This window comes from Hordeum vulgare, chromosome 4H (genome assembly GCF_904849725.1).
Source record: "Hordeum vulgare subsp. vulgare chromosome 4H, MorexV3_pseudomolecules_assembly, whole genome shotgun sequence".
Lineage (NCBI taxonomy): Eukaryota > Viridiplantae > Streptophyta > Magnoliopsida > Poales > Poaceae > Hordeum > Hordeum vulgare.
The window spans coordinates 16,619,732-16,690,479 of NC_058521.1; the positions used below are offsets into that span (position 1 = coordinate 16,619,732).

Sequence of the window (70,748 nt, forward strand, 5' to 3'; positions counted from 1 at the left end):
AGGTATTGTATTTTGGGAAATACGTGTGTTTTTCAAAAATCAAAAAATAGTTGAGAACTCTAGCTACTAAATTGATCGCTAACCTCTGGAGGGGCTGGAATATATAGAGTACCCTCACATTATCATGAGTCGAGGATGCGCAAGGATAACTGATACGTCTCTGTTGTATCTACTTTTCCAAACTCTTTTGCCCTTGTTTTGGACTCTAATTTGCATGATTTGAATGGAACTAACCCGAACTAACGTTGTTTTCAGCACAATTGCCATGGTGTTGTTTTTGCGCAGAAATAAAAGTTCTCGGAATGACCTAGAAATTTACGAGGATTTTTTTGTGGAATATATAAAAAATACTGGCGCAAGAATCAACCGGAGGAGTGGAGCGAGGAGCCCACAAGCCCACCAGGCGCGGGCCCCCCTGTCCGCGCCTAGCAGGCTTGTGGGGCCCTCAGGGCTTCGCCGCCTCCAACTCCAGCTCTATTTAGTCCCTTTCGTCCAGAAAAAAAATCAAGGAGAATAGTTCATCGCGTTTTATGATACGGAGGCGCCGCCGCCACCTGTTCTTCCTCTGGAGGGCAGATCTGGAGTCCGTTCTGGGCTCCACAGAGGGGAGATCGTAGCCATCGTCATCACCAACCTTCCTTCATCGCCAATTCCATGACGCTCTTCAGCGTTCGTGAGTAATCTCATCATAGGCTTGCTGGACGGTGATGGGTTGGATGAGATCTATCATGTATTCGAGTTAGTTTTGATGGGGATTGATCCCTAGTATCCACTATGTTCTGAGATTGATGTTGCTACTACTTTTCCATGCTTAATGCTTGTCACTAGGGCCCGAGTGCCATGATTTCAGATCTGAACCTATTATGTTCTCGTCAATATATGTGTGTTCTTGATCCTATCTTGCAAGTTGTGGTCACCTACTATGTGTTATGACCCGGCAACCCCGGAGTGACAATAGCCGGAACCACTCCCGGAGATGACCATAGTATGAGGAGTTCATGTATTCACTAAGTGCTAATGCTTTGTTCCGGTTCTCTATTAAAAGGAGAACCTTAATATCCCGTAGTTTCCATTAGGACCCCGCTGCCATGGGAGGGATGGACAATATATGTCATGCAAGTTCTTTTCCCTAAGCACGTATGACTACATACGGAATACATGCCTACATTACATTGACGAACTGGAGCTAGTTACATATCTCCCCATGTTATAATTGTTGCATGATGAATGTCATCCGGCATAATTATCCATCACCTATCCAATGCCTACGAGTTTTTCCTACTGGTCCTTGCTACGTTACTTTGTCGCTACTGCTGTCACTGCAGCTACTGTTACTGCTACTGCTGTCACTAGTGCTACTGTTACTCTGTTGCTACTGTTGTCACTGCTGCTACTGTTACCATTGCTACTGTTGCTATCACACTACTTTGCTACTGATACTTTGCTGCAGATACTAAGTCTTTCAGGTGTGGTTGAATTGACAACTCAACTGCTAATACTCGAGAATATTATTTGTCTTCCCCTTGTGTCGAATTAACAAATTTGGGTTGAATACTCTACCCTCAAAAACTGTTGCGGTCCCCTATACTTGTGGGTTATCAAGACTATTTTCTGGCGCTGTTGCCGGGGAGGCATAGCTATATTCTCTGAGTCACTTGGGATTTACGTCTGCTGACCACTATGAGGAATCCGAGAGATCCAAAAACTAAAGTCTTGCCCTGAACTACGAGGACAGGTAAGGAACTGCCATCTAGCTGTGCACTTGATTCACCTTGAGTTATGAGTAAGTTTGCGACACCACCTCCTGCTAGAAATTTTGATATGTTGCCTGTGCTTGATGATGCTACTTCTGCTTACCATGATGCTTCTGATGATGCTTTGCTTGATACTGCTTTGCCACTAGGTGCATTCCTAGATGCACAAATTGCTAGAGTTGCTGCTAGATGTGATGATACTTCTGAAACTGCTGAGATTATTGAAGTAGAACCTGCTATTTCACGTGTTAGAACTAGCTCTCCTAGATATGAATTGCCTAATATGTCTGAGGGTTATGTTATGGAGGGATAGATAGCTGAGGACTTTCTTGCTGGAGCATCATTTGATTTAGTTTTCCTTTTGTTTTGGTTGCCCACAATCATTGTTCTGTGAATACACCTACTTGATAGAGACACACTATCACCATGATTTGTTAGAATACTCTTTGTGCTTCACTTATATCTTTTGAGCTTAGCAATTGCTCTAGTGCTTCCCCTATATCTTTTAGAGCACGGTGGCATATATATTTTACAAAAATAATTGCACTTTCATTCTTCACTTATATTTGTTTGAGAGTTAATAAATCGCAATCGTAATTTGCACGGGTTATAAGATTAGTTCAAAAATAATAAGTATTTGATTAGTGCATAATTAAAACCACATGTAGCACATAAAAGAGAAATCATGATTAATGATATTAATGTGGTAATGTGAAAGAGCATGAGTGCATGATCATTGGTTGATAAGAGTATCGTGAATTAGAGGTGTTAACTTGTTGTTCATCCAAATATTTCTATGGCATGGTGATGATGTGTGAGCATACTTATTCCTCGTTGAAATCCTAGTGTTGTTTTAGTCGGGGTGCGCGATGGTTAAATCCTACCAACCTCCTCCCTCCGGTCATGCAAGTAGTGCTTTGCTTCGAGAAAGCTAATAAAATATTGCAATAAGTATCTGAGTTCTTTATGACTATTGTGAATCCATCGATATATTTACTCTCACCTTCATATATTTTCTAGACTCTTCGGTACCGTGCATTGCCCATTCTCACCTCGAGGATTGGTGCAACTTTTTCCCGTGCATCCAAACCTCGTGACATGATACGCTCTGTTGCACATAAGCCACCTCATATCTTCCTCAAAACAGCCAGCATATCTACGTATCATGGCATTTCCATGCAACTTCCACCGTCAATTCATATGACTTATACTTCCATTGTCATATTGCTTTGGATGATCATAACATAGCTAACATGATATTTACATGGCTTCACCGTTTTTTATATCTTTTGCTACGCTGGATCATTGCACATCCTGGTACACTGGGAGAGACATTCATATATAGTCATATTATACCAGTTTTTCGTGTTGAGTTCTAAGTAAATAAAAGTGTCATGATCATCATTATTAGAGCACTGTCTCATTGAGGAAAGGATGATGGAGACAATGAATCCCCCACAAGTCGGGATGATACTCCGTACGAAAAATTAAGAAAAAGAAAAAATAGAGAAAAAAGGAAAAAAAACAAGAGAAAAAAAGGAAGAAATAAAAAGATTGTTTTTGAATAAATGAGAGAAAAGAGAGAAGGAACAGTGCTACTACCTCTTATTCCACACTTGTGCTGCAAACTGGCACCATGTTCTTCATATAGAGAGTCTCTTGATTTGTCACTTCCATATGCTAGTGGGATTTTTTCATTATAGAACCTGGCTTGTATATTCCGATGACGAGCTTCCTCAACTGCCTAATGTCTTCATGAGCAAGTAAGTTGGATGCACACCCACTTCGCTTTAGTTGAGCTTTCATACACTTCTAGCTTTAGTGCATGTGTTGCCTGACAATCCCTACTCCTCGCATTCACATCTATTGATGGGCATTTCCATAGCCCATTGATACGCCTAGTTGAAGCGAGATATTCTTCTCCACTTTCACCCCTTTGAAACCTACCATCATATTCTATTTCACATTTATGCTATATCCATGGTTCACGCTCATATATTGCGCAAGTAATAAAAAGTTGAAACACGTTAAAAAGTACGATCCAATTGTGTGACTTGACACCATGGTGCTTAATATTTGTATTGATGTGGTGAGGACGGAGCCATACTATATTTATATGATAAAATGAGTAGGGGGTGAACATTCTTTAAGGATCGTATACTTTGAATCTTGATGACTATGTTGCTTGTGTTTATCAGCATTGTTATGTTGATGTTTGTTAATTCATCGTTTCTCAATGATCAAACGTGCAATAGATTACTTGTTGGGTAGCATGTCACATCAAAAATTCTGTTTTTATCATTTACTTACTCGAGTACGAGCAGGAATTAAGCTTGGGGATGCTGACACGTCTCCAACGTATCTATAATTTTTTATCGTTCTATGCTATTATATTATCATTCTAGGATACTTTCTGGGTATTTATATACCAACTTATATTATTTTGTAGCACTAACCTATTGACACAATGTCCAGTGCGAGTTGCTCATTTCTACGTGTTTTTAGCTTTTCATGTTTACAATACCGAACGAAGTCCAATAGCCACGAAACTTTTTGGTGATTTTTTTGGACCAAAAGAAGACCTGGAAGCTCCGGGAGGAGGATTAAAGCCTCACGAGAGGAGCACCACACAATTGGGTGCGCCCAGGGGGTGGCTGCGCCCTGTTGCCTCGTGCTCCACTCGGTTGCCTCCTGTTAAAGTGCTCGCAACGAGCTTTGTACGTGCAATGAATCAAAATCAACCAAGAAGAAACAATCACATGTGGAAAAAATCAACCAGAGGAAGGGTTAACACCAATGTTGATGCAACATTTTGCTCTGAAAATATGAGAGGAGCCACGAGCGTAGTAGCCTGGGATGATTGTGGGAGTTTATTGCATCAACAAGATGGTTTATACCTCATGTTACTAGTGTTGATGCGATCGAAATGATAGCTATACGAGATGGTTTCATTCTGCAGCTAACATTGGATGCAACTCTTTAGTTGTTGAATCTGACATCTCTAATGCTGTTGATATGATCAACTAGATAGCTTGGACCCGGATGCGGCTATCTTTCGTAAATGCAAGCAACTAGGTCCAAACCTATAGAAAATGAATGTGACGAGTACTTCCATGAAGCAAACTCTCCCTTAGTAGTAGAGCTTAAGTTTTGGAAGAATATAACCCCGGACTTTATTTTTCATCACATTGTAAATGACCTTGCTATTATCTAGGAATAAAGTCATTTAACATGCATAGTGTACCAACTGTAAATTTATCATAATGCTAAACACAACCGATGTCTCACCGCCGATGCTGTACGAAAATGCTGGCTCTGTAGTGTTACAATTGTCAAAAGAGTAGTATATCTTCTTTAATGCCAGGATCTTTTTTGCAAAAAAGTACTATGTCATTATTAATATATTATATTAAGAAAAAAGAAGTACTACGTACTATTTCATAACCTAATACTCCCTCCGTTCCTAAATATAAGTCTTTTTAGAGATTCCACTAAGGAACTACGTACGAAGCAGAATGAATGAATTTACATTTTAAAGTACTAGCACAAGGACCCGTGCGTTGCAACGGGGAATACAAATTTTAGTTATTTTTACTTATTTTTTTGTATGAAATGCATGAACAATTTTTTACTTAGCAAACATGTTTTGAATCGATGAACTTTTTTGAAATTAGAGAATAAATCTTGAAATTAATGATTTTTTTAGTTTATGTGAACATTTTTTTTAAATTTCATAGACATTTTCTTCGAACTCATGAATATGTTTTTAATGCATGATCATTTTCCGAATTATCAATGTTTTATATTTGCTAAATATATTTTTGAAAATCATGAATAGATAATTCCTTATTATTTGTGATCTGATCTCAGGTATACCATGAGGCATGCCATTTTTGGTACAGAAGTACTGGTGCAATCAAATGCATGGTTTTTACTGAATGTGCAACAGATTCTAATGGCATTCGTACACTCAGTAACAGGTACTTTGTTGTCAAAGCTTTGTTACAACATGAGTCATGGCATTTGGCAAGATATAATCGATGACGACAGGAATACTGATGACTCGTCAAATAAACAATGAACTCTTCTATGAGTCAGATGTCATGCATCACATTTAAAAACAGATATACTGAAAAGGCTTAGAGAATTTGGATATTGTCCACAAGGCTGAAAATGCACAAGACACATGCATATGTGGATCAGCTGCATACTTATTTATGGTCGGATAGTTCAGAACAATATCGAAGAACTTCTCCAACGCAGATAGTAGAACAGCCTCAGTAGCTGCTGGTCTGATATCATTTTGAGACTCCACAACTATGACGTCAGACCTTGTATCATTTGATACAGCTCCTTTCGTTGCCACGCTGTTTTTCTTCATGATAGCAGCCGAGAAACCTAGTGCCCACACCTAAGATCAGAAAAAAAACCCAGTTAAAACTCTGTTTATGTTCCAACAAACCTTTGTTTTCTATGGGGTTAAAAATGATTGAGGATAAAACACAACTGACAACACATTTGTCAGATATGCAGAGTATGCGAAGAGGATCTTTCTGTCACATTTCAATAACCACCTAATTCTGTTCAAATAAGGTCAGTTCGAGTTTTTACCTGAGAGTCCGGGAGAGCAACATGCGCTCAATCGATTACGGAACCCTTGATTTTCTCCACCGCCGAAGGATCCTGCCGCTGCAAGTTCTCCGGTATCACACCATAGCTACAGTAGAAACAGAAAGTAAGCTTGAAAAATCCCAAAAGGGTTTCAGTTAACTCTTGAATGCGGAAAATCCAAAGAAACTGCACATACCAAAGCCAGCCGGTGTTACTGAAAGTATGGAAAACAATCTTCTTCCCATCCTCCTCCCTGACCCAATCCGCAAGGTGTTCCGAGAGCAACTCCACATTCTTCTCGGCCTTCCCTTTCACATTATAGCTGACGATGTCACACATGGGGAGGGTGAAGGTCACAACATGGAACCCCCTGGGGGTCGACGGGGACGAAGGCCCTGGGCTCGAGCTCCTCCTCCTCCGCGTCCGACACCGTCTGTGGGTACCGGTCCGCCAGCCACCTGTAGAACGCCGGGACACCCTAGGCAGGATGTAACCCCTAGGCAGCTTTCCCAATCATGAGCTGCGCAAGTTTCTCTATATCAGCAGTAAGTTCAGACCCCGTGCCTCCCCTAGTCTTCTCTCCTCCTTCCTCTGCAATCACCACCCACACAACAACAACCACATAACCACCAAATCACTCACTTCAGCTCAGCCAACAACAACCAGCACCAAGCACAGCCAGTAGTGCCAGTAGCACCAACCTCAATCTCTCCTCCTGACAGGCATGAATATTTATATTAAACTAAAGAACAATCAACACCAAGTACGTGCCCATCCTGATTTTTTTATAATCGATGCATGATCCTCCCCTCCCTTGTTGGTGATGAACTGAGAAGAACATAGATGGTGCCTTGGAGCTCCTCTGTCGTCCCACGATCTGGCCGCCCGCTCGTCGAGTGCTCTGGATCAGGCCAGCAGCTTCGCCTCCGACCGTCACCTGCCTCGCCTTCGACCCAATTTGGACACCCACATGACACAACCTCCACCACTTGCGCACCATGGTGCCCCCACCAGGTCTGACCGATCATGTGCCGCTCATCCTGACTGCTTCCCCGTCTCGTGGCTCACGTTGACCGCGAGGAGGCCAGCGACTCGTTCAGGCGCGACCAACTGCGCCATGCATGCCCCCTTCATCTACTCCTTGAATACCACCTGTTGATGTTGATGCCCCCTCCATTAGCACAATTGAGCATCAACACCTAACGGTGTCGTTTCTAGCTCCTTGTTCCCTCCTCCATTGGCACCAGAGAGCAGCTCCTACCTCTTCTCATCGAATGGGAGCCTCTGGATCCAGCGGCTCAAGACTTGACCTAGATCAGCTTCACGGGCACGTCGACAAAGAGGCAGAGGAGGTCCTGGGCGGGGGAGGTGCGGACAGCAGTGAAGAGGAGGGCCACCGGGAGTGGACCCGCGTCGACCACCTCGCAGTCACCGGGGATGTGGATGCCGGCCAGACTCGCGGTCGCCGGGGATCTGGATGCCGGCCACCGGAGATCACCACCTCTGTTTTCTATCAGGTGGCAGCCACGGTGCGTTGGGGGCGATGGGAGTGTTGCGGCCGGCTGGATCCTGTGAATGAGTGGGCGTACCACAGGCTGCAGTACTGGATCTCCGTGCGGTGCGTGGCCGGGGCGAAGACGTAGCCGCCGTTGAGGATGAGGCGGCTGTAGGCCAGCGAGGGCTTGGGGAGGCGGGCCTGCGTGCCGGAGAAGATGTCGTTGACGAGGATCTCGTCGGTGGCGCCGTTGATAGCGGCGACGCGGGCGCCGTCGGAGGTGAGGACGTCGACGGCCCTGGAGAAGGGGAGGCGGGCGCAGCGGGGGCTTGGGGAGGCGAGCGCAGCGGGGGCTTCGGTAGGCGGGCCTGCGCGCCAGAGAAGATGTCATTGACGAGGATCTCACCGGTGGTGCCGTCGGAGGTGAGGACGCCGACGACCCTGGAGAAAGGGAGGCGGGCGCGGATGCGGAGGAGGCGGCGGTCGGGGGTGTGGAAGAGGGCGAGCGAGAAGGCGGCGCGGCCAGGCTCGAGGAGCAGGGAGGGACTTCTGGAGTTCGGGTTGATTACACAAGACTGTAGGGGTTTTTTCGCAAAATTTCCACGACGGGCGACAGAAGCACTACGTGCTTTATTAGTAAAAAAAAGTAGTATAGTATAGTACTAGTAAAAATGCCCGTGCGTTGCACCGGGAGAAAAAAGAGTATCACATCTTGTAGCCTATAACACGAGTAATTGTTTGATTTATGACTCACATTAACAATTCTTAACATGAAGAACAAAATTGTCGCTACAACACGACGAGAATACAATTAGTGGATGTGAATCTTGGTTATCTCTGCTTGTTTTTGAGCTACTCCTACAATACTTCTACACTCTCACAAGTTCTTACAAAGTTTTTCGGGCAATGAGAATCCTTGAATCACTGCATTTCCTTATGATCCTTGCAGTTGCAAACAGGTCCGCTCTTCTTTGAGGATGCTGGTTGATGCCAATGTGCCTATGCTTGTCCCAGCTATGTACCCACCCGTCCATGCATTCTGTGGAAAGCAAACAACAAATGCTGAATTGAAGCCCTTTTTGTTCGCACCTCAAAAGCTTTCACTCATCAACTGTTCTCCTAGAAGTGATATAATCTGAAATTTATAATCATTACCTGAAAATTGAATCTGTCGGTGACCCGTCGACATTAAGAACCTACAGCAACATCACACACTCTGTAAGACACTAAGATGGCCAGAGTGTTGCAAGTTCAGGAACATATGTGCTATTACGGTATTACCTCTCCAGCAAAGAACAGATTGGGCTGCTTCTTGCTTTCCATAATGCTAAGCGATATCTTAACAACAGATGGACAAGTTAGATTTTCTTTGCGAGTCGGGTCATGTTTATGAAAACTGCAATTAAGTTTGTCGACTAATAAATACCTCTGAAAGTGGAACACCTCCAGCTGTCACAAATTCATCTTTGAAGTGACCCTACATATGATGAGGAACAACAACACAGTGAGTAAACACGTATTGCATCGCTCGTGAAATTTTCAAGTGATGCGCTGAGATACCATATACCTTCCCAACAACCTCAAACATCCATTGTTTTAACCGAAGGGCTGTTGCATTTAGATGATTTTTTGGTACGGTGGCCCAGTGCATATCACCATCTATACTCTGCAAGAGGAGACTTCAAATGAGCAAAGCTTTCTGATTAAAGGTATAAAGAGAGAATTCAGCAATATCAGAAACCTCCTGTTCTAGAAGGAATCCCCAAAACCTCTTCACCAGATCAAATTCCTTGGGAAAGGAGTTATTTACTTTGCTCTTTTGCAGAGATTACAAAAAAAACTTAGTTCAGCTTCACCATAAACATTTTACAAGGGAAATTTGGAATTTTCACAGGGAATACTTTTGTAAAAAATTACATATGCCATACAAAAAATTGGTTAGAGTACTGTAACATCATGGATAAAACAGAGTGATGTCAAGGTGGCTATAAGTAACTGTATCTGCAATCGAATCTCCATTAAAATTGAACTCGGAAAGCCTAATAAGGGTGGCATAAAGCAACAGGTAATCAAGAGCAGAGTTAACATTTAGAAACTAAGATTCTCAGAAGAAGACTCCAAAGTTACATTAAAAATGCACAGGGAAAGGTCAGAACTGCATTTTTGTCTTTGTGCTGGAAAAGGATGCGCTTCACGTCCTCAGTGTGAATGTCAGGTATGAAGTCAACCATAAGCTTTGTTGTGTCAAAAGAATGTACAGATCCCAAGAAAAAGCGGATGACTTTGGCAATTGGTTGCGTTGGATGACAATGTTAGAAATGTAGTGTCACTCTTGCACAATTTCTTCACATCTCACCTTGGTACTTGTCCTGATATAATTCGCGTGCTCCCCATGCAGACAATCGAAGAACAACAGGGGCACTAAGCCCCCAGTGTGTAACCAACATAGGTCCAGTCTGTAATGGCCAAACAATTAAATAAGCAAACATCTATGATGGAGCATGTTGCCGAAGGTGGGCCGCTCACCTAAGTTAATTCAGGAGCGCTTTTCTGAATGCCATCTAGCATCAATTTTGCTTTGACTCTTGTGAAAGTAACCTATATGGCAGAAGAAAAGGATGGGGATAATTTCTGTCTAGTCAGTCACTGGTGAGCATGAGATTTGTAATAGAGGTTATGGATGAATACCCCGGAGAGATCAGCCAGTCGCTTGTCTGCAATTTAAAACGTGAATAAGCTGGGCACCGCCGGAATAATCGAGTGACCGTGTTGGGCAGCAAATGAGTAACCCTGAAGTAAGAGAAAATGTAAGTGAGGAAACTTATGGTGCCTACTTTGATGACCACCGCAAGCATCTATTCACATACCTGCTGGCTGTTGCGTGTAGCAACCAAGACATAATTAACGCTGATGTAATCAACAAAATCAACAACACGCTTCTCAACTTTGATAACAAACTTCCCGTAGGCGTCGAGGATGCACCGGACACTGATTTACTAGCCTGCAGGGAAACTTCAAAAGGAACTCAATTCCAGAAAATTGTTTACTCACACTGAAGGGTGTGTGGATGATAACTGAATGGACAACAGAGAACTAAACAGCATTAGCTACCTCCCAGTCTTCTAGCCTCGTTCAGCAGGCAGTCTACTACCGACGCGGAGGAATATGTTGCCGCCGACGGGGGAGCCGACGGGGGAGGAGGAGGAGGAGGCCGCGGCGGAGGAGGCGAGGCGGTCGGGCGTGTCGGGCCCGAAGAGCGCGGCGCGGAGGAGCGCACAGTAGGGCGAGGGGGCGGCAGATCCGGTGGAGGAGGAGGCGGTGGCGGAGGGGGCGGGGCGGGGGCAAGGTTGGATCTGGTGCGGATGGGGATGAAGCGGTCGCTGTAGACGGTGCGGGAGGCCGGCGTGGCGGGGGCCGAGGAGGTCGCCGGCCCGCGGCGCTGCGCATCGGAGGAGGGCGGCCAGGGGGCGCCATCGCTCCCAGGGCGTGGAGGGGAGGACTACGGGTTCAATTACCAAAACAAACAGGCGCTTTTCTGTAAAAGATTTCTAACTGAACCGTTTTTATACTTAAAAAGGGAGTGCGGGTTGAATACTGAAAAACGCAGGGGCCTTTTTGCAAAAACATCAACGACGGACGACCAGAAACCCTATTTGCTTTATTAATATTAATAGGTAAAGATGTTTATATACATCCGTATGTAGTTTTTTAGTAAAAATTCTTAAAAGACTTATATTTAGAAATGGAAGGAGTAGTATTCATGATCAGTGAAACAAAGGAGCATGGTATTGGCATTTGTCAGTCCAGCCCAACAACGCTCCAAAACCCCTTAAACCCTAATCCTTCCTCTATCCATCCATTCCCCTCCCTCCCCGCTCTCGCCCAGCCCAGCCCCGCCCCGCCTCCATGCTCGCCTGAGCAATCCCGCACGCCCCCATCCGCCATGGCCTCCTCCAAGCTCCTGACCACCGCCGTGAGCACCTCCATCCGGCGCTTCTACCGCCTCGCCTCCTCGCCCCTCCTGCCGCCGCCCGCCCCCCGCCGCCTCCCGGGGCCACTCCTCTCCGCACGCTTCTGCTCCGCCGCCGCCGCCGCCACCGCCACGTCAGCCGCCCCCGCACCGGTGGACGCCTCGTTCTCTGCCGCCGCCGCCGCCGCCACCGCCACGTCAGCCGCCCCCGCACCGGTGGACGCCTCGTTCTCTGCCGCCGCCGCCGCGCCCGTGGATGCCGCCCGCTCCGCCGTCGCCGCCGTCTCCGCGGGCCACCCGTGGCCGGAGTGGGCCGACTTCCTCGAGAAGCTGCGGGCCAAGGGGTACTTCGTGCGGCCCCCTCTCGCCTCCGGCGCCCCCGTGGGCGAAGAGGTGGCGGCGGACGCCGTGGCAAAGGCAGACTACCCCTTCAGGGACCAGAACCGGGTGAAGAACGCGTGCCTCAAGTTCGCGCGCGAGCGCTTCGACCTTCTCAGGTTCGCAGCCGCTAGATGCACAGTCATCTTCTAGCTCGGTCGTGCTTTGCTTCTGTGCATGGATTGGACCTTAATTTGTTGCATACTCTGCATAGCTGGTGAGGCCTCGCTTTAATTGGAATACGCTGCTCTGCAAATGGCCGGAGACTACGAAAATGATCATGTGCATGTACATACATGACTGAGTTGAACATTGCTCTAGTTCTTCCTTTAGTGTTAACTTTTTTGTAGCTTGATGCATTTAAGTTAATTTTCTAATGAAGTTCTACTGCACTTCGGCTCTGGAGCAGAAAATAAATAAATTCAATTGATGGCAGCCTTGGAGCATCAGCGAATTCCTTGCTGCTATTTGATAAACAAAGTCTGTGATCCTAGTTGTAGGATTCTACGATTCTGCAATCCCACTAGCACCACACAAACATGACTTAAAATGTGCCCTGAGTTGTACCTGGTACCTGGTGGGATTGTAGTGTAGTCACACTCCTAGTCGTGGTCTCGTCGAAGCCTGTAGTATAGTCATCCATGCTCTCAAAGCTAGCGTGTTTCGTTGTGTTCCATCCCTCAGTTCAAATTGGTAAGTACTAGCTAGAAAACATTCCGATTTGGAGGTCTGGAATAAGAAATGTTAATTGGATTATTTATTTCTTTACTTGATCTGTCTTTTTTATGCATTATATGATCAGGTAATCACAAGATTAGCAGAATTGGCGTTCCTATCTTAGCTTAAAAAACTACTCACAGAATGAAAAATAAACTATTGGAGAGTAGGCAGTAAACTGGTCCGAAGATGTGCTCTACCATACTTTCCTTGGTCTGTAATGATTAAATGATATCCAGAGAAGTCATGTTCTAAGTAATGTTAGGGTCATGGTTGTCAGCAATTCAGCAGTGATTCTGTGACCAGTAATTGAATCTTTTTTCTAAACCTGAGTAATTGAATCTTTGAACTGATTGTGTGCCTACTAACTTTGTAACTTTTCTGGTTATTGCTTCACTGGAATTTAATTTGACTGCATTATTATCGCAGTTCTCTTGCCAAGAAAGATATTCAAGCTATTGTCGAATGTGGTTGTCCTGATATCTTCCGAAAGGCTGTCAGTTCTGCAAAAAGGCTGAGAGAATTTGTGCAGGTTGATGAAGGAGATGTAAGTTGGTGTGTTCTTTCTTCAGTATGTCTTTCCTATTATAATGAACTGTTGATTTTCTTTACATATAGCAGTTTCCTTTCCTTACTCACAATTTACTTTGATATCAGAAAAAGGGTCTTAAGACTTTGATCTTTGATACAGGCATGCAGTGTTTGCAAATTACGTGGATCTTGTGACAAGGCTTATGTCATTCCAAAGGCTGAGGAAGCAGCTCGTACTGTTGATGTTGTGCGCATATTGCTAACTTATGCAATAGATCCAGCCAACCTATCTGGAGAAAATTCTGTTGGTGGGGGTGTGCAAGAATCTGCAAGGAAACTTCTCTCAGATCTGACTATGCTTTGCGACACAACAATTGATCCATCTCTTCCCAAACCTGAAGTTCATACTTATAGCAAACAGGATTCATCAACCAAACCTGACAAGGGCAAACAATCGTCTAGGGTATCAACTGGAAAGGGTAGAGACACAGCTGTGACTGAAATGAAGAAGGGTGACTGGCTTTGCCCGAAGTAAGTCCGTTAATCTCTAAATTAATCGACTTTTATGCAGCTTATGCTGCTCTACCTTCTTTTTTATGAACCTTGAATTTGATTTTCTTTATGTTGCCCTGTGAGATTGCTAAGTCGGATGTATGATAATCAGTGATTTTCTCAACTCATGCAACCTAGGGTCCAGTACCATCACTAGCACCAGTTTTTCTTTGCACAGATGCTAGTACTCCCTCCTATCCATATTACCTGTTGCTCAAATGGATGTATCTAGCACTGAAATACGTCTAAATACATCCATTTGAGCGACAAGTAATATGATTTGGAGGGAGTACTTCTGAAAAAATATGTTACTACTTCATTCATATTACGCAAGGCCATCTCTAGGGCTGTAATCAGGCAGGGTACTTTCTTCATTCCAATTGAATGATGTTAAAGTAATTTATCAGAAAATTCCATTTCATGGTAGTTGTTTATATCCCCATTTACCACTAAACACAAGACAATTTGTGCTTTTCTTATGACTGCTTCTCCATCTGATCCAGTATTTGTACTTTCAGCGTTTAACTTTGCCCAATTACAATGCATTCTTATGTACTTAATCCAATGGCTTACAATGTCATTGTAACCTTTTCTATGTGAGGAAAACTTGAATACTAGATTTTGGATTGATTGTGTGTAGCACGATATAATTTGCTGTACAACCAAGTCTACTTTGCATCCCCAGTAGTAGTCTTCGTATGGATATTTGAACCAAATCGAGATGTATCTACTATTGCTTAAGAGCTTGAAATACCTGTTCGCAAAGAGATATGTTATGTTGTAATAGGATTTCCGACTTCCTAGAAATCAACATACTATTTGATAAAAGTTTGGGAGGGATCCCAGAAGCAGTCGGTTTTAGTTAAAGTTAGTTATACCTAATAGGCCGGCTCATACATTTTCTTGATGCGTGCATCCAAACAGGCTGGTCTGCCAGGTTTGTTACGCTTTCCTGGATATGTTATGTAGTGTAAAATGCTTCTATGTTCAATAAAAAATATTAGGTTTTGAAGTGAACGTTGAGTTAAATTGTTGAGCTGCACCAGCCAGGACTAGCCCTTGGTTGCATTGTTCAGAAAGGTGCCTGTTAGGCGCTAGGCGACAACCAAACATGTAACCTAGGGCAAGCGCAGGGATCTAGGCAGCTAGTGAGGTTTTCTGGCAAGGAATCGACCTCACCGGCAAGGAATTATGGGGAGGGAGGAGGCAGTGTGTGGAGAGAGAACACCCAGAGGCTGTGGTGAGACGAGAAAGTGTGGCGGTTTGTCGCTGGTGGCTCATTGTTGCCGCTATTGCTCATGCTCTCATGGTGGCTGCATATAGTGGCGGCCCTTCTTTTCTTTCTTTTTTCCTTTTTTACTTGGCCTTCCACACCGTCAGATTTATCCCCTATGAGCTCTTCAGAAAGACGCTGCTGGTTGTGCTGACGGCCGCCTAGGCATAGCCTAAGCGGGCTAGACGCTAGGCGACGGCAAGCCTGGCACTTTTTTGAACCTTGCTCGGTGGTCTTTTTAATAGAAGGAAACGACCTTAGTGTTCACGCAGGTAGCCAACTAACCAGTGCTCAGCTAGGTTCAGAATCTGTGCAGGTTTTGTTTTAGTGGATCGTAGAAGCACCTCTTATATGGGGTGTGTATTGGCCACGGTTGATCTTTTATTACTAGAAGTTTCTGATTGTGCAAAAAGCTGATGTTAATCAGTGGTCTCTCTTGTTTGCTTCACTGATTTCATACACGGAAATGATAAATCCCAAACGTCAGAGTTTTTAACATGGCAAATCGAACGTTTTTTATGGCAATTGTAGTTGACGCGAGGATGGCAATTTTTGTCTACAAGCATGGCAATTTTCCTGGCAAAAAATAAACTGAGGCGGATTTGCCATGCTTGCCAACTAAACTTGCCGTCCTCAACAAATCTAAATTGCCATAGTAAACGTTTGATTTGCCATGGTCAAAACGAACGCTTGGGAGATATTGGGGTCCTTTCATATATTATTTTTTTGCACATGCGGAAGGATGATGTGCTTTTGGCTGCTGATTATGTCTTGTTAATGGACTTTTCTGTACTTTTGCCAGCTGCAACTTCTTAAATTTTGCTCGGAATCGGCAGTGTCTCGAATGCAAAGTAGATGGACCGAAGAAAATAGAAGCAGCCACCAGTGAAATGAAAATGGGAGACTGGATCTGTCCAGGGTAATGATCTGACCTCATATGCAAATTTCCCCTAATGTTTCAGCAGCGCTCCATTGTTCATACTCACTTGTTTGCGCTTTCAGGTGTGCTTTTATGAACTTCTCTCGCAATAAGATGTGTTTTAAATGTGAAGGACAACGGCCAAAGAGACAGCTCAACCCTGGAGAGTGGGAATGCCCCTCGTATGTGCTAGCCACGTCATCTTTGTGACTTTTGCGTGCTTATAACAAACTAATGAGACATTACCTCCTCCCTTTATAGATGTGATTTTGTGAACTTCCGTCGAAACCAGGAGTGCAAAAAGTGCAGCCATGACCGCCCTGAAGACGATACCCAGGATAACAAGCTTGGATACGACGTGTGGAGGAACAGCAAGGGAGCTAACAAGGATAGAAGCTTTGACTCTGTTCATCAGGGAGATGACGACGGTGATGAAGAGGGGTTGCCATACAAGGGGGAGGAGCGCGGGCATGTAGCGAGCAGAAGGGCGTCACCAGCCCGGAGGGAGTTCGCGGGCAAGAGTAGGAACCATGGCGGCGAAGACAATGCCTTGCCATATGAGGGGGGAGACATGCGTGTCTCGAGCAGAAGGGCTTCACCAGCCCGGAAGGGATACACCAAGAACGATGACGATGATGAGGATGTCAAATTCGACGTTGCCCCATATGATGGGGCGCGTGAGCATGGATCGAGCAGAAGGGCGGCGCCAGGCCGGAGGGGGTTCGCCAAGGACGAAGGGGCGCGCAAGCATGTGGTAAGCAGAAGGGCAACCCCACCCCAGAGGAGATTCACTGCTGCTAGAGGAGAATAGGCGGTAGTCATATACCATTGATGCATTTTCTTGTACTAGCAGATATGATACCGCATTGCGCGTATATTTTAGCTGAGCACAAGTCACGAAATAATAGCGATTTTGGCAAATTTCATTCCTTTTTGGAAATTTAGAAACGATATTGACAGCATCGTATATACACTTCCGATGCGTGACATAACCTGAGTAGTTAGAAACAGCTGTTTCTTGGCGAGGTATATATTTTTTTGTGTGCACCAACGATGATCATGCCCTACACTTCTCTTGTGAAGTGACACAGGCTGGAGGGGCTTAAAGATTGCATCAGAAACGAATGAACACAACAACAACGTCAAAACTGGGCGGAGATAACAACGAGCATATCATTGTCCGCAGATGTCGCACAAGGAAACTGGCAAGGAGACTTACTGAAACCGTATCAAAAGCTGTACTGCAAAAGCTAAAACCTTGATCTTACATTACAAACCGTCTCCACCTCAGTCTTATTCTGTGAGAGTAAAACAGACGCACACACATTTCTTGACACTATAAAAGACATCATCACCACGCCTACATGACTCTAGTCACAACGCCTATCAAGTCAGGCATCAGTTCGGGAACCTTAGATCGCCTCCCTGATGACAAGGTTGATGCCGAACGACGCCGTGCAGAGGATGAGCCCGATGATCGCCAAGAAGTTGAGCCCCCTGCAGAATTCGCCAAAGCGAAAAGGAAATCGTCAAGATCAGAATCGCTTCGACAAAAAGTTTGACTTCGACATGGACAACAAGGAAATTAAATTCTTCAATGCCGATGCGGGTTCAGGGTTGTTTGGCGTCACAAGCTACAAATTTGGTTCGGGAAACAACTGAACGTCATAAGCCATTTTGCTCAATCAATTCAGAGCTCACGACTTTGCTCAAGTAGTTATCACTTATATAAACCGGGGTGGTTGACATGGGACAGAAGCTTGGGTAGGATTGCTACATCACATCCAATTACCAATGTCTTAGTTTATGATGCAGCAATGTGAATGAATCTTCACCAACCAACCAAGGTCTTGCTTCACCTAGAGCAATGGCCCATGTCAATTCAGAAAAGGATGTGCAGGTAAGCAGTAGTGGTTGCTACAAGATGTTGGCTGCTGGGGGCTCAGCAGCCAAAAGTGAATGAAAAACTGAAGACAAAACGTCGGTTTGCAGGAGGTTGAAGAAGCACTTGAAAGCTACTCAAGGTCGTCGGTGAGCATCAATGAAGCCGCTCGCTCATTATGAGCACACCTTTGACATGGCTTAGTTGGTGGAGCAGCAGCAAATTGAGCCCTGCTCCACCCACTCACCGCATTAATGAGTTGGATATGGTTGACTAATGCTATCCTATCAATGAAATCAAGAGGCCTGTATGATTCCCAGGGCTGAGAATTTCCCAAGAAACCACCAGTAAAACATGCTGGAAATCAAGTGGATCTCTCCCCAAAGATTTGATTTGGATGCCATTGCCATCTGAATCAACTGCATACGGACCAGTCGGAGGAAAAGCAAAAGGCCAACGTACCCAAGCTTGAGGCGGTTCTCCGGGACGCCGGTGGCGTAGCCCTTGAAGTAGAAGAACCTGGCGACGGTGTACATGACCCCCAGCGCGGCCGCGACGACCGGGTGCTGCAGGCCGCCGAGCAGCAGCGTGACGAAGAAGAGCGGCATCATCTCCAGCGAGTTCTGGTGCCCCCTCTGCAATCCCACAACAAGAATTCAGCCAACCCTTGTTCCTCCGCTCAAAATCAAAAGACACGGACGAGATCGGCGGCGGACGGACCTGGACGCAGTTGAAGCGCTTGGCGTCCTTGTTCTCCGCCTCGATGGCGTACATCGTCGGGTAGGACACCTTGTACCTGAACAATCAAACAAGCGGCGTCGTCGGCGGCGGATCGTCAAGCTCCAACCCAGATTCCTCCGGAACAAGAGGGGAGAAATCGGTGAAGAAAAGAACCTACTTCTTGCGGGCGCCGCCGACCTGGAAGCTCATCCAGAAGTTGAGGAAGGCATAGGCGACCACGGCGAGCACCACGTAGCCGTACTCCTTGGTCAGCTCCACCAACACCGCCATCGTCGTCTACCTTCCTCCTTCTCTGGGTTTCTCTGGATTTTCTTCCTCCTTCTTGGAAGCTGAGATTGGGTTGTGAGGAGATTGGAATGGAGGTCTATCCATCTTATAGACAGACAGTGGAGGAAGGAAGGGTCTGGAGAAGAAGTCCCAGAATAAGTTCCTGCCCTCCGGCCCAAGAAAGGTTTGACCCACTCCCTAGGGCCCGTCTCGGCCACTCCCTCGGAACCAATGGGCCTGCCAGCACGTACTACCATTACTTTTCTTTTCTCCTCTCTACCCCTAGCTTTTCCAGCAAAACAACCTAATTTTCTTTAAAAGAAACTAATTTTTCGATGTAATGATAAAGATATTCCCTAATCTGGAACGAACACGTTCAGTTGTTCCTCGAATTTCATGTTCGATTTGATCCGGAGAGAACCGTGCTTGTATTGCCTCCATTCCATAACATAGCGCAATCCATCCGTGTTTAAAAAAAAAAAATTAGTTTGACTTTAAGTTCAACCAACTTGAATGACCGCGGTAAGAAGAAATTGATACCATTGAATTCGTATCTGAAAGTAGTTTTTAACGGTACCATTTCTGCTCCTGTCAAAGTCATGCGCACGTCGATTAAATTTAGGCGGCTGCTACAAATCTGTTGCCTAATTTGTATCAGTCGTAATCCCCCTAGGTAGCCGTCCGATTGAACGAGCCATCATCGTCAGATTAAATTCCCGACATGGAACAGAGGCCGCGTGATGCTTCAATGCAGAAACCGACAGCGTCCGACGAGCTCCATTGCAACTTCGAAAAACTCCATTGCAGCCGTTGGAGCTCCAACACAGCACCGATGCTCCGGCGAAGCTCCATTACAAGTCCGACGGAGCTACAACGCAGCACAGGCGCGTCCGCGAAAAGCTTCATTGCAATTCCGGCGTAGCTTCAACGCAACAAGGCGTGTCCGACAAAGCTCCATTACAACTCCGACGAGTCTTCATTGCAGCCCGGCGTTACTCCATTGCAGCTAAGGCGATGCTCCCAACAGCTTGAAGGCAACATCACCGGAGTTGCAGCGCCCACATCGGCCCTGTCGCGGTCGTCATTGCAAAAGCCCGTCACCGGAGTGTGAGCTTGGCACCGGGTGCTGCAAAAGCCGCCCCGCGGGCTGATCCGACAAGGGCCGAGGTGATGAGGAGAGGCGAAGCATGGGGATGGAGGTAGAAGACGAAGTAGAAATGAATCGGGCTCTAGGAGGGGAAGAGATAAGCTTGAGAGTAAAAAAAGAAACAAGAGAGGCAGCATGTAGGTGTCTCGCGTGATGCGTGGACCATGACGCGTGGCGTGCGGAAGACCCGTCTGATTTACAGAGAAAATCAGTCGGTTGATTCTAAAAGTTTTTCTTAAATTTACGAGCAAACTTGAATCTCGAAATAATACGGATGCACTCCATTATAAAATGGAGGGAGTAGGTTTTACTCGAGTCAACGGGGGCCAACGTCATGCGTGACGCGTACCCGAACGTCGCCATTTGTAATCATCCACATCTGGATTGAGTTTAGTACATGGGTCTTTGGAATTCCATGGTTTCGGACGCCAGGAGCAGCCAGATGCAGAGAGGTCGAAGAAGTCTTCGGCACGACGTGGACTTTGCCTTCGACTTGCAGAGAAATAAAGGAAATTATGGACTGGTGGTTCACGGCGAGGAAAGCGAGTGAACGGTCGACCAAGCCGTTCGTTAGAAATCGTGGAAACGGAAGACTGGTCTGGGTCTCGTCTCCAGTTGGTTTGGTAGCACCAACTTTGCATGATTGGAGTCAGGAGAGCATCACATTTTCAGGTCTGAGTAAGTGAATAACCAACCAACAAGTGCGTGCTTTCTGATGAACACGGGGGCTAAGATGGGTCGCTGAGAATGCTTAAAAGGAAGGGATCGTCGTCCTAGGCAGAGGCATGAACTTCTCGTCACCAGAAAATAATAGTAAGAGCAAACACATTTTCTATCCGAGTTAACACAGCACACGCAGATAGTCGTCGTCTAAGAGCATCTTGCAGCCGCATGCATCAAATCTGACCCGTTAAATGTTCGCGGCGCAGTTACGGTCAAGTGTGAGACCACGTATTTGGTGCTATGTATCCGAGTACCTCATATTTCATTTCCTGAATGGCTGGATCCATATAAACCGTGCAAAAAAGAAAACTTACGCACTAGTCTAGACTCTAAACTACGCTTTATATCGCCGAAGATGTTCATGACGTTTGTGTCGGATGCCGGGTAGATGGGCTCGTAGGAGGACTCTGGCTCCTCCTCCTCATCCATATACGACGAGCATCTCTTCGATGTCCGCGTCGTGCTCCGCGTCCGCCTCCTGCACATGGCGGCGTTTGGTCTCCACGTCCACCTTCGACCGGAGGAAATTGAGGATTGTCTGATGCTCTCCTGCTCCGAGTCCTCCCCATCCTCCTCCGGATCCACCGCCTCCGAAGGTAGCCCCGCGGTTATCCGGGCTTCACGCCTTGTCACAACCTGGTTAAGGAGCTACAGTCGACGCTCCGATATTAGATATGGGTAGCTTCTATGGCTGTATGCATCGATTGATGCAGAGCTCGGGGGTCTTAACCTGCTTTTCCAAACAAAAAAGATATGGGTAGCTCCTTACCTGAAGACGTGATGACATGACTACTAGTGGTAGCGGACGATGAATGCAAAGTGATGACGACGACGAACGGGAGGAGGGGAATGTGAACTGGTAGGGTTTTAGTGCCGGCGTTCGGCTTAAATAACCAGGCTAGGGCACTACGTGGCCCGACGGAGCAGCGCCACGCGACATCATCGGTCCGACGAAGAAGGCGTCCATCAGACTGTTGTGTTTCCGGACGATTTCGTGTGAGACCCCATCGTCATCCGGTCACGCCGGAACATCCCCATATCGTGCGTGAAGCCCTCCGAATCGTTCGCTCACTGCCTTCGCAAGGAGCGCTCCTTGAGTCGTTGCTCTCCTTTTTCTTTGCTAAGCCCGTGGCTTTTTCAGTGAGGCGTTCGAGATGTTCTGGACGTCTTTTTTTCTTTTCGATAAAGATATTCTTAGGACGATAGATAGTAAGTTTTACTACTGATTTGGAATGAACACGTTCATTTGTTTTTCTGAATTTCCATGTTCAATTTGACCTGGAGAGAGCTTTGCCGCTAAGATTCTACTCAAGCCAACGGGAAGCTAGGGTAACATGTGACGTTGCGTCGCTATTGGAATCATCTTCAAAGGGATGAATATCTCGGCTCTATAATGGCGAATCTAGTAGTATTGGTCTTTCTAATTCCCTGGTTTCGGAAACCATGAGCGCATAGAGGCAAAGAGATTGAAGTCTTCGCACATTGGCAAAAGACACACACTCACTCACGTCACGCCACCTTTCCTCCTTCACAAGAAACGACCTCATATATTTCTTCCTCTTTCTGTTGGCGTCGTCGTTGGTCCGCCCTGCTTCGATGCCCTTTGGCCCATAGAAGACACCCACACACTCTCGTTCTTGTTAGACGCAATGTCTTGGTTGGGGCGGTGTGGGGATTGAGCTGTCTTTTTATAGGAATAATATCTTCCACATTTGATGGTACCTCCATCGTTGTCTGAGGCGTGTCTTTGTTGAATCTGGCAGGATTTCGTTTGTGCTGTCTTTGGTGAATCTGTATAAATCTGATCTAGTGACCTTTGTTCGTCTTCCTGTGGTTGTTTGCAGTCTTGATTCTTCAAATCTACGACCTCTTCATCGGCGATGGTTTTCAAACTTACAAGGCTCTTCATCGACGATGGTTGCTTGGTCGTATGGGTCTTAACACGACGACTCTTCGGCTGTTTATTAAACAAGATTTGCGCGGCTCAGGCGAGGAAGAGACGATAACGGCATCACATGAGTGCGTCTTCGGTTTGCTTCAGCATTTATAGTCGTCGCAAAGTGATGGTTGCAATTTCTGTTACCACTGATTTTCTACATTGCTGACATGATTAACTATTGATCGAAAGTTTCTTCTCAGAAAGAGAGGTCGAAGTCTTCGGTTTGGCCACCCCAAAAAAAAGTCTTCGGTTTGGACCAACGTACCGACGAGAGAGACGACTCTACCTTCGATTTGGGGGAAAAAGAATTCGGGGACGGGCAGTTCACGGCGTGGAAAGTAAAGTGAACGGTCGACCGAGCTGTTCATAACAAATCATAGAAATCGAAGACCAATATGGGTCTGATCTCCCTGTTTTTCAGACGTGGGGGCAGGGTGAGGAGCAGGTGGTCGTGATACGGAGCGAACTGGGGCATCAGTTGGAGTTAGAAATGACCTTTTAATTCGGCCTTTCTGATTGCAGACTCGGCGTTTACATCATCAAAATCGTACTACATCAGTGTAGAACTGCAACCAGCCGGTCAGAGAGCGCATCACATTTCCAGGTCTGAATGACCAACTGATGGATCACCAACCACCAGTGCGTGCTTTCTCATGAACACGAGCACTGGACAAGTCACTGAAAATGCATAAAATGAAGGGAACATCGTCGTAGCAGGCAGAGACATGAACTTCCCAAGTTCCAATCATCGCAAATAGTAAGAACAAACGCTCACATTCCGTCAGAGTCAACACAGCACACGCAGATGGTCGTCAGAGAATCACACAAAGTCTCACGATCACCCACTTCTACCAGCTAGAACCGCAAACCACAACCCTCACGGCAACCAGATCCAAATGCAACAGAGGAGAGCCTAACTTTTCTTGAGCTTGAAGATGGCAGTGCCGTGGCAGGCCGGCGGTCAGGCGGCGTTGACGACCATCTTCATCCCGAGGTTGCAGTGGTAGAAGCGGGTGCACATGAAGCGGTTGTCGCCCCTGGCGAGCCGGACGGCGTCGTTGCCGGACTCGTAGGTCCTCGCCCCCGCCGGCGTGGCGCACCGGGCGTACCCGTCCTCGCCCACCGCCACCACGTTGTGGATCCACGGGCTGTACCTGAACACTGTCCGGAAGAGAAGAGAGCCGTCAGAAACCTTCGGCGCAGTGCGTGCGGCGACCATGGCCCCCGTCGCCGTCTGAACGCAGGATGTGCGCTAGGTTTTGGGACTTACCGAGGACGTCGCCGGCGCGGAACTGCTTCCCGTTGGGCCAGCTGGCGCTGCTCAGGGACCAGCCGCCGCCGTCGCCGACGTAGTAGGTGGCCGCGCCGGCGACGCCCATGCAGCAGCACGCGACGGCGAGCGCCGCGGCGGAGACGACGACGGCGGCATGACTTGCAGCACCACCTCTTCCCCCGGCCATGTCGCTAGCTACCAACCGGAGCGCTTTCACCTACCTAGCCAGGGAGCGGTGACGCGAAGGAAGCTGGGGGGAAACAAATGAAGGTGGCGATGCTGTCTGTGAAGTGGAGCCAGCGGCGGCTAGCTGGGGAAGGGAAGGGGAGCGTGGTGCAGCTGGCCGGTGGCAGTGGCAGGCCGCCTCGGGGCGCGGGAGCGCCACAGTATTGTGCAATCAATACTCGCAGCGTGGCGTCGCAGGATGCCGCAGTGCATGGCTTCAATGCGGCATAGGACGCGAGCCCGTGATCGCACCGGGACCGGACCGGTCAGCTACACGGGCGAGTTCATTAGCATAGCCTACTGGCATCGATCGGAATATGGGTTTCCTTGCCCGTGACGGCATGGTTTATTAGCATAGCCGGCTGTTGGCTACGGACTAGTGCCATGTTTATCGGAAATTGCTTTTGGCTGCAGAACTTCATGAAGACATTTAAATTTCGTAAAAAATCGTATTTAATATTTCATAAAGTTCTGAGAAATTACTAGATAGATGAAGGTATAATATATAAGTGTGTAAATTTTTTAAACAAAATACGTTGAAGTAAGGGCTATGCAAAAAAGATAAATCTGAATTTTTTTAACACATGTTAGTATTCATCATTTCAGATCATGATCTTTTTTTTTGTACAGGTTGTGTTTAAAGTATTTCGACCTGAAATTTTACGCGCACGGATCACATCCTTGTTTATTTATATATTTTTTAAAGTTTTTTTGGAACTATTTTTTTGAGTTTTGATTTTTTTCAAAACATTTGGCCTCCATGGCTCCCGCGAGCGAAACGTCCGTTCTCAATGTTTATAGATATTTAGAGCAACTTCAACGGAGCGACTCAAACAAACACAATTTTTGTCCCATTTTTATCTTTTTGGGTCGTCTGTCGGCTCGTTCGTGTTTATTTTTTTAAATGGATCAACACATGCACCTAACGGGAAGCAGATGGACAACAACACAAAGGCAGCAAAATAATAGAAGAGAGATGGCTGGGGTGGGCCAGCGAATTAAATAAGGAGAGAGAAGTGGGTGGATGGGTGTGTGATAAGGCCGGACACATGCGGACAACGAGAGGGCGCGCCCGTCCGCTTCGCGTCTGCGCCGACGCATTTCAGTCCCAAATTTAAGCCAAAAATAAGACGGTGCGGACGCAAAATGGACACGTTTTAACAATGGGTCCACGCGTTGGGCTATCACTTTTGTCCGTACGGATCCAAGCGGACCGCGGCAGACGAAATAGGTCGCTCTGTTAGAGTTGCTCTTAATACTAACTCTATTTCCGTATATTGTCTTTGGAGCCAAACTCCATGGACCTTGGTTGTGAAAAAAAAATATCAAATTTCATATTTGATTTTCGAAAAATTGAATTTCATCAATTTTTTCATACTTTTTACGTTTCATTTAAAAAAATATGAATATATATGAATGCATAACAAACATGTATGTAAATTTTCAGGACAAAATATATCGAAATGAGGACGGTGCAAAAAAGACAAATCCGAGGCTTTTAAACACATGATACTATTCATCCTCATAGGCCATGATTTTTTTGTACAGGTCGTGTTTCAAATGTTTGTCAACCTGAAATTTTACACACATACACAAAACATCCTTGTTTACTTGCACCATTTTTCCAGATTTTTTTGAAACTTTGTTGTTCGCCGTAGAGTACAGAACATACTGGTTGCGCTTTTTTTTAGGGATAACACACTTGTTGCGCTATTTTTTCTTCCTTTTTTTTTTGAACAAAGCAAGGCACCAACAGGTGCCAATTTCATTTCAGCTCACAAGAGGAGTACATCAGAGCGAGCAATGAAAGAAAGATAGAGAAAAGAAATTACAGCCATTGGAGGAGAGCTAAAAGAGGGACTACACATTGGTTGGACAGAGCACCAACCAACTGAGCAGCGGATACAAGCAGTGAATGTTATGAAGCACAAACATAGTGCCCAACGTGCCAAGAAGGCTTGAAAACAGCATAGAGAAACTAATGGCTTGCATAGCTGATAGCATCAGGCCTTCCCTCAAATTAAAGATAGAACCATCTCCTCTAACATGGTCCTGAAAACGTCTTTCCGTGCTAATACCAATGTCACCGTATGCAGCCCGACATCTGGAATCTGAAAATTCAAAAGAAGAGGCACCACTGGACAGGACGTATGAGAGTGTTTTTTCTTGTTGTGCTGGGCTCTACTATTGTTTCGGAAGGCGGGCTGTGCTTGGTAGCCCAATGGGTATGGCCGCCTAATGTTGGTTATGTTTGTCTAATCAGCCTTTAAATAAACTGTTAAAGTGGGCCATGTAAATACGCGGACAACTAATGTAGTAGAACCCGTTCGAAAGCCTTTCAAGGGTCACTGAAAGCGCGTCCGACGCTCTCAGCATCCACCACATGTCACGTTTTGAATGTTTTTCTGTTTTTTTTCTATATTTCTATACATGTTTTTGACCTAAAGATGCTTTTTTGGTATTTTTTAGCTATTTGGTTTCCCCCCGGTTTTTCCTAGGATTTGATAAGAACAAAATTTGGAAACAAAAACTTTTTGTGTGAAAAAATGTGTTTTTTTAAGAGGTACATATTTGCTTATCATGAAGGCACATATTTACTACCGTGAAAGGCACGGTCGTATTCTTTTTCTTCCACGAAAGACACATATTTGCTTTCCATGGAGGCAGAGATTTATTTTCACAAGAGGCACGGTCATGTGTATCAGAAAAGTAAATAAAAGGCATTTTTTACCTTTCGTAAGAGGTACAGATTTGCTTCTCATGGAGACACGGATTTGCTATCGGGAGAGGCATCACTACAGGAATCAGCTTCTTTGCCGTCTGCCACACAGACGACAAAGACAAAATCCCGGACGGCAAAGACAAAACAGCAGACGGCAAAGATTCTCACGGCCGGTGTCGTGGGTATAAGTCTGACATTAGATGTGTAGGGTACGAAAGGATGGGCAGAGCCTTAGCTACGGCGAGGTTATATGAGTTCAGACCCCTCTACGGTGGAGGTAAAAGCCCTACGTCTCAGTGCTCTTGGGAGCTTGATGTCGAGTGGAATATGGGTTACAGTGAAAAAGCCAACCCTGCACCAGTGGGAAAGGGCGGCTTATATAGAGTGCGCTGCCCTTCACAACGGTTTGGTGCACAAGGGTGGAGTAGTGGCGAATAAATGCCTACGTTACAGGTAACGTATGTCTAAAATACTAATAATGGCACATGAAAACGTATGACCGTTGCCCTCCAGGGGGGGGGGGGTTACGACATATAGAGTGGAATCCAGTCGGTAAGTTTGATGCTCTCCGAATGCTCATGTCTGACTGGATGATGGAGGAATCTTCACCGACTGGATGATGGGAAGTCCTTAATTCAGTCGGAACTGACTAAGGGCCTTGTCCCTTATGAAGGGTAGTCCTTGGGTAGGACCTATGGGGCAGGCCTATGACCCTACCCTGGGACTATAACCCCATCATTAGTCCCCGAATGGATCGGGGTTGGAACGACGAAGCGATGCTTGGAGTACGGATCCGACTGGTATGGATGCGACTTTGGCGTTGTTTGCCTCGATCCATTTTATCCTCTTGACCAGTGATCCGAGTGGATATATCTGTGGAACGAACCGTCAGAGACCGAGTGCTTCCGCGGAATCTTTTGACGTGACCGGTCAACTGACAGCGGCGGATTTTCTGGGATCCTCAAATTTCGGTTGCCGCGCGCTCAGTGGGGATGACGACATCGTCATCGAGTAGTTTCTGCCGCCTCGATTACCGCGCCTTCATCTCCTCCACTAATATCGCAGCAACTCGTCGGGGGATAAGATTTTGGGGCCACCTGCTAGTGACCCAGTCGGAACCTTATTTAAACCTCCCCAGCGAGGGTTTCTCGTTGTGCTCTCCTGATTACTCGCACTCGCCCTGCTTCTCCCGTAGCTCCCTGCGTACTCCACGCCTCCTCCTTCCTCTCCTCCCCTGCGGATCTGCAGCCTCCACCATGACGAAGGGGCAGACGAGCAAGCTTGAGTCGCAGAAGAAGAAGAAGAACGCGGCGGCTCCTGCTCAGCAGCGACAGCGTGCTGTGCCGGCGGGTTGGATCCAGGGGGATTTCCTCCCCTCCACAGTGACGAAGGATGACCTGCTGGAGCTGGTGGAGCAAGGTTTGATCGAAAACAAGTCGTGAAGGCTGCCGGCGGAGGGCGAGGCGGAGCTGGCGCCCCAGGAGGGGGAGCGCGTCTTGCTGCTCAGTCACGTGTACCGAGGCTTCTCCCTGCCTCCTCATCCCTTCTTCAGAGCTATCATGAATCACTTCGGGGCGCAGCTCCACCATTTCCCCCCCAACGCAATAGATCATCTCTCTGCGTTCGTAGTGCTTTGCGAGTGCTTTATCGGTTGTCCTCCCTATTGGGGGCTCTTTAAGTACATCTTCTCCGCTAGATCCCAGACTGTCAAAAAGCTTAGCCAGTCGGATGATAAAACCCATGTCCTCCAGCTCTGCGGGGGCTTGGGCTTCCAAAAGAAAACGAAGAGTAATTACCCCCCTCTCTAGTTGTCCGAGTCAGTTAGGAACTGGCAGTCGACCTGGTTCTACTGCCAGGACGTAGCTTGTCCGAATGCTGCAACTCGGTTGCCGCCCTTTAGTCTAGACCGACCGGCTCCGCCCAGGCAGCTTGCGCTCACGAAGATGGAAAAGATCCAGATCCAACCTCTGGTCGAAGCGCTGATAGATGTCGTCCGCAAGGGAGTCACCGACACGGATCTGCTGGAAACTTTTCTGGGTCGGCGCATCCAGCCTCTGCAAGCTCGACACCACGCCATGTGGCACTACGCGGGGCCTGGGGACTCCACTCGGACTCATCCCGAATGCGTGACCGGGGAGGTTGTGACGGCATGGGTCCGCGGCATCACAGGCGCCTGCGATAACCCCAAAGGAGCCCGGCGAGTGAAACCCTTCCGCACAAACAACCCTCCTCCGAATGAGGTGAGCATATCTTGCCGAGTGCTTACAATTCCCTTAGATTTGCCGCTTTTTCTTGCATCACCATCTGACGTATGGTGTTGTCGACTGTATCTCGTGCAAGCGTGGACCAACTGGTATTCTCCCGTCTCGAACGGGAATCCGGCAGAGGAAGAGGAAGGCAACCAGGAGGGCAGCGTGGACAGCGTCGAGTACGTCTTCGACAATGGGGAGACGGAGGAGGAGTCCGAAGAGGGGGAGGGGGAAGATGGGGAGCAAAGCTCGCCACCCCCGCCACCAGAGCCTCGAACTAAGCGCCGTCACGAACCCGTGACTCCGTCGGCTCCTCCAGCGGCCCCGAGTGCCCCGCCCGTGACTCCGTCGGCTCCTCCACCGGCCCCGAGTGCTCCGCCAGCTCCTCCCGTGGTTCCGAGTGCCTTGCCAGCTGCTCCCGTGGCTCCGAGTGCTCGGAGCAGAAAAAGGACCAGGGATGCTGCCGCTGAGCCCGCGGGTCAACCTCTCAAGGTGGCTAAACCGAGTGGATCCAAGCCTCGGAAGGCTTTGCCTTGGATGGGGATCGCCGTTCTCGTTGCCTCAGCGTAAGTGTCTTGTTCTCCTATCTTCTTTCAGTATTTGATTGAACTCATGCTTATTGGTCGAGTGGATTTTACTCGACAGAGCTTCTACCTCCGCCACGCCAGGAAGACGATCCCATGGATACGGACAACGTTGCCACATCCCAGCAAGGTACGTCGTGAAGACTCCGAGAGCTTACATTATTGTTTCGCGAATTCTGTCTTTGATCTTGCCCTTTTTTCTATGGTCTCATGTCGTTCAGTCGAGCTTCCTTCAGAGGTGATTCATCTGGAGGAGGACGACCAGAAGAGGTCTGGGCAAGCTTTGGTGCCTGTCCTTGAGGTTGTTCCATCTGCTACCGCTCCCGCCATGGACGTGCCGCCAACCGAGACGATGCCGTCGACTGAATCGGTGCTCATCACGGCTGAACCGACTGGAGCAGGACTTGGGATGCCCAAGGAGTCTCCCGTGGTGCCGGGCCCGTCGACTGTCCAGTACGACGCCCGACACCTCCCGGAAGATCAAGTGGGAGCCGCCAAGGAGGCTATGGTGCAGGTGGAGTTGATGGCGGGTGATGCGAAGGGGGCGTACGACTCCATCGCATCTTTGTACAAGAGAAGCTTGGAGCTCCGGGACGATATCTGAGTAAGTGCGCTAGTAAGTATTTGCTTTTCTCTTGTAACCCACTGGGGGTTTAAGCGACACACTCGGATACAGTAGGATTATTTTGAAGTGGGTTCACTCTGAGTGAACCCAGTGGGTGTAGTCCCCGAGACTTCTGTCGAGTGCTTGCACCGGCAGTTTTCTTTATATACATTGTCTTTGACTTGATCTGGTGAAAACTAATCTTTCCGAATGGTGCCAGTGGGGGAACTCCGAGTGCATCTACTAGAAGTAGTCTCCGAGAGTAATTTTACTTAGGTCGGGTAGTAGCGGCCTCATAGGCTTGTTTTTTGTTATGTAGCTCAATAGGGCGGACCTGTTTGAGCTTCATGCCAGTGGGGTCACTCTTAGTGAACCCACTGGGTGTAGTCCCCGAGACCGCTGTCGACTACTTGCGTCGGCAGTGGTCTGAAGAACTTTGAGGTTTTATTTTTTTCCTTGTTGAATTTGTTTGATCTTCTCTTCGCGCTGATTTGCAGAAGACTTGCGAGATGGGATCAGCGTACAACGCTCTGAAGGTTGAAAAGATTCAACTTGTTGCGGAACTAGAGGCAGCTGTGCATGACTTGGCTGGCGTGAAGGGTGCTCTTGCTGAACGAGAGAAGTCCTTGGAGGAGTCCCGTGAGGCAAACAAGGCATTGATGGCCGAAATTGAGAAAATGGGCAAACAAAGAACTGAGCTGATGGGGCAGATGAAGGTGATGAACAGTCGGTGCATATCACACGAGAAATACGTCAGTGACTGGGCAAGGAAGATGATTGCGCTTCTCGGTGGTAAGTTTTTCCGAGTGCTTGTTGACTTTGTATTTCATTCCGCGCTTACTTTCTGCTCGTCTTGTCTTTGCAGATTTTTGTATGGACGCTCAGGCTGAAGCAGCTGATGTTGAGCGGTCGGTTATTTCGAACGTTCCACTCGGCGACGATGCCAATCGAGACATGCTCCGAGCGCACATTCGCCTTGGCAAAGTGGGACCTTTCGTCGGTCGCCTCAGAGAGGTCGTCGGCCGAATCGACAAGGAGCTGTGGCCCAAAGACGAGTCCCGGCATGAGATAGAAGGGTTGATGACTCGGCTGGAGGACGTCCCGAACCGAGTGCAGGCGTGGAAGAAGTCTGCTGCTCGCTGTGGTGCGGACGTGGCGCTGTCGCTGGTCCGAGTGCACTGCAAGGAAGCTCGCGAAGAGAAGCTGAAGGCGTTGCAGGTCGCCAACACCAAGAAGCTTTGATTCGAAGATTTCATGGAGACCTTCCTTGAGAGCGCCACTCGCATCGCAGACGGGATCGACCTTGACACTTTCGTGGAGCCTGCCAGTCCCAATGCCAGTCCTGACGACGCTTGAAAAACTTAACCTCGGTATGTCGAGTGGTATTTGTATCAAACTTTGGCCACTGCTGTTGGCCGTCACATTTGTGGTTCGGTGTGGATAAGCTTGATCCACACCGAGCCGACTATCGTAGATCCAATGTTGAATTCGAATAGAATATTTTGCTGTTCTTTCGCCAAGTTTATTTTCTGACACGATTTGAGCCCGTGGTTTTTGTTTGGCGTTTTCTGACACCAAGAAGCGAGTTGATACTCATGTAGTTGTCAGTTGTCTTGACATCCACATTGAGTCTTGATGAGGGTCTGCTAAGCCTCCGAGTGGATCTCGAGGATACACTTGAAGGAAGCTTTTTACTTAGGCGATTCTAGATCGCAGCTAAGTCCCCGAGTGCGGCATCTCGTGCGCACTCGGAGCGAGTTGATACTCATGTAGTTGTCAGTTGTCTTGACATCCACATGAGTCTCGATGAGGGTCTGCTAAGCCTCCGAGTGGATCTCGAGGATACACTCAAAGGAAGCTTTTTACTTAGGCGATTCTGGGTCGCAGCTAAGTCCCCGAGTGCGACTTTTAGTGCACACTCGGAGCGAGTTGATACTCGTGTAGTTGTCAGTTGTCTGGACATCCACATGAGTCTCAACGAGGGTCTGCTAAGCCTCCGAGTGGATCTCGAGGATACACTCGAAGGAAGCTTTTTACTTAGGCCATTCTGGGTTGCAGCTAAGTCCCCAAGTGCGACTTTTAGTGCACACTCGGAGCGAGTTGATACGCATGTAGTTGTCAGTTGTCTTGACATCCACATGAGTCTCGATGACGGTCTGCTAAGCCTCCGAATGGATCTCGAGGATACACTCGAAGGAAACTTTTTTACTTAGGCGATTCTGAAAGGACGCGGATGTCGCCTAGAGGGGGGGTGAATAGACGCTTTAAAATAATTAAGGTTTAGGCTTGAACAAATGCGGAATAAAACTAACGTTTAATATGTCGAGCACAAAACCTACAAACAACCAGGCTCACCTATGTGCACCAACAACTTATGCTAAGCAAGATAAACAACTAAGTGATAGCAAGATATATTACAATAAACAATATGTCTATCACAAAGTAAAGTGCATAAGTAAAGGGTTCGGGTAAGAGATAACCGAGGCACGGGGAGACGATGATGTATCCCGAAGTTCATACCCTTGCGGATGCTAATCTCCGTTAGAGCGGTGTGGAGGCAGAATGCTCCCAAAGATGCCACTAAGGCCACCGTAATCTCCTCACGCCCTCGCACAATGCAAGATGCCATGATTCCACCAAGGGACCCTTGAGGGCGGTCACCGAACCCGTACAAATGGCAAACCTTGGGGGCGGTCACTGAACCCGTACACGTGGCAACCCTTGGGGGCGGTCACTGAACCCGTACACGTGGCAACCCTTGGGGGCGGTTACTGATACCCGTACAAATTGCTCGGGGCAATCTCCACAACCTAATTGGAGGCCCCGACGCTTGCCCGGAGCTTCACACCACAATGATTGAGCTCCGAGACTCCACCAAGCTTCTAGGACGCCAAAGCATCCACGAAGAACAATATCTAGGGTACTAAGTACCAAAGGTAGTAAGCTTCTCAACCTTCACTTCCACGTATCACCGTGGAGAACTCAAACCGATGCAACCAATGCAATGGCAAGAACACACGAAGTGGTCACGTCCCTCACACTCAAATCCCTCCACAACAACGAAAGCTATGGAGAAATATGAGAGGAAGAACAAGGAGCTCACAAAGAACTCAAAGATCAAGATCCAAGGGGTTCCCCTCACATAGAGGAGAAAGTGATTGGTGGAGATGTGGATCTAGATCTCCTCTCTCTTTTCCCTCAAGAACAAGCAAGAATCATTGGAGGGATTGAGAGTAAGCAAGCTCTAGGAATGTCAACAATGGAGGTAGAACAAGAGCTCAACGGATAGATAAGACCAAGGGGGAAGAAGACCCCCTTTATATAGTGGGGGAAGGAATCAGACCGTTACCCCCACTCTCTGCCCGAGCTCCAGCGGTACTACCGCTGGCACTCCAGTGGTACTACCGCTGAGTGCAGCAGTACTACCGCCAGCTAGCGGTACTACCGCTGGCACTCCAGCGGTACTACCGCTGGGCCCGTGGTAGTGCAAAGGCACTACCACCACCAAGAAAGTCTTCGCAAAAAGGTCCGTCCATGAACAACCGCTAGGGAGGCGGTACTAAGCTCCTGGAGCGGTACTACCGCTGACCAGGGGCGGTACTACCGCCAGCCAGCGGTACTACCGCTAGGGCCAGCGGTACTACTGCCAACTCTAGTGGTACTACCGCTAGGTCCAGCGGTACTACCGCTCGCCACTGAAACAGCCATAACTTTCGCATACGAGCTCTGAATCGAGCAAACCCAAGCTTGTTGGATTCAGGACGACAAGAGCTATCCAAACAACGACCAATGATATAGAGATGTGAGTCCTCTATGAATGAAGAACCGGCAAAAACTCCAACATCGAAAACATCATAGTAGATGCATATGGACTCCGTTTTCGATGAACTCGAGCTTGTCACGAAGATGACCATAAGCTCTAAAACTCACAAAGAGAAACACCAAACAAGAACCAAGAAGTATGATGCAAGGATGCAAATGGTTTGAGCTCTCAACGAACGATACGATCAAGCTACTCACTTGAGAGCCCCCCTTGATAGTACAACAATCTATCCTAAACAGAAAACCTATCAAGGGCAAACCTATACCTTGCACCTCGTCCTCTTGAGCTACATGATGATGATCTTGGCTTCCTCAAGATGGACCACCTTTCTTGATTGTGTTGGCTTGATGAAGACTAGTTGATTGCTCCCCCATACTCACTATGGGTGAGCCACTCTTCAGCATATCTTCACAAGTCCATTGCCACCACAACGGACGACAAGCTTCAAGCATGATATCTTCGTGGTGATCTGCTTGAACTTGCACATCGCAATCTTGATGACGATCACAACTTGACGTCATACTTCATGGGTTGTATGAGATCTTCCCTTTGACGCAAGCCCATGGAAACACACCTAACCCCCACATAGAACTCTCACGAAGACCATGGGTTAGTACACAAACACGTAATGGACAATGCTTACCATACCATGGGGTCACTTGATCCCTCTCGGTACATCTTGTACGCTTTGTGTGTTGATCATCTTGATTTACTCTTTGTCTGAGATCTTGATCAACCTTGTGTCTCTATGACCATTCTTTGGATAATACCTTGAATACCACCTTGGTCATCATATAAACTCCTTGAACCCAACAGATGGACTTCAAGAAGTGCCTATGGACAAATCCATTAAATATAACTTAAGTCAACCATTAGTCCATAGGAATTGTCATCAATTACCAAAACTACATATGGAGATATATGCTCTAACAGATTCTAGATCGCAGCTAAGTCCCCGAGTGCGGCATCTCATGCGCACTCGTAGCGAGTTGATACTCATGTAGTTGTCAGTTGTCTTGACATCCACATGAGCCTCGATGAGGGTTTGCTAAGCCTCCGAGTGGATCTTCGAGGATACACTCGAAGGAAGCTTTTTACTTAGGCGATTCTGGATCGCAGCTAAGTCCCCGAGTGCGGCATCTCGTGTGCACTCGGAGCGAGTTGATACTCATGTAGTTGTCAGTTGTCTTGACATCCACATGAGCCTCGATGAGGGTCTGCTAAGCCTCCGAGTGGATCTCGAGGATACACTCGAAGGAAGCTTTTTTACTTAGGCGATTCTGGATCGCAGCTAAGTCCCCGAGTGCGACATCTCGTGCGCACTCGGAGCGAGTTGATGCTCATGTAGTTGTCAGTTGTCTTGACATCCACATGAGCCTCGATGAGGGTTTGCTAAGCCTCCGAGTGGATCTCGAGGATACACTCGAAGGAAGCTTTTTTACTTAGGCGATTCTGGATCGCAGCTAAGTCCCCGAGTGCGACATCTCGTGCGTACTCGGAGCGAGTTGATGCTCATGTATTTGTCATTTGTCTTGACATCCACATGAGCCTCGATGAGGGTCTGCTAAGCCTCCGAGTGGATCTCGAGGATACACTCGAAGGAAGCTTTTTTACTTAGGCGATTCTGGATCGCAGCTAAGTCCCCGAGTGCGACGTTTAGTGCACACTAGGAGAAAGTTTGTACTTAGGCGATTCTGGATCGCAGCTAAGTCCACAAGTGCGACGTTTAGTGCACACTCGGAGGAAGTTTGTACTTAGGCGATTCTGGATCGCAGCTAAGTCCCCGAGTGCGACGTTTAGTGCACACTCGGAGAAAGTTTGTACTTAGGCGATTCTGGATCGCAGCTAAGTCCTCGAGTGCGACGTTTAGTGCACACTCGGAGAAAGTTTGTACTTAGGCGATTCTGGATCGCAGCTAAGTCCCCGAGTGCGACGTTTAGTGCACACTCAGAGAAAGTTTGTACTTAGGCGATTCTGGATCGCAGCTAAGTCCTTGAGTGCGACGTTTAGTGCACACTCGGAGAAAGTTTGTACTTAGGCGATTCTGGATCGCAGCTAAGTCCCCGAATGCGACGTTTAGTGTACACTCAAAAAAAAATTTGTTGAGACCGGAGTCTGCCAACGAGGAAGAATATTTAATCTGCAAAAACTCAATCTGCTTTGTATTACTTCAACGATACTTGTTCTTTACATTGCTTCAGTCGACGGTCACGTGTAGAAGCGCTTCACGAGATCTCCGTTCCATGCTCATGGCTCGTCCATTTCCGTGTCGAGGTTGTAGAGTCGATATGCACCGTTGTTCAACACCTTGGAGATGATGAAGGGTCCTTCCCAGGCGGGAGCCAACTTGTGAGGTCTGTGCTGATCCACTCGGAGCACCAGGTCGCCTGCTTGGAATGTATGACTCCTGACGCGCCGCGCGTGAAAACGCCGCAGATCTTGTTGATAAATGGTTGAGCGAGTCAGTGCCATCTCGCGCTCTTCTTCTAGAAGATCCACTCCGTCTTGCCTGGCTTGCTCTGCTTCGGCTTCGGAGAAGAGTTCGACTCGTGGAGTGTTGTGAAGCAAGTCACTCGGAAGGACTGCCTCTGCTCCGTAAACAAGGAAGAACGGTGATCGCCCTGTAGATCTATTTGGGGTTGTGCGGAGTCCCCACAGCACCGAAGGCAGCTCGGTTACCCATGCGCCGGCAGCATGTCCAACTTCCCGCAGGAGTCGAGGCTTCAACCCTTGAAGAATAAGTCCATTCGCCCGCTTTGCTCGCCCGTTTGTTTGGGGATGCGCCACAGATGCAAAATCCACTCGGATACCTTGGCCTGTACAGAAACCTTTGAATCTGTCCGAGTCAAAGTTTGTGCCATTGTCAGTGATTATGCTGTGCGGTACCCCGAATCTGGAGATGATGTCCCTGACAAACTTGATGGCCGTAAGGGCGTCGAGCTTCTTGATGGGTTTGGCTTCAATCCACTTTGTGAACTTGTCGACTGCCACCAACAGATGTGTGAATCCCCCTTGGCCTGTCCTGAATGGACCGACTTTATCCAATCCCCATACTGCAAACGGCCAGACAAGAGGGATTGTCTTCAGCGCGGATGTTGGCTTGTGAGACTTGTTCGAGTAGAATTGACAGCCTTCGCATCGGTCAACCATTTCCTTCGCCATTTCATTCGCCTGCAACCAGAAGAAACCAACTCTGAATGCTTTGGCGAGGATTGCTCTTGAGGAGGCATGATGACCACAGGTTCCCGAGTGGATTTCTTCCAGGATTAACTGTCCCTCCTCAAGGGAGATGCATCATTGAAGGACGCCTGAAACACTTTCTTTGTACAACTGGCCATCAATGACAGTGAACGACTTTGACCTGCGGACGATCTGTCTGGCTTGGACCTCATCTTCTGGTAATTCTCGCCTTAGGATATACGCAATGAACGGCACAGTCCAATCGGGGATGATAGCAAGAATCTCCATGATCAGATCAACCACAGCGGGGACCTCGACTTCAGTCGGATCTGTCGAGCTCTTTGGTTGTACTGGTTCCTCTGTGAAGGGATCTTCTTTAACTGAGGGAAGGTGTAGGTGCTCGAGGTAGACATCACTCGGGACTGGTCTCCGAGTGGATCCAAGTTTCGCCAATTCATCAGCTGCTTGGTTTTTTAGTCGCGGAACATGATGGAGTTCCAGACCTTCAAACTTTTTCTCGAGCTTCCTCACCGCGTTGCAGTATGTAGTCATGGTGGGGTTCCTTACGTCCCACTCCTTCATCACTTGATTAACCACCAAATCTGAATCGCCATAGACCATCAGGCGACGGACGCCGAGTGTGATGGCCATGCGCAATCCATAAAGGAGAGCTTCATACTCTGCCTCGTTGTTGGAGGAATCGAAATGTATCGGCAACACATACTTGAGCTTGTCACCCTTTGGCGATATGATCACAACGCCAGGCCGGAGCCATTCAACATCTTGGACCCATCGAAGAACATTGTCCAATGAGCCGAGTAGATGTGAGTCGGTTGCTGTTGTTCTACCCATTCTGCTATGAAGTCAGCCAGAGCTTGAGACTTTATAGCTTTCTTGGCCTCGAACTTGATGTCGCAGTATAACATCTCCATTGCCCACTTCGCCACTCGGCCTGATGCGTCCCGATTGTGGAGGATTTCCGACAACGAAGCATAAAAAACGACAGACACCGAGTGGTCTTGCAAATAATGAGCCACCTTCTTTGCAGTCACGTAAATCCCGTAAATAAGTTTTTGATAATGGGGATACCTCTGCTTGGAAGGAGTCAGGACTTCGGAGACATAATACACTGGCCGCTGAACCTTGTATGCTTTGCCTTCTTCTTCGCGTTCGATTGTGAGAACGGTGCTGACGACTTGATTTGTAGCCGCGATGTATAGAAGAAGGGGTTCTTTACTGAGCGGAGCAGTAAGAACCGGCTGGGTGGAAAGTAGGACTTTGAGGTCGTCGAATGTGATTTGGGCTTCGTCTGTCCACTCGAAAGTATCTGATTTCTTCATGAGTCGGTACAGAGGTAGTGCCTTCTCACCGAGTCGACTGATAAACCTGCTCAAAGCCGCTAGGCAACCTGTGAGCCTTTGAACATCGTGTATTCTGACCGGCCGCTCCATTCGGACGATGGTCCCGATCTTTTCGGGGTTGACATCGATCCCTCGTGCGGAAACGAAGAAACCGAGTAACTTTCCGCTGGGAACACCGAATGAACACTTGGCTGGGTTGAGCTTGATATCGTACCTACGAAGGTTGGCGAATGTTTCTGCCAAGTCAGCCAGCAGGTCGGAACCTTTGCGTGACTTGACTACGATATCATCCATATACGCCTCCACATTTCGACCTATCTGGTCAAGGAGGCATTTTTGGATCATGCGCATAAAAGTTGCTCCTGCATTCTTCAAACCGAATGGCATAGTGATGTAGCAGAAGCACTCGAATGGGGTGATGAAGGCTGTTTTTAATTCATCGGGGCCATACAGACGGATCTGATGATAGCCCGAGTAGGCATCGAGAAATGACAAATGCTCGCAACCCGCAGTCGAATCAACAATTTGATCAATGCGGGGGAGCGGGAAATGGTCTTTCGGGTATACCTTATTGAGATGCTTGAAGTCGATGCACATTCGGAGAGATTTGTCCTTCTTGGGCACCATGACAACATTGGCGAGCCACTCGGAGTGGTGTACCTCGCGAATGAAATTGGCTGCCAAAAGCTTAGCCACCTCTTCTCCGATTGCCTTCCTCTTGTGCGCGGCGGACCGACGCAGGCGTTCTCGGACAGGCCGAGCAGCAGGATCCACATGCAGTCGGTGCTCAGCCAACTCCTTGGGTACACCTGGCATTTCAGCGGGCTTCCATGCGAAAATGTCCCAGTTCTCACGGAGGAATTGGATGAGCTCGGCTTCCTATTTTGGATCGAGGGTGGCGGAGATGTTCGTCGGGGCAGCGGTGTCGTCCGTCGGGTGGATGTTGACCTTCTTCGTTTCTCCCGCCGACTGGAATGCGGACTCCGAAGCTGGATTCTTCGAACGCATCAAGTCAGCGGGGTCGGCTGTCTTCTTGTACTCGTCGAGCTCGAGGACAGCCATCTGCTGATCGGCGATCCTCGAACCCTGCTGCAGACACTCTTCGGCCCGCTCCTGATTGCGTGTGATAGTGATCACACCTTTGGGACCTGGCATCTTCAGCTTCAGGTATATGTAACATGGACAGGCCATGAAACGTGCATACACCGGACGGCCGAGAATCGCGTGGTATGCACTCTGGAAGTCCACCACCTCGAATGTCAGCTTTTCCTTGCGGATGTTCTTGTCCGAGCCGAAGACGACGTCCAACGCGATTTGGCCGAGTGACTTGGCCTTTCGTCCAGGGACGACTCCGTGGAAATGCATGCTGCTCTCGCTAAGTTTGGACATCGGAATGCCCATCCCCTTGAGAGTGTCGGCATACATGATGTTCAAGCCGCTGCCGCCGTCCATGAGGACTTTGCGCAGTCGGACTCCTTCCACCACCGGGTCGATGACCAGAGCCTGCCTCCCTGGGGTGGGCACGTGTGCTGGATGATCTGACTGGTCAAAGGTGATAGCAGTTTGAGACCATTTGAGGAACGTGGGGTTGGTTGGGGTGGCCATGTTCACCTCCCTGTTCACCAGCTTCAGTCGACTCTTGCTTTCCACGTCAGCAAAAATCATCAGTGTTGCATGGACTTGGGGGAACGGATCATCCTTATCCTCCTCATCCTATTCATTGTCCTTTTCACTCGGCTGCCCTTCGCCGAACCCTTGAATCAGGAGGCGACATTGCCGAGTGGTATGCTTCGGAAATATGGCGTTGCCTTCTTCATCCATCTTCGTGTGGAGTGGACATGGCTGATCCAGGATGTGGTTTCCGAACTTCTTCTTCTTGGGGGTGAACTGAGCCTTCCCCTTGCCTTTGAACTTGGCATTGGTAACGGCTGCGGCCTCCGCCTACGGTGTGGACGGTGCTTTCTGCTTCTGCTTCCGAGTGTTGTTCCCATCTCCATCGGCGACTGCTTTATGCTTGCCGCTACGAATGCGATCCTCTTCTTCGCCATTGGCGTAGCGTGCTGCTATCTCCATCATCTTGCTCATGGAGATGTCGCCTGTCCGACCGAACTTCAGGTACAGATCCCTGTACCGCACGCCTGCCTTCAAAGCGCAGACTGCTTGGTGCTCTGTGACGTTCTCCACCGTGTGGTAGAGGGTTGTCCAACGCTGGATAAAGTCGCGCAGGGGCTCATTCTGCTTCTGGACACAGTGCTGGAGCTCCACGAGAGCAGCAGGGCGTTTGCACGTCCCTTCGAAGGTCCTGATGAATACTCGGGCTAGATCTGCCCAACTGTAGATGCTTGAAGGGGCTACTGGTTCAGCCAAGCCCGTGCCGAGCCGTCGAGCATCACGGGGAGATGTTTCATGGCCACCTGGTCATCTCCGCCACCGATCTGGACTGTCACTCGGTAGTCGTCCAACCACGTTTCTGGCTTGGATTCTCCTGTAAACTTGCTGATCCCCGTCGTCAATCGGAAGTTGGGAGGATGTCAGCCGAACGGATGGCCCGACTGAAACACTCGGGACCAGAGACGATGGTCCTGCTTCGAGTCGGACGGTCTCTATCGTGACCATCACGGTGGGCGCGGCTCCTGTCGACCTTCCTCTGGGCGATGTATCCTCTTGCGTCGGGCCTTGGATCATAAGTGTCACCGACCGAACGCCGATCATCATGATGTCGGGGCCCGTAGGGCCCACCCCGCGGAGGGGTGCGTGAACGGCGACGATCTTCGGGATTCATGGAACGGCTGCCTCCTCTGTGTCGCTGATGAGAATCGGGGCTGAAAACTGACTGATGCGTGTTTGCGTCAACAGAAACGTTGTGGATCTTGTTGTGCGACTCGGAGACCGCCGAATTCTGCTGTTGCGCCGTATGCAACAGGGCACGGATCTGCTCGATCCCTTTGCCAGCCTCTGAATCAGTTAGCTGGAGGGAATCGGCTATCTTGGCAGCGGCAGCCAAGTTGAGGACGGGTGTGCGGAACACCTCCACGTTGCTCTGACGAGTGCGTCGACTGGCATAACGGCGGGGCTGACGGCGAGCACCGGATGTCTCGCCGACCTCGTGCTCGTTCCGACCAGTTTGGCGGGGACTTTCATGGGAATTGGCCATGTGAACTTCGGCTGCAGGACCGCAACCCAAGTACTCGGAAGGCAACTCAGTCGGAACTGAGTCCGAGCGCTGGGGCGGCGGCGCAATCACAACCGACTCGAGGACCGCCACTTGAGAGGACGCGTTCTGGCGCGCCTGGGCGTGTCGCACCCAACGCTGGAGCCGCGGACGGCGAGACCACTTGTTGCGGCGCGTGACGGGGGCGAAGATCGACACCGGAGCCGACTGCTGGAGAAGAAGGATGCCGCGGGCGCCGGCACGGAAGTGCGTAGCCCCGCGACTGGGGAGCGCCTCGACGTCGAGAGGCGCATCCCGAAGCCATGCCGAATCGTCGACGATGAAGGAGAGTGCGCCGAAGAGGATCTCACGACCCATGCACAAATCTCCACCGAACGACATGACGAAAGGATGTAGTCGCAAACTCGCCGGAAGTCGCTTAGACGCCTGCCCCACGGTGGGCGCCAACTGTCGTGGGTATAAGTCTGACAGTAGATGTGTAGGGTACGAAAGGATGGGCAGAGCCTTAGCTACGGCGAGGTTATATGAGTTCAGGCCCCTCTACGGTGGAGGTAAAAGCCCTACGTCTCAGTGCTCTTGGGAGCTTGATGTCGAGTGGAATATGGGTTACAGTGAAAAAGCCAACCCCTGCACTAGTGGGAAAGGGCGGCTTATATAGAGTGCGCTGCCCTTCACAATGGTTTGGTGCACAGGGGTGGAGTAGTGGCGAATAAATGCCTACGTTATAGGTAACGTATGTCTTAAATGCTAATAATGGCACATGAAAACGTATGACCGTTGCCCTCCAGGGGGGGGGGGGGGTTACGACATACAGAGTGGAATCCAGTTGGTAAGTTTGATGCTCTCCGAATGCTCATGGCCGACTGGATGATGGAGGAATCGTCACCGACTGGATGATGGGAAGTCCTTAATTCAGTCGGAACTGACTAAGGGCCTTGTCCCTTATGAAGGGTAGTCCTTGGGTAGGACCTATGGGGCAGGCCTATGACCCTACTCTCGGACTATAACCCCATCAGCCGGCAAAATTTCCGCGTCAGCCTACGACGGCATAGGACCTTCTTTGCCGTCTGCCCCCCCAAAGCGGACGGCAAAGCTCTTTGCCGTCAGCTTTCCTTAGGAGCAGTCGGCAAAGTGCTCGAGACGGCAGCCGACAGGCGTTGCCTCCGTTAGGGGTTAACGGAGACTTTGCCGTCTGCCTCCCCCTTTATCTTTGCCGTCTGCCTCCTCCTCCTCCCCCCTCCACTCTTTGTCGTCTGCCTCCCCCTTGATCTTTGTCGTCTGCCTCCTCCTCCTCCCCCCTCCACTCTTTGTCGTCTGCCTCCCCCCTCCACTCTTTGCCGTCTGCCTCCTTCTCCCCCCTCCTCTGTGCCCTCTTCTTTGCCGTCTGCCCACCCTGGAGGCAGACGGCAAAGAGCCTATATAGACACCCCAGGATGCACAGCTGGGTGCCATGTGGCACCTTTGCCATCTGCCAGCTGATGGCACAGGTCTTTGCCATCAGCTGGCAGACGGTAAAGAGCCCATATAGTGCCTGTTTTTTTTGTTTTATATTATTTCACAGCACACACACACACACACACACACACACACACACACACATATATATATATTTGACAGCACATTTATATAATTCACCATACATATATGATATATAGTTCACCACACATATACTTGCCAACACATATATATAATTCACCACACATATATGATATACATATAAATCAATGTACATCCCCATATACCGAAAGAACCAACATACAAAGTATTGCACTGTTTATCCATATATACATATACATATAGTTCGACATTGTTCATAAACTCAAATGAAAACTAGATGATATACATATAAAGTTCATCCATCCACATTGTTCAACTCCATGAATGCCAGCTTCCATGCATGTAGGATATCCAATCTGCAAAAATGTGAATAAGAAAGTCAGAAGAAGAACAACATATGATATTTTTCAGCTAATTACGTCATTTTTAGCGGAAAACAAGCTAAGAATATAATATTCATGAGCTAACCAAGGTTCTTATGCCATTTTTAGCTTATTATGGCATTTTGGAGCTAAATGGGTTAATTAAATCAATGATAATATGAAAGAGGAGAAGAAAGAGGAGGAGGAGGAGAAGAAGAAGAAATCAAGAAGAAGGAGGAGGAGGAGGAGAAGGACTAGAAGGTCCTTGGCCTTCTCCTCCTCCTCCTCCTTCTCCTTTTTCTCTTCTTCTTCTTCTTCTTCTTCTTTCTTTTCATTTTGCCTATTTCTTCTCCTCTTCTCCTCTTGTTGGATCTAAATTACCTAATTATGTCTTTTTGGAGCTAAATGGGTTAATTAGCCCATTTTAGAGGAAAACAAGCTAAGTATATAATATTCATGAGCTAACCACGGTTCTTATGCCATTTTGAGCTTATTATGGTATTTTGGAGCTAAATGGGCTAATTATGTCATTGTTGGGGAAATTAAAGCAAGGATGATATGAAAGAGGAGAAGAAAGAGGAGGAGGAGGAGAAGAAGAAGAAATCAAGAAGGAGGAGAAGGAGGAGAAGGAGGAGAAGGAGGAGGAGGAGAAGGACTACAAGGTCCTTGGCCTTCTCCTTCTCCTCCTCCTCCTCCTCCTCCTTCTCATTCTTCTCTTCTTCTTCTTTTTTCTTCTTCTTCTTTCTTTTCATTTTGCCTATTTCTTCTCCTATTCTCCTATTGTTGGAGCTAAATTACCTAATTATGTCTTTTTGGAGCTAAATGGGTTAATTATCCGAGTTTAGAGGAAAACAAGCTAAGTATATAATATTCATGAGCTAACCAAGGTTCTTATGCCATTTTGAGCTTATTATGGTATTTTGGAGCTAAATGGGCTAATTATGTCATTGTTGGGTTAATTAAAGCAAGGATAATATGAAAGAGGAGAATAAAGAGGAGGAGGAGGAGAAGAAGAAGAAATTAAGAAGAAGGAGGAGAAGGAGGAGAAGGAGGAGGAGGAGAATGACTGGAAGGTCCTTGTCCTTCTCCTCCTCCTCCTCCTTCTCCTTCTTCTCTTCTTCTTCTTCTTCTTCTTCTTCTTATTCTTCTTATTTCTTTTCATTTTTCCTATTTCTTCTCCTCTTCTCCTCTTGTTGGACCTAAATTACCTAATTATGTCTTTTTGGAGCTAAATGGGCTAATTATCCCATTTTAGAGCAAAACAAGCTAAGTATGTAATATTCATGAGCTAACCAAGGTTCTTATGCCATTTTGAGCTTATTATGGTATTTTGGAGCTAAATGGGTTAATTATGTCATTGTTGGGTTAATTAAGGCAAGGATAATATGAAAGAGTAGAAGAAAGAGGAGGAGGAGGAGAAGAAGAATAAATCAAGAAGAAGGAGGAGAAGGAGGAGGAGGAGAAGGACTAGAAGGTCCTTGGCCTTCTCCTCCTCCTCCTCCTCCTCCTCCTCCTCCTTCTCCTTCTTCTCTTCTTCTTCTTCTTCTTCTTCTTTCTTTTCATTTTTCCTATTTCTTCTCCTCTTCTCCTCTTGTTGGAGCTAAATTACGTAATTATGTCTTTTTGGAGCTAAATGGGCTAATTATCCCATTTTAGAGGAAAACAAGCTAAGTATATAATATTCATGAGCTAACCAAGGTTCTTATGCCATTTTGAGCTTATTATGGTATTTTGGAGCTAAATGGGCTAATTATGTCATTGCTGGGTTAATTAAAGCAAGGATAATATGAAAGAGTATAAGAAAGAGGAGGAGGAGGAGAATAATAAGAAATCAAGAAGAAGGAGGAGAAGGAGGAGGAGGATAAGGACTAGAAGGTCCTTGGCCTTCTCCTCCTCCTCCTCCTCCTCCTCCTTCTCCTTCTTCTCTTCTTCTTCTTCTTCTTCTTTCTTTTCATTTTTCCTATTTCTTCTCCTCTTCTCCTCTTGTTGGAGCTAAATTCCCTAATTATGTCTTTTTGGAGCTAAATGGGCTAATTATCCCATTTTAGAGGAAAACAAGCTAAGTATATAATATTCATGAGCTAACCAAGGTTCTTATGCCATTTTGAGCTTATTATGGTATTTTGGAGCTAAATGGGCTAATTATGTCATTGTTGGGTTAATTAAAGCAAGGATAATACGAAAGAGTAGAAGAAAGAGGAGGAGGAGGAGAAGAAGAAGAAATCAAGAAGAAGGAGGAGAAGGAGGAGGAGGAGAAGGACTAGAAGGTCCTTGGCCTTCTCCTCCTCCTCCTCCTCCTCCTCCTTCTCCTTCTTCTCTTCTTCTTCTTCTTCTTCTTCTTCTTCTTCTTCTTCTTCTTCTTTCTTTTAATTTTTCCTATTTCTTCTCCTCTTCTCCTCTTGTTGGAGCTAAATTACCTAATTATGTCTTTTTGGAGCTAAATGGGCTAATTATCCCATTTTAGAGGAAAACAAGCTAAGTATATAATATTCATGAGCTAACCAAGGTTCTTATGCCATTTTGAGCTTATTATGGTATTTTGGAGCTAAATAGGCTAATTATGTCATTGTTGGGTTAATTAAAGCAAGGATAATATGAAAGAGGATAAGAAAGAGGAGGAGGAGGAGAAGAAGAAGAAATCTAAAAGAAGGAGGAGAAGGAGGAGAAGGAGGAGGAGGAGAAGGACTAGAAGGTCCTTGGCCTTCTCCTCCTCCTCCTCCTCATTCTCCTTCTTCTCTTCTTCTTCTTCTTCTTCTTCTTTCTTTTCATTTTTCCTATTTCTTCTCCTCTTCTCCTCTTGTTGGAGCTAAATTACCTAATTATGTCTTTTTGGAGCTAAATGGGCTAATTATCCCATTTTAGAGGAAAACAAGCTAAGTATATAATATTCATGAGCTAACCAAAGTTCTTATGCCATTTTGAGCTTATTATGGTATTTTGGAGCTAAATGTGCTAATTATGTCATTGTTGGGTTAATTAAGGCAAGGATAATATGAAAGAGTAGAAGAAAGAGGAGGAGGAGGAGAAGAAGAAGAAATCAAGAAGAAGGAGGAGAAGGACGAGGAGGAGAAGGACTGGAAGGTACTTGGCCTTCTCCTCCTCCTCCTCCTCCTCCTTCTCCTTATTCTCTTCTTCTTCTTGTTGTTGTTTCGTTTCATTTTGCCTATTTCTTCTCCTCTTGTTGGAGCTAAGTTACCTAATTATGTCTTTTTGGAGCTAAATGGGCTAATTATCCCATTTTAGAGGAAGACAAGCTAAGCATATAATATTCATGAGCTAACCAAGGTTCTTATGCTATTTTGAGCTTATTATGGTATTTTGGAGCTAAATGGGCTAATTATGTCATTGTTTGGTTAATTAAAGCAAGGATAATATGAAAGAGGCGAATAAAGAGGAGGAGGAGGAGAAGAAGAAGAAATCAAGAAGGAGGAGAAGGAGGAGAAGGAGGAGGAGGAGAAGGACTAGAAGGTCCTTGGCCTTCTCCTACTCCTCCTCCTCCTCCTTCTTCTCTTCTTCTTCTTCTTCTTCTTCTTCTTCTTTCTTTTCATTTTTCCTATTTCTTCTCCTCTTCTCCTCTTGTTGGAGCTAAATTACCTAATTATGTCTTTTTGGAGCTAAATGGGCTAATTATCCCATTTTAGAGGAAAACAAGGTAAGTATATAATATTCATGAGCTAACCAAGGTTCTTATGCCATTTTGAGCTTATTATGGTATTTTGGAGCTAAATGGGCTAATTATGTCATTGTTGGGTTAATTAAAGCAAGGATAATATGAAAGAGGAGAAGAAAGAGGAGGAGGAGGAGAAGAATAAGAAATCAAGAAGAAGGACGAGAAGGAGGAGAAGGAGGAGGAGGAAAAGGACTAGAAGTTCCTTGGCCTTCTCCTCCTCCTCCTTCTCCTTCTTCTCTTCTTCTTCTTCTTCTTCTTCTTCTTCTTCTTCTTCTTCTTTCTTTTCATTTTGCCTATTTCTTCTCCTCTTCTCCTCTTGTTGGAGCTAAATTACCTAATTATGTCTTTTTGGAGCTAAATGGGCTAATTATCCCATTTTAGAGGAAAACAAGCTAAGTATATAATATTCCTGAGCTAACCAAGGTTCTTATGCCATTTTGAGCTTATTATGGTATTTTGGAGCTAAATGGGCTAATTATGTCATTGTTGGGTTAATTAAAGCAAGGATAATATGAAAGGGGAGAATAAAGAGGAGGAGGAGGAGAAGAAGAAGAAATCAAGAAGAAGGAGGAGAAGGAGGAGGAGGAGGAGGAGGAGAAGGACTAGAAGGTCCTTGGCCTTCTCCTCCTCCTCCTCCTTCTCCTTCTTCTCTTCTTCTTCTTCTTTCTTTTCATTTTTCCTATTTCTTCTCCGCTTCTCCTCTTGTTGGAGCTAAATTACCTAAAAATGAGGAGGAGGATAAGAAGAAGAAATCAAGAAGAAGGAGGAGAAGGAGGAGGAGGAGAAGGACTAGAAGGTCCTTGGCCTTCTCCTCCTTCGCCTCCTCCTCCTCCTCCTCCTCCTTCTCCTTCTACTCTTCTTCTTCTTCTTCTTCTTTCTTTTCATTTTTTCTATTTCTTCTCCTCTTCTCCTCTTGTTGGAGCTAAATTACCTAATTATGTCTTTTTGGAGCTAAATGGGTTAATTATCCCATTTTAGAGGAAAATAAGCTAAGTATATAATATTCATGAGATAACCAAAGTTCTTATGCCATTTTGTGCTTATTATGGTATTTTGAAGCTAAATGGGCTAATTATGTCATTGTTGGGGAAATTAAAGCAAGGATAATATGAAAGAGGAGAAGAAAGAGGAGGAGGAGGAGAAGGAGAAGAAATCAAGAAGAAGGAGGAGAAGGAGGAGAAGGAGGAGGAGGAGAAGGACTAGAAGGTCCTTGGCCTTCTCCTTCTTCTCCTTCTCCTTCTTCTCTTCTTCTTCTTCTTCTTTATTTTCATTTTTCCTATTTATTCTTCTCTTGTTGGAGCTAAATTACCTAATTATGTCTTCTTGGAGCTAAATGGGCTAATTATCTCATTTGAGAGGAAAACAAGCTAAGATTGGAGGAGAAACTTACCGTAGTGGTCATCAAGGAGGAGAAACACCATGGTTGCTCGCGGCGGCTTCGTTTGGAGACGGTTGCCCTGGAGAAGGGTCGTGCGATGCCGCTCGGGAGTTATTCTCTAGAAAAGATATTTTGCAATGTCTCGGTTAGCATGATGACACTCAATTATTAATACTAGTTTATAATGAAACTCACCGTGCCAATCGAAGAGAAGACAGGCATCGGCGGAGGGACTTGACCGCTCTTCTCGCACAGACCCTGAAGAGTGGGTCGTATTAGTTAGTAATGAAACAGACATTACACACATGATTTCGCTAATGTGAAAAAAAACATACCACAAAAAGCTCGTACAGGGCCCGTTGACCCGCCTCATTCCGGGCGCTCTCCTCCTGAAGCAATCGTGTCGTGGTCTCGTCCCTCTCATCAAGAGCAGCCTGGCTTGCCCATCTCTCTTTTTCAAGAGCAGTCTGGTTTGCCGCTCTCTCTTTCTGAAGAGCAGCCTGAAATACCATTCCTCGTTACCACAGTAATGATCTATGGTGACACACATAATGAAATGGATGAAAGTGTTCTTAGTCCGTACAACTAACCTTGATGGCAAGTTCGACTAGCCGTGGACGACGCGTTATCTCAGGACAGCTGCTCGACTGGCGCGCCTTGATCTCCGGAAGAGTGAGTGGACAACGTATTATCCCATCTCCAATGGCTATCGAGCCATGGGGCCTCCCGCCACCAGATATCATCACCAGCTCTGGATCCAAAGGTTCCCGGCTAGGGTTAAAGTCATCCCCTTTCGTAGCCTTCCCCGCGTCCCTTTATGCCACGAGCTTCTGGTGGGATGATATGTTGGTGAAGTTATTGGGATCATCCAGGTCAAACTCAGAGAATGCCTTCGCCTTCTTGTACGAGGCAGTATGGGCCATGCCATAAAGGTCGTACAAGTGTGGCATCTCAGTCTTATTGTGATGCGCCTAAAAGACAGGAATAAAATATTAGCATCAAGAATGAATTGCATGAATTATGAAGCAAATCACATACCCAGTTTCGTCCAAACTAAAGTAAGTTGGCGCTGCCTTGATGGTGTGGCACACCAACCATTTGGCAACGCTGATCCTTCGCATTCTCGTGGACGGCTCGCCAGCTGCCTGTGCACCAATCATCAACCAACGCCTCCCAACAATCCATCTTATCCGCACACCATCTCGGGGGCACCTGTAAGTTATTAGAAAGAATTTTCAGCGCTATGCCTATGAATGAAATCAAGAAAACTATGTAGAAGGACTTAAGAATAGGTAATTACCTTCATGTATTGCTCCTTCTTCAGAAACTTTCCGCGGCAATCCTTCTTCTGCTTCTTAATACCACGCGTGGCGTAGTAATCTCGAATAGCGTGCGGCTCAGCCTCGTGGCGCAAGTTCTGTAGTAACCGCCTACACTCGGCCTCGAGAACCCTGGCCTCCTCCTCCTCATATCCATCCTCACACCTATAGAAGGTCTGCAATCAAACATGAAAACACCGATTAGTACAATAATTAGCTATATTGTTAATTTTAGATTCTCTAAAAGGATAATTTACCCAAAAGCTCTTGATCACCATCTCGGCCCTCGTGTGGCACAAGACACCATCTATAATCTCCTCCGGCGGGGCCTGCGCAGCCTCGTAGTGCTCCTAGGTAAATCCTAGTGTAGGAACCTGACCCTCACCACGCAACGTGACAAACCCCGGGAAATTTGTTCAGCAAAGCACACCAAGGACGGAGTTCGGTCTGCGGACTCCAAGAGGGTGTACCCATCCCCTGCAGTATGATAAGGTCAACGCATTAGATATTTGAACAAACTTGAAGCCAAAAGCTAAAAAAAGGGTAAATGTACTTACCTATCTCCTTCAGGTTTAATCACCGGCCTCTGCTTGCGGGTAGCCGGGGCGACCGGGAGACGTGTACTACCACGCTTGTACACGGTGGCCCCGTCCACCTGCACATCGCCCTCACTATCCGTAAGCTCATCCCCGCCATCCCCACCCCCTGAGCCACCCGGACCCTCGGTCCAATCCGGGAACTCGGTACGATCCAGCCAGGTCTCCCATCCGGGCCTCTCCACGTCGGGTGAAGCCTCCGGAACCGTAGTCTCCTCCGGCTGCTCCTGGGCCGAATGCACCTCGACCCGAGGCTGCTCCTGGACCGAAGTCTCATGGGACGAATGCCCGTCAACAACAAGCTCCTGGAACGGAGTCCCCTAGCCTCCTCCGCAAACGGGTCGACCATAGTAGTCCTATGCTCGGGTGAATGAGATGGTGGTGGTGGCGAGGACGGCTCAACAGTCCTCCTGGATCTTCCGCGGCCACCACCTCTCCCTATACCCTTCCCCTTCTTCCCTACCCGACCAGCACCTCTCCCAGTGGGCAATGCCGCCGACGAAGAAGAACCCACGGGTGGTGTCAACAGACTGTCTGCCAAGGCTCTACGGAGAGATAGGGGTGGAAGGGAAGTACCACCCCTCGTGCGGGGCGCCTGGGAAGAACCCGTCGAGCGATCTGGACCAGCACCCACCATCTTTCCACACCTGGTGACCTGCGATGATAAAGATTAAAAGAAATTAGTACAACATAAAAAAATTGAATAATTGACATGAATAATAATATGTACACGAATAATAAAGATTAAAATATATATAATTTAAGTTGTGAATCTTACAAACTAATAATCATCATCAATAAATGCATCATCATCATCACTATCACGCATGTCTTCATGAATGACGTGCTCGTCGGGTTCAACGGCGTGAAGTTGTGAAAGGCCTTCCTTTAATCGTTGAAGCATTGACAGGTCATCCGCATCAGTAACCTCTACGAGTTCCAGGTCTTCTGGTTCCGGCTCAGGGCTGGAGTCGGATTCATTGTCGCTGTCTACTTCCATGTTCTTGGGTGAAGCACGGCGGTTCTTGAAACGTTTCTTGGAAAGACGTGTTTCTCGGAAGAATTCTCCATCATATGTGTCTGGGTTAATGTGAGGTTCATAATCCTGTTCATTTGGGAGAGGTGGTCTGACATGTGGCGGCACTTCATAAACAACATACCAACCTTCCAGATTCTTATCCGTTTGGCATGCCCACGGTAGATAGAAAACTTGGGTCTCATGTTGAGCCGTAATATAGACATCGGGAACATCTAAATGGGTGTTTGGATTGATTCCGACTAGTCCTATATGTTCATGAGTCCTTCTAGTCTTTTTTGGCTGGAACCAATAACATTTGAAGACTACGACATTCGGTGGGTTTTCACCATAGAATTGAAGTTCATAAATTGCTTCAACTCTTCCATAATACTCGATAACACCTTCGCCGATAGCAGAGACACCACAATTTGTAGATTTCCGGTCGGGCATAGATAATTCTTTGCCAAATGTACGAAAGAGATACCCGTTGATGTTGTATTTCTCAAATGAACGGACGTTATAGTCAAAACCATTAGCGACTTGTCTCAATTCGGCGTCCATAGACTCTGAATTAGCCTACAAGTTTAATACGAAATGGTTCTTGCATTAGCCGCAAGTTAGACCAAGAATGAAATGGTCCATTATTGATAATTACCGTTTGTTTGAACCAAGAGATGAAACCGGGATAGCCGCCTCCTGTCTTTGACAGAAGCTCATACTCTTCGACGGAATCATTTCCGATCACCGCTCCATCCGAGAATTTGACGATGTAACGGCTGTTTGAAATATCCGGGAATAAGAGCAGTTCAAATGAATTAGAAGTTACGGGAAAATGTGTCGAGAACTCACTTGATGTACGGCTGCACTTCTGTTAGGTTGTTGAAGATATACAACAAAATGTTTCGCCATTCTTCGACATCCAACGTTATTGGTTTCGAAGCACCTGTTGGTGCGAGCTTCCCTTTGAATAGGCTGAGGTTGGACCCACCTTTTTTAGGGTCTGCATCATTGTGCCGAGGCTTCGGATTATGCAAATGATGATTTTTGGCTTCGTAGTGTGCTATCATAAAGTTTGCCACCTCCTCAGTAATGAATGCCTCAGCCATCGATGCTTCAATTCTACGCTTCTTTTTACATTTAGCTCGAAGGGTCTTCTGCATCCTCTCAGTTGCATAGCACCAACGATCTTGCACGGGCCCACCCAATCTTGCCTCGGTCGGTAGATGTAAAATCAAATGCTGCATTGGATTAAAGAAGCCCGGTGGAAAGATCTTCTCTAACTTGCACAACAACTCCGGTGCAAACTCCTCCATGTCTTCTACCACACCAGGCGACAATTCTTTCGCACAAAGAACACGGAAGAAATAGCTCAGCTCCGCCAGTACTAGCCATTCATACTCAGGAATAAAGACACGTAACATCACCGGCATTACCCGCTCTAGCCATATGTGCCAATCATGACTCTTGAGATCAAAGATTTTTAATTTTTCAAGACTCGCTCCCCTCTTTAGATTCGCTGCATACCCATCGGGGAACATCAAGTGCATTTTGACCCACAAGATAATTTCCCTCATAGCTGGCCTTCCAAGATTGAACCAGGCCTTTGGCTTCGACCACTTCTGCTTTCCTTTGCCTTCTCGCATGTTTTGTAACGGTCTATGAAATAGTGTCTCTTGATCGAATCTAGCCTTAATATTATCATTTGTCTTCCCATCTATGTCGAACACTGTACCAAAAATAGCCTCTCCGATATTCTTTTCAGTGTGCATCATGTCGATATTGTGTGGAAGAAGGAGGTCTTTGAAGTAAGGCAGATCCCAGAAGCATGGCTTGTGAGTCGAGGCGTGTTTTGAATTATACCCCTTGAAATACCCTGGACGCTCTGGATCAGGCTCGAGGGCGTTTAACTGATCCAGGATCTGTTGGCCTGTGAACGCAGGTGGTGCCGAGTTTTTGACAACTTTACCTTTGGTAAAGTTCTTCTTGTCTTTTTTCTGAACTGATGGCGAGGATCCAGGAACTGTCAATGCAAGTCAAAGCAAGAATACTTCCGACGCTCCTGCAACCAATGAAACTGAAGAGCTGCCTTGCATTGGGGGCACGAGAACCTTCCATGCACACACCATCCAGAGAATAGCGCATACGCTAGCAAGTCATGCATAGAGTACATGTACCACACATGCATTTTGAAGTTTTCTTTTCTAGCGGCATCGTATGTCTTGACCCCATTATGCCAAGCTTCTTCCAATTCATCCTTAAGCGGTTGCAGGTACACATTCATATTCTTCCCCGGATAATTGGGCCCTGGAATTATCAACGTTAGAAATATGTTCTTTCTTTGCATAATCTGCCGAGGGGGAGATTGAGTGGAATGACAAATGCAGGCCAACAACTGTATTGGGTTGCCGTCATGCCGAAGGGATTAAAACCATCCGTGGCGGCGCAGACTCGAGGATTCCTTGGATCTGCCGCTTTATCCTGATGCAATACATCGAAATGTTTCCACGCTTCCCCATCCGATGTGTGTACCATCATCTTATTCCCATCCGCATCTAGTTCAGTTCTTTTGCCCAATTTGTGCCATGTCATCTGTCTGGCTGTCTCTTCGACCATGAAAAGACGTTGAAGTCTTGGTACGATTGGCATATACCGAAGAACACTAACTGCGATTTTGGTGTGCCTCTTCTCACACATACCGTTGTCTACCACAAGATATCTGCAAGACTCGCAATTGGGACAATAGTCCAAGTGTGCATACTCCTTCCTAAATAAGACATATCCTTTCTCACATGCATCTATCTTCTCATAAGGCATCTTAAGTACACGGAGTATTTTGTCCGACTCGTACAAGTTTGCAGGCATGACATGGCCTTTGGGTAGGAAACATCCAAATAGTGTCATCATCGCGTCGTAGCATTCTCTTCCCAAGTTGAACTGAGCCTTCAGAGCCATTACTTGTGCAATTGCATCCAGCTGACAAAGCTCACTGTGCTCATGGAGAGGACATTTTGAAGACTCCAACATTTCATAAAAGGCCTTTGCAGATTCATCCATCTCATCTTCCGAATCCCAAGCATCATCAAAGTCTTGCACCATGTCTTCGATCCCGGTACCATGCTCGTCCGTGCGACGACGGACCACCTCAGCTCTTGTGCGTTGTATAGACTCACCATGAAATGTCCACACCGTATAATTAGGCTTAAAACCCCTCCTCTGCAGGTGTTTAATCATTACAGCCTCTGTCGTCTTTTTATAGTTGTCGCATCCAGGACAGGGGCAATAGTTTCTTTCCTGGCCATCTGCGAATGCGGCTTTCACAAATTCCTTTGTTTGGACAAACCATTCTTTCATCATCTCTTTCTGACTAGGGTGACCGGTATACATCCACGCACGATCACTCATCTTGCGTAGCTACTAAAGACAGAAGAAATATATTTATATATAATTTAGCATTTATATTCATCGGTTAATCAGGTTCGCCATTTTTATTACGTCCAGGCAACCTACACACTAATAGGTAAAGATAGGTCCTAATCCCACCCGAGTATGTGTAGATTGGGTTTGTTTTCCCATGCTTTGCTCCGGATCCAACGCAAAATTTCGGCAGCACCTCCCCGCTGTTCTCCTGATACACGTCTCCGCAATAAACAGAGAGGATGTGCATCCGGAGAACAACGGGGGAGGCACTGACGAAATTCCGCATCGGATCCACAGCACAGCATACGGGAAAACGGACCCAATCTACACATACTCGGGCTGTCCATGGATAATGTTGGACAATTCGAAAGGATGGCGGTTATAAATATGCAAAGACATGCATATTTATAGACGTCGCCCTTTCGAAATGGAGACGCATACTGGTCACGCATACTGATAAATTAATTGAATTACCTAAATCTAGAAAGTTTCATCCGAAAACCGAGCCACAGTAAATGAAGCGGCGGGGAGGAGATGAAATTTGTACGGACCCACAAATGCAGGGGCGAAGCTCGTACAACGCACGGGCATGTCTTCGCACAGCAGACCTCACAGCGACGAGACAACTATCACATGTAAATCCACCCGATCAACACAAATATTCCAATTATGTCATTTTAGAGGAAAACAAGCTAAGTATATAATATTCATGAGCTAACCAAGGTTCTTGTGCCATTTTGAGGTTATTATGGCATTTTGGAGCTAAATGGGCTAATTATGTCATTGTTGGGGAAATTAAAGCAAGGATAATATGAAAGAGGAGAAGAAAGAGGAGGAGGAGGAGAAGAAGAAGAAATCAAAAAGGAGGAGAAGGAGGAGAAGGAGGAGGAGGAGAAGAAGGATAAGGAGGAGAAGGTATTTTTCTTCTCTTCTTCTCTTCTTCTTCTTCTCCCTTTCTTTTCATTTTTCCTATTTATTCTCCTCTTCTCCTCTTGTTGGAGCTAAATTATCTAATTATGTCTTTTTGGAGCTATATGGGCTAATTATCCCATTTTAGAGGAAAACAAGCTAAGAATATAATATTCATGAGCTAACCAAGGTTCTTATGCCATTTTGAGCTTATTGTGGCATTTTGGAGCTAAATGGGCTAATTATGTCATTGTTGGGTTAATTAAAGCCAGGATAATATGAAAGAGGAGAAGAAAGAGGAGGAGGATGAGAAGAAGAAGTAATCAAGAAGAAGGAGGAGAAGGAGGAGGAGGAGAAGGACTAGAAGGTCCTTGGCCTTCTCCTCCTCCTCCTCCTCCTTCTCCTTCTTCTCTTCTTCTTCTTCTTCTTCTTCTTTCTTTTCATCTTGCCTATTTCTTCTCCTCTTGTCCTCTTGTTGGAGCTAAATTACCTAATTATGTCTTTTTGGAGCTAAATGGGTTAATTATCCCATTTTAGAGGAAAACAAGCTAAGTATATAATATTCATGAGCTAACCAAGGTTCTTATGCCATTTTGAGCTTATTATGGTATTTTGGAGCTAAATGGGCTAATTATGTCATTGCTGGGGAAATTAAAGCAAGGATAATATGAAAGAGGAGAAGAAAGAGGAGGAGGAGGAGAAGAAGAAGAAATCAAGAAGAAGGAGGAGAAGGAGGAGAAGGAGGAGGAGGAGAAGGACTAGAAGGTCCTTGGCCTTCTCCTTCTCCTCCTCCTCCTCCTCCTCCTTCTCCTTCTTCTCTTCTTCTTCTTATTCTTCTTCTTTCTTTTCATTTTGCCTATTTCTTCTCCTCTTCTCCTCTTGTTGGAGCTAAATTACCTAATTGTGTCTTTTTGGAGCTAAATGGGCTAATTATCCCATTTTAGAGGAAAACAAGCTAAGTATATAATATTCATGAGCTAACCAAGGTTCTTATGCTATTTTGAGCTTATTACGATATTTTGGAGCTAAATGGGCTAATTATGTCATTGTTGGGGAAATTAAAGCAAGGATAATATGAAAGAGGAGAAGAAAGAGGAGGAGGAGGAGAAGAAGAAGAAATCAAGAAGAAGGAGGAGAAGGAGGAGGAGGAGAAGGACTAGAATGTCCTTGGCCTTCTCCTTCTCCTCCTCCTCCTCCTTCTCCTTCTTCTCTTCTTCTTCTTCTTCTTCGTCTTTCTTTTCATTTTGCCTATTTCTTCTCCTCTTCTCCTCTTGTTGGAGCTAAATTACCTAATTGTGTCTTTTTGTAGCTAAATGGGCTAATTATCCCATTTTAGAGGAAAACAAGCTAAGTATATAATATTCATGAGCTAACCAAGGTTCTTATGCTATTTTGAGCTTATTATGATATTTTGGAGCTAAATGGACTAATTATGTCATTGTTGGGGAAATTAAAGCAAGGATAATATGAAAGAGGAGAAGAAAGAGGAGGAGGAGGAGGAGAAGAAGAAATCAAGAAGAAGGAGGAGAAGGAGGAGAAGGAGGAGGAGGAGAAGGACTAGAAGGTCCTTGGCCTTCTCCTCCTCCTCCTTCTTCTCTTCTTCTTCTTCTTCTTTCTTTCTTTTCATTTTGCCTATTTCTTCTCCTCTTCTCCTCTTCTTGGAGCTAAATTACCTAATTATGTCTTTTTGGAGCTAAATGGGCTAATTATCCCATTTTAGAGGAAAACAAGCTAAGTATATAATATTCATGAGCTAACCAAGGTTCTTTTCTTCTTCTTCTCTTCCTCTCCTATTTTTCTTCTTCTTCTTCTTCTTTTCTTTTTTCTTTTTTCCTCTTATTCTTGTCTTCCTCTCGTATTTTTCTTCTTCTTCTTCTTTTTCTTCTTCTTCTTATTCTTATTTTCTTTTTTATTTTTTCCTATTATTCTTCTTCTCCTTCTTCTTTTATTCTTCTCCTCTCCTCCTCCTCTAGCTCTTCTTCTTCTTCTTCTCCTTTTTTCTTCTTCTACTTATTCTTCTTCTTCTACTTTTTCTTATTTTCTTCTACTAAACAGGAAACTAACCTAAGACTAAACATAAACGTAAACTAAACCTAAACTAAAACTAAACCTAAGACAAAACAAACCTAAAACCTATAACTAACTAAACAAAACTATTACAAAAAAAGCTAAAAAAACTGACCTCGATCCGGTGGCGCAGGGAGGAGAGGCGCGGGGAGGAGGGCCGCAGGGGGGAGGGGCTCGAGGAGGGCGTGGGGAGGAGGGCCGCAGGGGGAGGGGCGCGAGGAGGAGATGCGCGGGGAGGAGGGCCGCAGGGTGAGGGGCGCGAGGAGGGCGTGCGGTGGTGTGGCGGCGGCGGCGCTGGGGTGGGGTGGGGCGGCGGCGCTGGGGTGGGGCGGCGGCGCTAGGGTGGGGTGGCGTCAGCGGCGCTGGGGTGGAGGTTGCGGTGGAGAGAGAGGGGAGAGAGAGTGGGGGAGCACACGGGTGGGCAGGACGACCGTTAACGTTAGGGGGTCCATCCCCTTTGCCGTCTGTCGTAGACGACAAAGTTAGTTAGGCTGACGGCAAAGGGGTGGGGTGGGGCGGGGTGGGGAGAGAGGAGAGGTGGGGTGGGAAAGGTTTGCCGTCTGTCTTCACTACCTTTGCCGTCCGTTGACGGACGACAAAGCCCTGGCCGATGGTAAATATCCTTTTTACCATCAGTGAGCCCTTTACCGTCCGCTTTAGGTCAGCTGACGGCAAAGAGGGTCTTTGCCATCAGCCAGCAGACGACAAAGCCCTGGCTGATGGCAAATTACTGTTTTCCAGTAGTGCATGGTCGTGCTTCTAGGAATATGGAAAAAATCACATTTTATTTTTCCCCTTTCGTGAGAGAAACGGATTTGCTTCTGGTGAAGGCATACATTTTCCTATTGGAATGAAAAAACAAACGTGTTTCCAATTTAGTTTTTTCCGTTTTTTTTTTGGGAAAACTAATTCGGCAAAACCTATGAATATGGGATCTAGTTCTGAATATCTTGACACGAGGAATCCAACGACGAAAAAGGTTTAAAATTTAGACACGGGATTTAAGAGATAAAAACATTAAAAAAAATCTACGTAAAATAGAAAAGTCTTAGGTTACGACAAGTGGCGCATATGCAGTGTGACATTTGTCACAACCTCGGATGGTGGTACTTACCCTTGCAAAGAATGCTCTTTAACTAGTGATTTTGTCATTATAATGTACATATTGGTTGAGACACGGCTATATTATTTGTTCAGGGTGGCTTCTTTGGGTTGTTTCTGTAATTGTTGTAGTGTGCGCGAGTGTAGAGTGTGGAGTGCCAATTGACTTGTTGTTGGCAGCAAGTTGTAGTCTTTTGTACTTGGTCTTCTATATTCTATAAAAAAATGGTACATCTAAGCATACTCTCAAAAAACATTTACGCCCCTTAAAATAATATTTTTACATTTACGGTTTTTTGGGGCGCTTGGTAAATAAGCATTATACATAATATTGCAATGACCATCCATTCTAAAGACAAAAATATTTTGATTGAACCATTATCAGGTGTTGATTGAGAATAAGTATTTCCAAGTCAATTAAGTGTTATCACCACTATGTAATAATTAAAGAATATAAGTACATTCATATTACTTCATTATAGTGAAGACTAATATCAAAAGTATTTAGTCTACCAATTAAAAAGATGTAATCAACCTAGGGACACCGGGAGACCAATACAATTAGGCCAGCTAGCTTCAATGTGGTGCAACAGTCCAAGTTCGTTTCTTGGGATGTGGCGTCCCCATTGTAGTGACGACGTCCGAGAGGTCACGTCCGTCAGTCCCGCTGTCCTGTCATCCGGTAAAGTGATAGGTATCAATGTGATGCATGCTTTGGGTCGACAAGAATATGGCGTGGGAAGGGACACATGCGTTCGATCGAAAGAATGAGAGAGGCGGGTGGGATTTTTTGGTCGGCCAGGCTAGTCAGAAGCGGACATGGCAGCGGTCGGGACGCCCGATCCCTCCCCTCCTTTCTTCGGTTTGTGGGAAAAAGCTTATTTAGACCGTCAAGCGGACCGATACAGACCCACGTTGGATGGCTTCTAGGGTCCGGACCGCGTGGCTCGGACGTATGTAGGCGGTTTGAGAGTTAACGTTGTAGATGCCCTTAGGGCCATAGAGGACCCTTGTTGACGTGAGGGCTCTTGCTCCTCTTTTTTGTAGTTTTTTGTGTGCCCGGTTAGGGTTTGTATCCTCATTAGGAAGGCAAGGTTAGGGTTTGTATCGTCATCAACAAGGCAAAGCAACAACGACCGGTGGAATAAGGCCATGCCCGTGTAGCCCCTATCCTCGTGGTGCGTCTAGCATTGTCAAAAGACGTATAGATGTGTGTCTTTGACGTATCTTGCGAGATTCTGTCGTTTCTTGTTTGGATGGGTATCCTTGGATCCGATCTTCGTTCATTTATGTTTGTGTGTCTACATATTGAATTCTTTCGATCTATGCTTATCTTTGACGGTACAGTTTTGTGCCTTAGTACGACAAGGTTTGTCTGGTTTCAACAAGGGAGGGGCTATGATGACGGCGTGATTCGACTTGATCTTTGCTTAGTGGTCTTCGGGCGTGGATGTAATCTTTGTTACTTGGCGCTGTTTGTAATGTTTTGACAATGGTTGTTGAATAGGTCAGAAGTTTTAGGAGAAAAAAAAAACAATTCCCATACATTTGCACCGTATTTGAGTATCACACAGTAACTCAAAACTCTGGTACAATACAAGCATGAAAGCATAGACAACCGGAACAACACAACCGTATCGCTCTCATTATTACATTGCTCACGTGCACACATAACACACACGAGTATATTGCTCACGGCCAGACGGCCTAACACCCACGAACTCGTGAGTAACTCGTGAGTCCAGACGCGGCATCATGTAGTAAAATTTCAGTCACGCGAAGGAAGGAAAGTAAACCAAACTTAATAAGCGCCGGCGGATCATGCGGCGGTGACGGCCATCTTCATGCCGGCCTGGCAGTGACCGGGGACGCTGCAGATGAAGTAGTTGGTGCCGCGGGAGAGCGTGACGCGGTCGCTGCCGGAGTTGTACGTCCTGCTGCCCCTCGCCGCGCTGCACGACTTGTACCCCGCCGCGTTCACCGCCACCACGTTGTGCGCCCCACGCCCGTACTTGAACACTGCACGCATGTACAAACACCATGCCACCGTCAGTAAACCGAGCCAACATGTTACTGTGGTACGAAATGCACAGCAGGGCTGCAGAAGCAATCAATCCTTGGGTGAACTTGTCACTATTTACTGCGGAAATATACACACGGCCGGTGGTGCGCGCAGAGAAAAGTCCCTCTCTTTTAACAGCAGTGGAGCACTGAGGCCGGCGTGCATGCGTCTCTTCATGGCAGCGACAGCGACACAGGAAACATGCACGACCCACAGTACACGACGTACTACCACTACTCTACCCGTCTACCGAGGCCAACGGTAGCCTAGCTAGCTATGTAGCGTAGTACGTAGGAGATGAGAGTGAAGCAAAATTATCGTGCAAGCTGGAAGAAAGTGATTAATCGCGGCACCGGACGCATGGAAGGGAGGGAGGGAGGGAGGGAGGGAGGGAGAGCACTCACGCAGCACGTCGCCGGCGCGGAAGCGCTTGCCCCTGGGCCAGCCGCCGGAGCTGACTGCCCAGCCGACGGTGTACACCTTGGACTCGGCGAACTCGCCGTGGAGGAGCACGCAGAGGAGGACCAGCGCCAGCACGGCGGTCGCACTGCCGCCGCTTCCCTGAGCCATGGCTAGCTGATGCTCGACTGCAAGAGCTCGGGAATGGAAGTGCAGGAGAGGAAGTGAAGACTAGGAGTGAGTGGTGAGTGGAGGCTTGGGTGGTGGTGCTGGTGTGGTGCTGGGAGCCGAGTTTTATAGGCGTCCGTGGCCGCCGTGCCAGCGCATGGCGAAGACTGAAAGGCCAAGAGCGTGGCTAGGCTACCACCACACGCGTTGCCACACCGGCGCGGCGCGTGTGAACGTCGAGCCACTGTGGTGGTGCCCTGCCGGTGAGAGTCCAACGGGAGAGCCCACACCACACCGGCCAGCTTAACTTCCTAGTACCAGCTTGGAAAGTTGGTGGTCGTAGAGGAATTTACTTCGGTTGAAACCGGCCAACCACCCAAACATGGGGGGTGGCCATGCCTTCGGATTACATGCATTTGGGTTACTAGCAGCCAGCAGGGGTGATGGATCGTGAGGTTAGTCAAGGGAGCATGGAAAGCGGCGAGTGAACGCTGCTGCCGAATGCTTGATCGACGGTAAAGGAAAGGAGAACGGGGACCCGGTCGACGGGGAGCTAGCTAGCTAGAGGACGCCGGGCTGTTTCGCTGTCTGTCGGAGGCCCTCCGGTACGTTTCCACTTGGATCATGCGTGCGTCCTTCGAGTTAGGTCAAGTGGATTCGGTGAGACAGTGAGTTGAAACGGAAGGGGAGGAGGCCAATCATGCTTGATCTCAGGGTTCAACGTACACGACACACTTGCTGCATGCAGTTGTGGCAGTGGCGGACCCAAGATCAAAGTTTAGAGGGGGCAAAGATGTGGTAAATGAAGAAATGTTTCTTTGCTAAGTGGGGGCAAATCACTATCTAGCTTGGCATATTAAAAGGGTGCTGAAAATTTAGTGGGGGCAGCTGCCCCCATGGCTTATACACTGAATTCCCCCCTGAGTTGTGGTACTACTGGTACTTGATTTATGTTCAAGCTCCCCTAAAAATGGATTTACATTCAAGCTCCCCTAAAAATGGATTTATGTAGTGCTCCCTCCGCTCCATAGCGTAGTGCATATAAACTAAAAAAATAATAATCAAATCACATAATTTTTTATCAACTTCATAGAGAACATATATCATTTTATACATCATAAAATATAGTTTCATATTTTATATGTTTTATATTGTATATATACATATTTTTCTTCGTAACCTTCATCAAAATTTCACTACAACATGTTTTTCTCGCACTTCAGCATCGGATTCGTCGAAGGAGCATCTAACGCTCGAGTCCTCAATTCCTCCTCAAACGCTCGGACAGGTCGTCCGGCCACTGTCCGGTCACAAAAAGTCGATCCAGATGGGCCTCTCAAACCGTCCTCAAACGCCCGGGCTGACCGGCACCCCTCATTTCCAGCCCAAATATGTGGCGGATATAAGGGAGCCCGGGCACGCCCGACTAGCCCACACTGGCCCGCATCGATCTCACATATATTCGTCCTCATCCGTTGGTCGGACCAAACCCTAGCCACTTTACTTCCCTCCTCTGCACTCCCATCCGTTACCCAAGCTCACCTCCGGCGATCTCCGGCATGGCCTCCGACGGATCCGACTCCGACCAGTACGAATCCGTCGACTGGGGGGTCGTCTCGTGCGAAGTGGAGGAGGCAATGGTGGTTCGCATTGCACCGAGCCGCCCCCGTGAGGATAGCGCCCGGCCGACGGGAGGATCTGTCTGTCGCGGCTCCATAACGTCCGCTCAAAGGGCGCTCAGTTCCTCTAGGGCGGAATCATCCATGTCCCGACAGGCAAATCCATTGTCCGGAACCGCGGACTTCGAGTCCCACCGGGAACGGGCTGCCTGTTGTGGGAAGGAGAGGATAAGGATCGCTGAGGCCTATCTCGCAAAGGAAATAGCGGAGACGGAAGGCGGCTGATGTGGCGGCGCGGGCGACCGCAGAGGAGGAAGCCATCCACGCCCGCATTTTGAAGAAACGACAACAATGGAACATGCGCGCCCTCGCCAGCGAGCAGAATTGGGCGGTCCGTAAAATGACCGGACTGCCATCGAAGGAGGAGAAGGAGGTGAGCGGCGGTGAGAACAGCTCCGACGACGAGCAAATCTGGCTTGATCCGTATTGGGTCTTTGACCGGTACTTTCGTGACAAGGACGATAAGGACGCGGGGAAGGACAAGGACAAGAGTAGATAATCTCCACCATAGCCAAACATGCCAACTTTTGGTAGTTTGATGGCATGTTTAGCAATGATGGACTAGCCGGACTAGGTGTGTGCGTCGACGTAGTAGTTGCATGTGTTATATGGATTTAAGATATAAATTTTAAGATATCCAAATGTAAACTATATTATTTAAAACGTGACTGTTAGAGCATCTCTAGTGGATGGTGTATATGGAGGTGGATGGTAAATATACACGATGCAAACTGAAAAACGCTTCCCAGTGGATCGTGTATACGGGCGTGCAAGTTTTACACGTCCATCCACGAGGCTACTGCTCGTGGAAATAAACACGCCTCGTCCACGCTCGTGTATGGAAACGAGCTGCTCCCGCCCTGCTCCAGCCATCCTCCCGCCTCCGTCCAGAGGCCATCGAAGCTCGCCGGCGACCACTCCCCTCTGGTAAGCTCTCTCCCTCCCTTCTATTTTCCATTCCCGTCGGTAGAGAGGAGGCGCGGGACGTCGGGCGGCCGCCGCACCGCTAGCCAGATCTGGCGGCGGCGGCGCTCGCCATGGAGAGGGGAGGGCGGGGAGAGAGGGGCGGGGGGAGGGCGGCGGCGCTGCGTGCAGGGGGAGGGCGGCCGCGCTGCGTGCGGGGGGCTGCGTGCGGGGGGAGGGCGGCGGCGAGATGCAGGGGCGCAGCGGGGCGCGCTGCGCTGCGTGCGGGGGGAGGGCGGCGAGATGCAGGGGCGGGGCGCGCTGCGGGGCGAGATGCAGGGCGAGATGGAGGGACGGGGCTGCAATTGCTGTTATTGCAGAATTTGCTGTCGGATTGCTGTTAATTGTTGTTATTGCAGAATTTGATGTCCATTGCTGTTAATTGTTGCTGTCCATTGTTGTTGTCCATTGCTGTTAATTGTTGTCCATTGTTGTTGTTCATTGATGTCATTGCTGTCAATTTGATGTCTAAAATAACTGTCTAAAATTTGTATTTGTCTATTGCTTGCAGATGAATGATGACCAAACCTTCTTGGACATCATTGATTTTGGTTACATACAAACACAATCACATAGTCCAATTGGAGAGCACGCAACTCCATCAATTCAGCTTCGTTCTGCAATAACACAGAAAGGAAAATCCAACAAAGGAAAAAATTGGTCTAGTGACGAGGACAAGGTTCTCATAGCAGCATGGGCAAATACATGTTTGGATATTGTTGGGACAGATCAAAACCGAGATACTTATTGGGCTAGAATTTCAGAGTACTACAACAGACACAAGGAATCATCATGGCCGGAGCGAAATGATAATGCAATTAATTGTCGTTACACATTCATTAACGGAGAGACCTCTAAATTTTGTGGTTGCCTTCAGCAGATTTTAAATAGGCAAGAAAGTGGAAGGACTATAGAAGAAAAGGTATGCGCCAATATGTGATGTGCAATATTCTATATGTGTTGTGCATATTTTAACCATATATTTGTGCAGACAAACGATGCACACATTATGTTCAAGGAAATGGATCCTAAAAAAAGAAGCCTTTCACATTGATGCATTGCTACATAGATTTTTCAAAGTATCCAAAGTGGCAGACAAGAGAACTTGAAACTTCTGTGAAGAAACAAAAGAAGACCAGTGATGCAAGTCCGGGCACAACCACCAATGATCCGGCTGATGCATCCTCGGTACGCACTGATGCTACCTCGATACGCACTGATGCTCTTGAACATGAGAAAAGACCTGATGGTGTGAAGAAGGACAAGAGAGGTAAGGCTGATGAAATTGCTTCCAAGCTTTCATTAGAAACTGTGTGGGCAGCAAAGCAAGAGAAGGATGAGATCAAAGAGGCGGCAAGAAATGCTCGCTACGCGCAGCAACTTGAATTGCGAAAAGAGGAGATTGCACTAAAAAAGAAGGAGGATGCACGAAACGATAGGGAAGATGCGCGAAGACAATTTGAATTAGATGAGAGGATCATGCTCATCGACACTGGTGGTATGACTGATGTGCAAAAGCAGTTCTACCAAGCTAAGCAGAAGGAGATCCTTGCTCGCAGCCTAGAGTAATGTGAGCTATATGTTGTTGTTGTAAGAACAATTTACTGTTTTCTGCTAGTTGTTGTAACAATAATTTGATGCTTTCTGCTAGTTGTTGTAAGAACAATTTGATGCTTTCCGCTAGTTTATTGATAGCTGCATTACAAATATAGCCGTTGGAATATACACGTCCTAATTTACACGTTCCACTGAAAAACTGAAACGTGTATAATTTGACAACGTGTATATGAACGTGTAAACGAAGATATACACGTTTAAATTTACACCATCTACTAGAGATGCTCTTAGCGTCTACGGACGCGTATGTAAGTCTTTTAAGGGACCAAATTTGAGGATCAAGCTATAGATGGTCTAAGTGATTTTTTTTTCTTTTTTGCACTGCTGCATGCATGCAGCTAGGCATGTGGAGTACTACTACGTACGTACTGCTGCGCCATAAACACAGCAAGAGCTCAGTGCAGAATTAAAAGCTCGGCATCAGTCATCACGTTCGCCAACTACTACTGAGACTTGCTTTGGACATACACCTCCTTCCAGAAAACCTAATCCTGTCCTTCTCGGGCTCCTTCATATTTTTCTCGTAAGTAGCACTTCTTTTGCAACTAAGTAGCACTTCCGTCTGCGTGGTAATGCGAAGGCGCCCAAGAAATCAGGCATGCAAGCCCGGCCTGGGTCAACCCGTACGTGTCCCCGAAGTCTTCCAAGCTAGGAGTATCGCCAATTTTCAAATCAGAGAGAAGGCAAATGGATTGGTTTGGACGCACTCCCACAACGCTACGCCAGCGGCGTATCTATGGTTGAATGTTTGGCTCCGGAAAACGAGAGAAAGAAAAAGGGGATTAGAAAGCAAGTCATGTGATCGTGTCTGAATTTTGGGGCTCTGTCTCAGGCAGCTATGCGTAAGGACCGAACCGTGTCCGGAAATTTCGTAAAAGCGCACTCGTGTAAGTGTAACAGCATCTCCAACCGCCGCGCTTCGCGCACGCTTCGGCTGGTTTAGCGTGGGAATAGACGCTGGCTCCAACAGCCGCGCTATAATGCAGCGCGCGCCGCTTCAGCAGCGTCCAAAAATGCAGTGCGTGCAGCACGCACAAACCACATATACACCACATATACATTTCAAAAAATATGAGCAAAAACTGTCAAACAAACAAAATAAATCAACAATAAATAGTCATTACAACTCAAACAAATAGTTTATCCTTCAGTACAACAAATAATGCAATAAAGACAACCAATAGTCCATGAACAATACAATACAAATAATGCAATAAACACAACCAAATCATTCTCTTTGTCGTCCATGTCATGCCCACCACTTTTCAATCAGATCCTTCTGAAGATCATTGTACGTTGCGGGACGCCGAATGGCATGATAGGAGGCAACAAAACGGGCTACCCTTCAGCCCTCCGTAGCACTCGCACGGGATGTCCCAAGAGCTCATACTGTGAGTAATCTAAATCTTGGCCACGCTCATTCTCGATGATCATGTTGTGCATGATCACACAAGCGTGCATGATGTACCAAAGCATTTTTTGATCCCAAAATCTAGCCGGTCCTCTCACAATAGCAAATTGGGCTTGCAAAATCCCAAATGCTCTCTTCACATCTTTTCTAGCAGCCGCATGAGCATTGTGGAAATCAAGATTTTTCTTACCTTCCGGCTTTTTCGACGGCTTCACGAAGGTTTGCCACTTTGGATAGATGTCATCCGCTAGATAATAGCCATAGTTGTACGTACGGTCATTTGCTACAAACTGCACCGGTGGCAACTCACCATCTGCAATCTTATTCATCAGTGGTGACCGGTTGACAACATTGATATCATTCAAAGATGCGGGCATTCCAAAGAATGCATGCCAAATCCAAGTCTCCCGATCAGCCACCGCTTCAAGGATTCTAGTGGAACTCTTTTTTTGGCTGTGGAATTGCCCATGCCATGCCTTTGGACAATTCTTCCAACTCCAATGCATGCAATCTATTGAGCCAAGCATGCCAGGAAAGCCGTGAGCCTTGTTTATCGCCAATAGCCTTGCGACGTCTTCAGCAGTGGAAGATCCCAAATACTCCTCGCCAAACACTTGCATAATTCCCACTGCAAAGCGCTTGACACACATGATGGTTTGGCTCTCACCCATAGCCAAGTGATCATCAACTAGATCAGCCGGGATACCGTATGCCAACATACGCAATGCGGCTGTCACCTTCAGAAAGGTGCTATGCCCGAGCTCTCCGGCGGCATTCCTCCTTTGCTGTGAAAACCGGTCATGGCTCGCTAGTTTCTCTGCAATGCGCTTGAACAAGTCTGTGCTCATCCTAAACCGGCGACGAAAATACGACACCGGGTATGTGGGATTCTCCACGAAATAGTTCTTCATCAATCTGTTATGGGTATCAATCCTATCTCTCCAAATTTTCTCCCGACCCATACCCGAACCACCGTGCTTCGGTTTTTTATTGATATGCATAGCTATGATCTTGCAAGATCCTCCTCCTCTTCCATATCAAATTCTTCTTCGAAAGAATCATACGACGAACTCATCTACAATGTTCAATACTATACTTTAAAAACTACCATTCAAAACATGCACCAAATTCATAAGTTTGGAGCAATAGATACCTTGTAGGCGTTTTGTCGAACACGTTCGGGCGCGGCGCGACAGCGAGCTCTCGGGCGCTGTTCCTCGGACGTCGGAGGCGCGGGAGGGCCGGTCGGACTAGGAGGGGTGGGGCGGAAGCGCGGAGACGCGGGGAGGCCGGGGAAGCGCCTGAACGGTCGCCGGGGGGCGCGGGCGGCGCCCGCAGTGGAGACAGGCCGGGGAAGCGCCTTAGTGGTCGCCGGAGGGCGCGGGCGGCGACGGCGGCGCGGGGATAGGCCGGGGAAGCGCTGAACGGTCGCGGGGGCGCTAGCGGCGGCGGCGGCGCGGCCAGATGGGGGGAGCGAGCGCGGGAGCGCGAGAGAGAGAGCAGGTGCGAGCACGGGAGAGTCGCGCGCGTGGAAGCCGTCACAACAAATAAGGGGCGCGGGATTGCGTTTCGGCCAACGCGCTGAACTGGAAATTGCGCGCGCGCCATTTTTGCGTGCCCGCTAGAGCTGCCCGCCGCGTTGCGCGCGCGCTAAAACTGCCTTTTTTACGGCGCGGCGCTTGTATAGCGCGCCTGTTGGAGATGCTCTAAGGTACTCCCTCCATTCCATAATATACATAAATGGTGCGTCCACATTTTTCAAGACCTAAGTTTAATTATAAATTTAACCAACGAGATCGGTTATGACAAGAGCAAAAATTATATCGCTTTTGATATGAATTCAGTAGTATAATTGTTATTCACGCCGTAATCGGTCTTGTTGGTTAAATGTATGGTTAAGATTTTGAAGAAGCATGGACATATTACTCCCTCCATCTCAGTTTATAAGTCCGACACGTGTATCTAGGTTGTCAATTTGATCAACTTAATGATAAGCATATATTACAAAAATAATATCATTATAACCTGGATGTTCTATTTTCTAAAGATATAATTTTTATACTAAACAATATATTTTATACAAGTCAAATTGACGACCTAAATACACGTGCGTGCCTTCTAAACTGTGATGAATATAGTGTATTGTGAAATGGAATGAGTAGTATAAGAGTAATGGGCCCGAAGTCATCGACGCTGACATGATGTGTGACAAAGCAATGGAGATGACAAGAAGATTGCGTCTGTGTTTTACATTATTCAAGTCCACACTATACAAGTTGAATCCAAACTTTTGTGCATGTCGATCAAATGCATTTCACAATTTCCATACGTCAAAGGATGCCTGGCTGTTTTTTGTTTTTTAGGCATATAAAGAACATCCGGTCTTCTCAAATCATCCCCAAACATTTACGGACACATTGGATGAGTGACTGGATGGAAAAGGGACGAAAAAAATAACCAAAACAAACATCTTATATCATGCCTATACGTGTGACTTGTTCACGAACCCTCGCATTATAATCAAGTGTCACAATGATATGAGGGCTCGCGGACACGAAAGGACGTGCCTAGTCAGTTTACGGCGTAGCATGCTGATCCTTCCGAACCAACTTTTATTTTTCTTTATTCTTTCTTTTTTCTCTCCCTCTCCATCTCCACCAACCATATGTAAGCGATCACACATATCAGGGAGAAAATGAGAAGTATTTTTAAGAAAATGAGAAGTATGACTACATGGACGAACAAATAGGGATCCAATACGAACACACCCAAACACACTGAACATGCACGTCCATGGATTTTCTTTTTTAAACAGATGTTTGAAGGACAAGATTTGTCGAATGAGTGTAGATGTTGTAAATGCATGTCAAGTTGTTGTGTTTGGCTACCTTCCTTACAAAAAGATGCACAATTTTGCATATTGTAGAGAGTGAAGTTTGTTTTTGTTAAAGCATATTTCTCCA

At 47.2% G+C, this 70,748-nt stretch overlaps 4 protein-coding genes and 1 pseudogene across 4 annotated transcripts; 1 reads left to right on the forward strand and 4 right to left on the reverse strand.

The window, feature by feature from the left end:
• Positions 1–8,540: 8,540 nt before the first annotated feature.
• LOC123450192 lies at positions 8,541–11,487 on the reverse strand (annotated as a pseudogene).
• Positions 11,488–11,602: 115 nt separating this feature from the next.
• LOC123450193 lies at positions 11,603–17,121 on the forward strand. Its single transcript, XM_045127567.1, has 6 exons — positions 11,603–12,327; positions 13,355–13,472; positions 13,617–13,987; positions 16,084–16,200; positions 16,284–16,382; positions 16,462–17,121. Exons 1-6 carry the CDS (start codon positions 11,603–11,605, stop codon positions 17,009–17,011), a joined length of 1,980 nt encoding a protein of 659 aa, XP_044983502.1. The 3' UTR covers positions 17,012–17,121.
• A 294-nt stretch (positions 17,122–17,415) lies between these two features.
• LOC123447424 (microsomal glutathione S-transferase 3) lies at positions 17,416–19,191 on the reverse strand. The gene is made up of 4 exons (XM_045124022.1): positions 18,981–19,191; positions 18,803–18,878; positions 18,545–18,717; positions 17,416–17,697 (listed from the first exon to the last, which is right to left on the reverse strand). Exons 1-4 carry the CDS (start codon positions 19,091–19,093, stop codon positions 17,613–17,615), a joined length of 447 nt encoding a protein of 148 aa, XP_044979957.1. The 5' UTR covers positions 19,094–19,191; the 3' UTR covers positions 17,416–17,612.
• A 4,419-nt stretch (positions 19,192–23,610) lies between these two features.
• LOC123451046 (basic blue protein-like) lies at positions 23,611–24,574 on the reverse strand. The gene is made up of 2 exons (XM_045128060.1): positions 24,170–24,574; positions 23,611–24,060 (listed from the first exon to the last, which is right to left on the reverse strand). Exons 1-2 carry the CDS (start codon positions 24,357–24,359, stop codon positions 23,861–23,863), a joined length of 390 nt encoding a protein of 129 aa, XP_044983995.1. The 5' UTR covers positions 24,360–24,574; the 3' UTR covers positions 23,611–23,860.
• Positions 24,575–61,001: 36,427 nt separating this feature from the next.
• On the reverse strand, positions 61,002–62,291 carry LOC123447427 (chemocyanin-like). Its single transcript, XM_045124026.1, has 2 exons — positions 61,953–62,291; positions 61,002–61,505 (listed from the first exon to the last, which is right to left on the reverse strand). The coding sequence occupies exons 1-2, from the start codon at positions 62,116–62,118 to the stop codon at positions 61,306–61,308; spliced, it is 366 nt and encodes a 121-aa protein (XP_044979961.1). The 5' UTR covers positions 62,119–62,291; the 3' UTR covers positions 61,002–61,305.
• Positions 62,292–70,748: the final 8,457 nt, after the last annotated feature.

What these genes read in the sequence shown, in the direction of transcription:
- LOC123450193 (XM_045127567.1), top strand. Translation starts at nt 11,603, where the DNA reads ATGGAAGGAGTAGTATTCATGATCAGTGAAACAAAGGAGCATGGTATT. An exon ending in GGAGACTGGATCTGTCCAGG is followed by an intron (nt 16,201 to 16,283) that starts GTAATGATCTGA and finishes TTGCGCTTTCAG; the next exon opens with GTGTGCTTTTATGAACTTCT. An exon ending in GGAGAGTGGGAATGCCCCTC is followed by an intron (nt 16,383 to 16,461) that starts GTATGTGCTAGC and finishes CTCCCTTTATAG; the next exon opens with ATGTGATTTTGTGAACTTCC.
- LOC123447424 (XM_045124022.1), bottom strand. Translation starts at nt 19,093, where the DNA reads ATGGCGGTGTTGGTGGAGCTGACCAAGGAGTACGGCTACGTGGTGCTC. An exon ending in AGCGCTTCAACTGCGTCCAG is followed by an intron (nt 18,718 to 18,802) that starts GTCCGTCCGCCG and finishes GTGGGATTGCAG; the next exon opens with AGGGGGCACCAGAACTCGCT. An exon ending in GAGAACCGCCTCAAGCTTGG is followed by an intron (nt 17,698 to 18,544) that starts GTACGTTGGCCT and finishes CGAATTCTGCAG; the next exon opens with GGGGCTCAACTTCTTGGCGA.
- LOC123451046 (XM_045128060.1), bottom strand. Translation starts at nt 24,359, where the DNA reads ATGGCCGGGGGAAGAGGTGGTGCTGCAAGTCATGCCGCCGTCGTCGTC. An exon ending in CCGCGCCGGCGACGTCCTCG is followed by an intron (nt 24,061 to 24,169) that starts GTAAGTCCCAAA and finishes TCTTCCGGACAG; the next exon opens with TGTTCAGGTACAGCCCGTGG.
- LOC123447427 (XM_045124026.1), bottom strand. Translation starts at nt 62,118, where the DNA reads ATGGCTCAGGGAAGCGGCGGCAGTGCGACCGCCGTGCTGGCGCTGGTC. An exon ending in CCGCGCCGGCGACGTGCTGC is followed by an intron (nt 61,506 to 61,952) that starts GTGAGTGCTCTC and finishes ACATGCGTGCAG; the next exon opens with TGTTCAAGTACGGGCGTGGG.